Source organism: Carya illinoinensis, chromosome 1, assembly GCF_018687715.1.
Source record: "Carya illinoinensis cultivar Pawnee chromosome 1, C.illinoinensisPawnee_v1, whole genome shotgun sequence".
In the NCBI taxonomy this organism is placed as follows: Eukaryota; Viridiplantae; Streptophyta; class Magnoliopsida; order Fagales; family Juglandaceae; genus Carya; species Carya illinoinensis.
Window position 1 is genome coordinate 44,120,784 of NC_056752.1, and position 72,089 is coordinate 44,192,872.

The 72,089-nt window shown below is 37.3% G+C and overlaps 3 protein-coding genes and 1 non-coding gene across 6 annotated transcripts in view; all 4 read right to left on the minus strand.

Annotated features, from left to right (window-relative positions):
• Positions 1-3,851: 3,851 nt before the first annotated feature.
• On the minus strand, positions 3,852-9,030 carry LOC122276617 (tuberculostearic acid methyltransferase UfaA1-like). Its single transcript, XM_043086485.1, has 14 exons — positions 8,830-9,030; positions 8,052-8,154; positions 7,801-7,896; positions 7,655-7,710; positions 7,409-7,532; positions 7,223-7,285; positions 7,044-7,103; positions 6,787-6,948; positions 6,039-6,112; positions 5,853-5,946; positions 5,130-5,266; positions 4,972-5,052; positions 4,653-4,758; positions 3,852-4,178 (listed from the first exon to the last, which is right to left on the minus strand). Exons 1-14 carry the CDS (start codon positions 8,970-8,972, stop codon positions 4,056-4,058), a joined length of 1,422 nt encoding a protein of 473 aa, XP_042942419.1. The 5' UTR covers positions 8,973-9,030; the 3' UTR covers positions 3,852-4,055.
• Positions 9,031-30,133: 21,103 nt separating this feature from the next.
• LOC122300214 lies at positions 30,134-31,129 on the minus strand. Its single transcript, XM_043110720.1, has one exon. The coding sequence runs from the start codon at positions 31,127-31,129 to the stop codon at positions 30,134-30,136; it is 996 nt and encodes a 331-aa protein (XP_042966654.1).
• Positions 31,130-40,655: 9,526 nt separating this feature from the next.
• Positions 40,656-40,763, minus strand: LOC122293825. The gene has a single exon (XR_006237369.1). It is a non-coding gene; the product is annotated as a small nucleolar RNA R71 (small nucleolar RNA).
• Positions 40,764-68,121: 27,358 nt separating this feature from the next.
• Positions 68,122-72,089, minus strand: part of LOC122276597 (tuberculostearic acid methyltransferase UfaA1-like) — an 11,827-nt gene continuing 7,859 nt past the window's right edge. The window contains exons 3-13 of one of the 3 annotated variants that reach the window (XM_043086451.1): positions 71,758-71,813; positions 71,510-71,633; positions 71,307-71,369; positions 71,137-71,196; positions 70,879-71,040; positions 70,152-70,225; positions 69,966-70,059; positions 69,507-69,643; positions 69,347-69,427; positions 69,021-69,126; positions 68,122-68,540 (exon numbers count right to left, since the gene is read on the minus strand). In XM_043086451.1, the coding sequence (XP_042942385.1) occupies positions 68,415-68,540; positions 69,021-69,126; positions 69,347-69,427; positions 69,507-69,643; positions 69,966-70,059; positions 70,152-70,225; positions 70,879-71,040; positions 71,137-71,196; positions 71,307-71,369; positions 71,510-71,633; positions 71,758-71,813 (1,083 nt within the window). In that variant the 3' untranslated portion in view covers positions 68,122-68,414. The remainder of the gene's footprint in view (positions 68,541-69,020; positions 69,127-69,346; positions 69,428-69,506; positions 69,644-69,965; positions 70,060-70,151; positions 70,226-70,878; positions 71,041-71,136; positions 71,197-71,306; positions 71,370-71,509; positions 71,634-71,757; positions 71,814-72,089) is intronic. The other 2 variants (XM_043086444.1, XM_043086459.1) reach the window with 2 other exon arrangements.

Below are 72,089 nucleotides of genomic sequence, written 5' to 3' on the forward strand. Positions count from 1 at the left end.
TGCAAAATGTTGCAAACTAATTACCGGATGTATTTACTGACACTAAAGGTGTGGTAAAATTATATATTCCTGCTGTTAATGTTCCAGCAAGGATTGCAGTCCTTGAAGGACAAGTTGCCAAAACAGCAATAGGTGAGTCTAAAATACGCCTGAAACGTGGACGGCCTATTGGTGCTAAGGACAAAATTCCTCGGAAGAGAAAAATACAAAATGAATTTGGTACTCCTGAAGAGTCCATACCCATAACACAGGCTATAAGAATAATTGATACTCTTGAAGAGACTAAATCTCCTGAAAAAAAACCTCCTGAAGAGATATTTAATAAAATGTCTTCCCTTGAAGAGGGACATGTACCTTATCTCAGTGCAATTGGAGTCTTGATGTATCTTGCAAATTGCACTCGGCCTGATATTGCATTTTCAGTTAATTTACTTGCAAAATATAGTTCCGCACCAACTCGAAGACATTGGAATGACATTAAACATGTCTTTCGATACCTCCGAGGTACGGTTGATATGAGATTATTTTATCAACATGGTTCAAGTCTACAATTAGTTGGATATGCGGATGCAGGTTATCTTTCAGATCCACACAGAGGTAGATCTCAAACTGGATATGTATTTACTTATGGAAATTCTGCTATATCATGGAGATCTGTCAAGCAAACACTATCTGCTACCTCTTCAAATCACTCAGAGATCATTGCAATTCATGAGGCAAGTCGAGAATGCATTTGGCTAAGATCAGTGATCCAACATATTCAAGAAAAGTGTGGTCTTCCAGTGATTAATGATAGTCCAATAATTTTATACGAAGATAATGCTACTTGTATTACTCAAATTAGAGGAGAATATATCAAAGGTGATAGAACCACACATATTTCACCTAAATTCTTTTATACCCATGAACTTCAGGAGAAATGTGAAATTAACGTCAAGTAGATACGATCAAGTGATAATCTGGCAGATTTATCCACAAAAGTATTACCAACTGCAACATTTAAGAAGATTGTGCAGAACATTGGAATGCAGAGACTTGAAGAACTATTATCATGCACTTTTCAGGGGAAGTAATGTCTTGAAAACTTGTACTGATTGTACTCTTTTTCCTTCGCTAAGGTTTTATCCCACTGAGTTTTCCTTTGCAAGGTTTTAATGAGGCAATCTTAAAGCACTTGACGATATACATGAATATTGTACTCTTTTTCCTTTGCCATTGATTTTTTCCGACTGGATTTTTCCTTAGCAAGGTTTTAACGAGGCATATTTTTTATGTATGGTCATCCAAAGGGGGAGTGTTATGTATGAACTTGTTTGTATGGCCATACATAGTCATTAATGAAGACCATTGAAGCCATTAATTAAGACCATTGAAGCCATTAATTAAGGTCATTAAATCCATCAATTAATACCTATCTTTAGTCTACAATTAAGACCATTGAGCCATACCTACTCCTTTGTACTCCTATATATATGGGTATCATTCACTTGTATATCATCAAATTTTACATTAAAGAATAACTCTTTTTCTTACAATATTCTTTCTATTTTATTATATGATTTCTCTTTTAGTTTCATAACAAATATAAATTTATTTATATAGCTAGAATCCCAATTTAATTATAATTAACAGCTAAATTCAATGAATTTTTGGCCACACTAGAAAACAAAAACTGCGCAGCCTTACGTACGTATGATCCCACCAAAGGATATCATGCATGCAACCATAAATTAAATAACTATTTGTGCCACACCGACTTTTATTATTATTATTATTATTATTATTATTATTATTATTATTATTTTGCAAATAAAAAATAGTGCTTGACTTTCAGTTTCAGATTTTGGGGCACGCATCAACAGATTCGCATGTAAGCAAGAACTTATAATAATTTATTTTCCAATTATTTGAAAGGCTTAAAAATAATATTTCTCTATTAGATAACAATAAAATTATGGTAAATGCCAAATAATTTTATGACCCACTTGCTTATAATCAATATTCAACTACACAAGTCGATCAACTACTAATTGGTTTATAAAATAGCTTAATTATTGTGTGAATAGAAGGAAGTTGAAGCAGTTGGAAAATCTTGATATATAAGACTGGCCTAAAATATTCCGAAACACCTTATTTCTTGTTTGGTTAACTTTTTTTTTTTTTTGACAGTGAAACAGTGTTTCATTCATTCATATAATGGACAATTACAACTATTGACTTGAAAAATACAAGCCAAATTAAACCCTTTACTTGCTCCTCAACCCACAAATTTCTTTGCAGTTGACATCGTCTTGCCCAACCTCTCTAGACTAAAAGTCTGAGAGAGAGCCCTCCAGACTATCAGTCTGAGAGACAAATCCCTATCTTAGACCACCGCGTAAGACAGCCCACACAACTCCCCCTCCCTAGGAGTGGAGTACAAACTCTACGGACCCTAAGCCCTAGAGACTGTTTCCTAACACTACCTAAAAAAACTAAATTAGACAAAATACCTAAAAACACCCAAAAGACAAACACCTTGGGCCCAAGCCCAATCAAAAGAAGGTCCAGCCTATTTGCAAGTGGGAGGCCCATTAGGTTTTCATCTCTATCATCTTCGCCGCCCCCCTTCCCCTTCTCCTTCATGGTTTGTTACACCGTGGGTCTTGCAGAGGTAGCAACGCCAGGTCCACCACCCAGCAGCCCCCAATCGTACCCACCAAAACCGAGAGCCAGAAAAACCTTATCAGCGGATGGGGACAAACCGAGAAAACAGGAAAAGAAACCCATAAAACTGGAATAGGCCCAAAATGGAAAGCTAGCCGTCGTCTGCACTGCCACCCCCCTCTCCGACCTCCATCCATGTGAACGCCCACACTCCGTGTCAGCTCATCCACCTGCACCTCCGAAAGCCTCCCGAAAAAACTTCCTCTGTTTTCCTTGGGTGAAACAGGGCACCATGCACCAACATGCTTCGGCCCTTCCCCGACTCCTTGGCTGAGCAGATCCACCCTTGCACATCGGTGTGCATCCCCCCTTTCCTCCGTTTGAACCCGCGAGAGAACATTCCGTAAGTGCAAACCTTCCTTGCACATCTAAGAGCTAAACGCCACACATCCGGTCGGAAAACCCGGGCAGGTACGTAGATTTTCAACCACCCATAACCATGGACAACGGACGCCGAGATCCTCCTCCTCCATCGTGCACAGACTTCACACCCAGCTGCGTGTTTTGTTATGGAGGACGACTCGGGAAACCAGGCCGATGGTCTTTCAACCCACCAAAATTGTAGCCAACGATTTTATTAAATCAAAACCAGGACTCAGGAAAATAGAAAAGAAGAAACCAGAACGAGAATGAAAACAGAGAAGCGGGGGCGGGGGGGGGGGGGGGGGGGAGGGAGGAGCTCCTCCCTCGGATGGTTTCCTGAAGCTTTTTCCTAGAGAGAAGGCAGAGATTCTCTCACTACCCGAACGCGGATCGTTTGGTTAACTTTTTTTGGATGTGCAGATTAATTGTTTCTTATTTCTTTTTAAATATTTCTTATAAAGAAAAATGCTAACATGTCCGAGAGGAGTGACCAATAGAGCATTTGCGTGTTTTTTTTTTTTCCTAATATTTAAAAAGTACACAAAAATACACTATCGGTCCGATTGAGTAAAAGTAGAAGAAATACACACAAGCCATAACAGAGTCACGACACTTGCTATAATTTAATTGATCTTACCTTTATCCGATTGAGTAAAAGTAGAAGAAAGAGGAAAAGAGACGCTAATAATTTTACACTGCTCGACATGAGAAGTGCAAAAAACACAGTAGTAGAAGAAAAAGAAGAAGAAGAGACACGTACGCGTTTTGATCAAATATTTATTCAGTAGAAGAAAAGATGGATTGTTCATGACCATCCACCATTATTAATAGTAATTGTATTACAAATGCCAAGCACCGCCTGATCCAGGCTCCAAACTCCAAAAAAGGCAAAGACCACATGACCTTTATTCATTATATATTTTCTCCAAAGTAAAATAAAATAAATATATATATATATATATTAATATATATATCAGTGGATAGCATTAATACGAAGGTTCGGTGGTTTCTCCATCTGAAACGGGAATATCATCATGATCAACTTCCAAAGGCATCCTTTGATATGGATTGCCGAATGCAGCAACATTGCCAGGACGTGTGAATACAATCTACATTAAGTAATTGTAAATATAAGCCAAATTAATAATAGAAATTAGCATTGAGTGTAAATTAATATATGATCGCATTGAATATTCCTACCAATTATTAATGTTTCTTGACATTAATAAAGAATTTTCCTAATAGGCTAATATATATATAGCAGATAGTCTGTTTCACTAGCTGGACAGTTTTTGGCAATGCATCCTTTTCCTGTTTGTGTTTCATTTCCGTCATTTTTATCTACTTCTTATATATTTTATTGAGCACATTATCAAAACACACACAAAAAAAAAAAAAAAAAAAAAAAGAGTATATTTTAGTTTAAGAATCTTTCTCATCTTAAATTTAAGTCATATGCATTTATATATCAACAAATATGATTAGAAATTGCGAAATTTAAAACGAGGAGTAATATTTTTAGAAGCAAGCATCCTCATTTCGCGCCCTGACACATTTATTTTACATGAAACATTAGTTATTACCTGGTAGTCTCCGAGTGTACGCGACTTAAAACCAGCTGCACAATATTCAAAGTAATATTCCCATGTCCTTATAAATTTTTCATCAAAGCCAAGAGCTACGATTTTGCTGCAAAAGGAAACAATATTAGCTCCTCAGCATCAAAATAGAACTACTTGTTAATTACCTTAATTCTTATTACGTTCAGTTTTACAACCAACGTAAAATAAACATTATTTTCCCCATAATATTTTCAGTCAGAATAATAATATCAAGTTGTAATTTCTTTTATTCGAAGTATGACAATAGCAATATTAAATGATTATTTTCTAACGTACATACCTTTGGTTCTCCATAAAGTTTTTTCTCCAACATCCTAGTGTTTTGTAGTAATGATTCCCTATGTTCTCCAGGTGCTCCACACTGCAATTTCAGAATTAATTTCTATTAGTTTTTGGAGAGATATAAATATTAAAATAAGAGGCAATAAAATTATATACCAGAGCTCGGATGCAGAAGTCATGGCTGATGTTATCCTATTTAATGAGGGTAGACATCCGCCGGGAAAGATGTATTCCTTCATAAAACTTGAATTTAGCCGGTTCTCGTCATAACGCTGATCTGGTAAGGATGACAACTAAGAACAGATAAACGAGCTTTAATGGTTAGCATTATGTTAAAAACTAAATAAATGTTTTTAAGTCAGATTTCACAAAAATAGATTTAAAAACTGATATGATTTGAGATATTTTACTTTAGATTACAAAATTATTTTTACAAATATATATATATATATATATATATATATATATATATATATATAATTTACTAGAAGCACTTAATTTATTTACAAGAGTTACAAATATTGAACACTCACCAAACGGATCATGATCTTAAAAATATTATCTAGGCTTGTGTAATAGCATATCTCATACGTACTTATCCTATGTAATCTCTTGTAACAAACATTTTCTATATAAATAATATACGGCAGCCCCTATACACATTGTAAGAGTGATTTTACCATATTTTATCTATTTATGGTATCAAAACAGAGGTCTAAAGTTTGAAACTAGATAATGTTATTAAGATTATAATCCGTTTGGTGAGTGCTTAACAATAAATACCAAAGCATTTTGCAACCATGACACTAATATCAAACCGAACGTAAGAGACGCCACCAGTACTCCACCACGGCCTTGGGCTTTTTACCCAATCATTACCTGCAGAACAAGAATACCATCTTCGGCCAGTAATGATTCGCAGCAACCAAAGAACTCTTCCATAAATTCATGGCCAACATGTTCTATCATCTCGCTGACAATTAAATGGATCAAATATATATCATGGTCTTCTTGGAATTATCAGTCAAATCGGAGATCGGTTTTAATTTGTAAAAAAGAACTAACCATGATATGATCCTATCATATTTGTGGGTATCAGGCACTTGGCGGTAGTCACAAAGAAGAAGTCTAATGTGATCCTGGGATAAAGGTAACTTAAACTTTTAGGGAAGCAATCATTTCATAAGATAATGTCAGATACTGTTAGGTGAGAAAAAAATAAAGTAAAAAAGGGAATCAATCACACACTCAACACAAGATTTATATAGTTCGACAACTTACTTATTTCTATAAAATTGTAAAAGATTTTATTCAAATGATAAATAAAGATACAATACGATAGTCGTACAAAAGTTTAATACAATATATATATATATATATGTATGTATGTATATAACAAACCCTAATTAAGAAGTAGGTGGGATTAAGCGCCAAAACTGATAAATAAATTTGGATCCCCTCGAGTCTTGTCCATGATTGCTCTGGCTTGGGCTGATAGGCCCACGTCTCCGCTTTATGCCCCAAGTTTCATTGAAAGTCTATTAAAAAAATTGCAATGAATTCTTGTGGAGTTGGCTCATCAAGCCGGGCCACTACAAACACAAACATAAACACAACCAGACTCCTCACATAGAAAAGTCCAACAGATTCATCAGATGTTCTCATGCAGAGAAACATCATTCGGTAAAAAAAAAAATACTTATATTTAATTAAAAAGCTTAAACTACATCAAGCACAGCTAGCATGGGTCTATCACTACTGTATTCAATATTGTTGATCTACATGCTTTCATAGCAAAGTTCATATAAATTACTTGAAGGCCAGCATCTTTCACTTTCTTTCCTGCAAATTCCAGTTGCGCTTTAGAGAGAGTGATGCCAGTGTATTTGCATCCTGTTCGTTTGACAACTTCAATGGCAAAGCTTCCCCAACCACACCCAATTTCAAGAATTTCATGATTTCTATCAATTCTTGCCTTGTTATTTGAAAGTAGACACAAATTAGAATTGGTGAGAGCAAGAAAAACCTTTTCAATTAAAATAGAGATGATCTAACAAATCAAAGACTCACCTTTTCAATCAAAATAGAGATTTTTCTCAGCTGCGCAACTTTCAAGTCTTCATCTTCATTCTAATCAATTTTGTAACATGTATAAATTTAAGTTAAAACTAAAAGCTTAGATGGAAGATGACATGACGAGAAGTTGATGCAATTTTAGCAATAAATCATCGAAAGGTTTAGAACTTGACCTTAAATACGGCAGACGAGTATTGCATTGTTTCATCCAAGAACAGAGCAAATAGTTCATTACTCTATAAATGTACAAAAATACGAATTATAAGCTTCTGTTTGTTATATACAAAACCAGTAATTGAGTGTAATTTCAGTAGTATAAAAAAAAAAGGTGAAATGTTTTAGAGTTAATAATCTTATACCAAGTCGTAATGACGAGAGATGTTCTTGCGAGCATTTGTAAGAGTGTTTTTCCTTGAATAATGCTTGAAAAAATTTATTGCAGATGATATCCCAGCTGTGAATAGCACTGGTGCCCACCATCCCCTAAAGTCAACAAAAGATGAACGCTCAAATTAACTGGTACTACAATTGAGGAGATCATGACTAATCGCAATATCACCAACAAAGTTCTGCCAATTGCTATATATATATATATATTTATATACCTTGTCTTCTTCATTTTTGTTGTGTGGGAATTTACATTGCTGCTGGCAATAAGAATCTGCAAAACAAAATCAGCAAGACAGATGCTGAGGATGTAAAAATACCAGAAAAGATAACTTGGACTCAAGACTCAGATCAATGATCTTACCATAAAAAGATTTAGAAGGCCATCTTTCTTATCTGTGAAAGAGAAATCACCATCAATATATCCATCTGCTAGGCCTAAATCAGCTCTTGTCATGACCTGCTCATAACAACCAACTGCTCATCACTACACCAGTACGTGAGAAAAATTGCATTAAGATTAAAAAATGATATGAACTTTTGAATGCCAATAACCCGCGTGGCCCATGCTATTAATTTCCTCACTCTGTGGCCCATACTATTAGGAGTACATACCTTCCAGTAAAATTGGGGACTATGAACTCTAAGAATAGTTTTCAGGGGACATATTCTCATGTTTCCTTCAAAGGTGAATTTCGTACCCCCTTCCTCCAATAATCTGCAATATTACCATAAGTAACAATACATTAATTGTTACAGCGGGGATGGAAGTATCTACTAGTGATTATATTTTATTATGATATATCATCGAAATTCGTTTTTTCTATTTTAACTAATAACTTTTACAACATTTATCAGCTTATCTATTTATTTTTATATTCATCTCATTTAAATGTTATTTTTTAATATTTTATTAATTCCAATATTTTTCTAACTATCAATTAACTTACAATATTCTCTTATCTTTTATACTCTGCACAAATTAACCAAAACCCAGAATTCATGCCTTTAAGGCGAACAATTAAGGTCCGTTTGAATTAAAAAATTATTTCATCTTATTATTATAATTTTTTTTAAATTTTCACATAAATTATAATAAACAATTCAATTTTTTAAAATTTCAATTCAATTTTTCACATTTTAATATTTAAAAATAATATTATAATAATATTTTATTTAATTTTTAATTTTCATTTAAAATTATATCATATTATCTCATCTCAATATCTAAACAACCCCTAAGAAAAAGGTAAGAGCCAGCAACAGAATTCGGAGAAACGCTTCTTTTTATTTGTCCTTTCTGAGCAAGCTTGTTCGTCTAAATTCCTCCAGAATCATAGGAAAAAGGTGGATGTCTTTGTAGGAGGGAGGAAATTAAGATCAGTAGACTCACAGTAAACATCCGCAGGAGATGTATCTTTGAAGGAACCTCGTAACAATGAGGCGCGCCACAGCTTCTATCATAGAAGGCACCATGCGTTTTGGGTTGCTTAGCAGAGCACCACTTTGATCGGCCAAACTATGTGCAGCAGCCATGGCAGCCCTCCAAGATGTCTAGCTACTTTTTCTTTTTCCTGGGTAAATGAAAGTGATATCACTGATATGGGTTGGGATTAATTGCGAAGCAAACGACGGTTTATATAGATAATATCCGTTCATGTGCAACCAAATAAAAAATGGAAAAAAAATCCATTTGGAGTGAGTCCCATGTTTTTGTCGATCTGTACAAATATTTTAGATAATATAAAAAACACAATACATATAATATTAAAAATGACCCAATTAAGTGCCAGTTGGCCGGCAAATTGGTGCGCCATATATATATTAATTACTTGGGACTGGTAATGAGTCGAATTAGGAAGCCCTCATACAGAGGCCCCCCCCATTTTTTATTTTCTCCACGTGTACATTGAACGTGTTTAGGTAAAATAAAAATTTATAGATTTCAAATCTGATTTTAAAATAGCGCAACTATAAATAATAGTATATGGATCTTATTGAGACATGATCTTTGAATATAAATTAGTTAAAACGATGAGTTTACTTATTTTATAAAAATTTGAAAAAGTAACCAATACCATTAATGATTAATTTGATATGAGTTGACATCATTTTAACAACCAAACGTCGTGGCAGACATAGAGAGTACATTTTATTTGATTATAAAAAGAAAAGATTATATGTTTATGAGATTTATTTTTTACACACCAAACATGCATAAGTAGATGTGGAAGCTTTCCATATGATCATCTATACTAAAACATTATTAAAATTTTAGTTTTTTTAAATTATAATAAATTTCATTATGAGTGGCGCGTTAATATGCTAACTTATGTATAAAAACATTTATATAAAAATATTATAAAATAAAATAAAATATCTGCTCAGAGATATCTCCTAGGGTGATCGATCCCAGCGTTTTTATATTATAAATAAACGGAAAAAGAAAAATCTAAAGGATATATATCTATATAAATGCCCGAAGAATTACGAGTGGGGTGTATGCTTTAATTACTTTCCCAGTTTCGCCCTCCATATGCAAGACGTGGAAAAAAGAAAAGAAGAAATTAACATCTTATCTTATTTTATAATTGTTCAACGTGCTTAAATTTTTGTGTATTTACTTCATCTCCTATTATATATAGCAAGCAAACTCAAAGTTGACTTTCTAGAAGCCTCGTGATGATGGAGCTCATATTTTTATAAGGGCGGCTCCAATAATTTCTGTTGAAAATCATCCAAAGTGTGAAACGAGCCCACTTGCTCGGCACCGTCTTTCAATACCGTTTGTTATTTGTTGTATTAAGCGCAACTTAAGTCTTCTATAGCAATTTGTGGTCATAAATTGCTGCACCAAATTTTTTTTAGTCAATAATTGTAGGTGCCCTCTCCTATAAAAGGAGAGCTTAGTTATGTGAATCAATATGGAGAAAAAAACAGAGAGAAAGAGAGGACATGAGAGAATTTGTTGAGTGTTGTAATCTTGTACAAATTCAGTAAAAGAGGCTCCAGCGAATATAGGCAATTTGCTGAACTACTTAAATACGTCTTGTGTGATTTTGGATAGACTAAAGATGCAACAATTGATATCAGAACTTTGGTTTGCGCTGTCCAGAAATTAAGCTGATAGAAATTAATTTTTGATAACTCCAGAGTGTTCCTTGCGTCAAGACAAATCTGTTACAACAGACGGAATCGAAAATGGAGGTCGGAGGAGCTCGAATGTGCCGGTAGAAGATCGGAGCATGAATTCACGTGCCCCACGCGCATCTAGAGGTTGAAGACTACTGAAAATCACGCGCCATGTGCCTCACACGCCCCCACACTCCGCCACGCGCCTAGAGGTTGAAGACGCGTGACTCACACGCACCCCACGCGCCATAGAGGCCCTCAGCTCCTGTAGGTCACTCTCCCATGCGCTCCATGTGCCCAGCAGCAGAAGCGCGTGTACTCCACACGCGTATAGGTCACTCCCCTTGATGCTACTGTAGCGTGTGTGACTCACTAAAAAATGAGTAGCACTAATGCTATTCCAAGTGCAAGAGGATGTCGTGTAATAATTAGGAATAAATTCCTAAATTGTCTCCTCAGGAAAAGTTATTTAAAAATCAAACTCGTTGAAAAAAATGAAAAACTTTACAAATAGAAAATAAAATGATGGTATGTGCAATGGATGGAAAAGGGTACTAGTCATGGACTAGATTCATGTTTTTAGATTTTGATTGTCGGATTAGAATGTAAAGAACTAATAGATTAAACTTAGAAATTAATAAAACTAAATTAAGAATTAAACTAAATTAGAAACTAATTGACAAAACATGAATTGAAAATTGAAAATGCCCAAAACCAAGATTCTAGAATTCATCTTTGTATTTAAATCACAAATTCTCAAAATAACACATAACAATTGTAATCACTATTAAATGAAGGCTTAAGGAAGGGAGAAAAATAAATAACATGAAATAGGTAAACAGCAAATAAATTATCCAAACTTCTAAGCCAAAAAAAAATCTCAAAAGTATTCCATAAACTTTAAACTGAAGTTAAATAAAATAGAGAACAAAAAGTCTAGACAAAAACTCCCCTTCACCATTCAATTGAAATCTAAAGCAAAAAGAAACAACTTCTCATGTATCAGTCTTGAAAATTAATCTCCAAACCTTTAATGAAAACTCTAGAACAACTCATCTACTCCCCACGTATGATGTTTAAGAAAAATAAAAAACAAAAGCTCTCAACCGAACATTTCTTGCAATAAATTAAGGTAGCACACTTAATGAACACTTCTAAAACAATCCTTTTGTTTCATGAAACAAACTAGCACACTTGAAAGAAATTAAGGTATTACACTTAATGAAATAAAATTCTAGAACAATTCTTAATACACTTAAAAAATTCTAAAACAACAAAGCATTGAAGCCAAAAGGAAAAACAAACTGCCAAGCAAACAAAATGTTTAAGTCAAAAAAAAAAAAAAACTGCCGAACACAACTAAGAGCCAATTATTTAAAGAACATAACAAAGCAAAAAGTTGTTCTTCTCTTTCACTCCTTCAACTGAAAGCTTCTCATTGCCGTAAACATTGACCCAGCTTGCATGTGTCTTTCTCTTCATGCTTTCCATTTTCCTTTTTTGGTGGTGTTAATTGTTGACTACATCACATGCTGCTCTCTATCTTCCTTCATTTCGGGTACCTCTTCCTTAATTTAAGTTCTTTTTCCACACATGTTTCTTCAAAGCTTCTTTCTTTATATATGTCAAGCTTCAATGAATTTCCACTGATTTCTCCTCTCTCATCTTATTCAATCGGTTTCTCAATTCAAACCAAGCACGCTCAAACCAAGTCCAACACGACTACACACCTCCAGAAAATTCCCTCTAATCCCACGTCTCTCTCACCATCCATTGCTTTATACAAGTCAAGCACGACTCTCTTTCCCTTTTTGAATAATTCTCACGTCCCTACACGTCTCTCTCTCAACTCACACGTCTACCTCTCTTGTTCAATGACTCAAGCACCGACTTACCTCAACTCTAAAGCATCCACCGACTCTTCCTTCAATTCCAGCATAACTCAATTCCTGCAAGAGAATTAAAGCTGCCCAGTAAGATAAATTCCCTTACGTCCAGCCAACTCAAGCACGTCTCTTCTCACCCTCTCTATAATTCTCTACTCGGTGCTTCCTCAATTACCACCACGTACCCCTCTCTTTTCTCCCTCTCTACTCATGACCAACACACCTCAACTCCCTTCTATCCCCCACGTAACTTGCCCTCTCCCTCCAATCAAATTAATCCAGCCGACTCCCATCTTCAATTTCTCACCTACTCATGCACCGATACTTTCTTTCTTTTTCACACCTTTATTCTACCGTCCAGCCACACACACACACACACACACATATATATATATATATATAGATGGCTGAATTCGGTGCTTCTCTAATTCAAGCACGGCACGACATGCATTTTATTTGTTTTTCTTTTCAACATGCCTCTACTTGGTTTCAGCCTCATTTTTAGACTTTAACTTTGCATGTATTTGTCCACCGCAAATCATTTTCTTCATTCATCGTATGTGCTTATGAACAATCAAGATATCTTCATTTTGTGTCTTCTTTTTCAGCTGCCAAGTACTTCCTTTATTCTCTTCATTCCTCTCAATTAGTATGCATTTTTGGTCAAAAGTTCCAATCGGATCCCATTTGAATTTTATTTAAACTGAAAATAATAAGAAAGAAATAACACTAAAAAATAAATTAAAAGAAAAATGGATTATCAAAAACAGACTATATATGTGAGGAAATATTGTCCCATTAAATCATAATTAAAAAATTAAGCATAAACATGATATCAATCAATTAAAAATCACAACTCGTATTTATGCTTATTAACCATTTTTCCATCTAAAACTAATAATAGTGTCACGAAGAATTTAAAATACATTGGTTTTAAATAACTAAAATATGCAACATTTCAGCTCAATCACACCCCCAACTAGTTTTTTGCTAATCCTTGAGCAAAATAGTAAAAATTAATTGAGATGAACATTGCATAAAGCTCGAAATTCAAACAAAAGCAATCAAACATAATTATGAATTCTCACAAAAGTGACATGTTACCACTCAACCACCAAGGGCTATACCCATCAAGACTATCTCAACAACCTTTCTTGTAGAATTGAGGCAAATTTCTCAGAACTCAAATGTGTGTGTGGAGCTAAACTTGCTGTGCGTTCCTTATTACTAGCCATGATTTGCCATAGGATTTTTCAACCTTAAGATTAATCATTGCTGATTCTAACTACCTCAAAGTCCAAGGGACTAGCAGTTTTCACGCCAACTCTGTTTTTAAAGGTTGGACACTCAACCCCCAAAGTCTTAGGTAACTGTTTCTAGCCCTTTTTACTTAGAGAAGTTCACTAAGTCGCATTTATTCCTTTTTTTTTTCAATCATTTCTCTTTTCTTTTCTTTTCTTTTTCTTTTTGGCATGGCTCGATAGTCCTGCAGTTTACTTCTCCAGTGTTAAATCAATGAATGGTAAATAAGGAACACTACAAGTGTAAGCATGTGCAAAATGTCCTTCAAACTTTGCCTTTCGTTCTACAAAAAATTTATCAAGTTTCATCTCAATAAGCATAACATCACAGGGTTACAAGCCACATATCAACAAAATATGATGCATAAAAAATCATGCTCTGTGTTTAAGCTTGAAAATAAATCTTCACAAATGATCCCGCTCAACTACTCCACCAAGATGCTCAAATTTTTCAAATCTTATTTTTTTATTTTTATATATATATATTTTTTAAACTGTGCACACATGCTACCCCCCAACTAGTGAGAGACATAGTCCTCAATGAATCGAACGAAAGAAAAAAAAGTGCACAGAACTAAGCAAGCAAAACAAACAATCAACATGAAATATAAAACCAAAGCAAAAGAACAAATAAAATAAATGCAAGTAAAGAAAACTGTAAAGAAGGAAAAGCAACTTAAAACACTTCCCTGGAGTCTTGCACAAGTAAGATCTCTTCATGTGGATCAAAGATTTTTAGAAATGACTTCAGACGTTGTCCGTTGACAGTGAAGCTATTACCATTCTTCGGATTGACAATGTCTACCGCTCCATGAGGATGAATGGTCTTTACAATGTACGGCCCACTCTATTGGGATTTCAACTTTTGAGGAAAAATATGCAAGCGAGAGTTGTAAAGAAGAACTTCCTGGCCAAGTGTGAAATGCTTTGGATGAATTTTCTGATCATGTAGAATTTTCATGTGTTCCTTTGCCAGTTGCGTGTTGTCATAAGCATTCCGACGAGCTTCATCCAATTCATTGATTTGCAATTTTCTCAACCCTGAAGCTTCATCAAGTGACATGTTAACATGTTTTATGGCCCAAAGAGCTCGATGCTTAATATCAACAGGTAAATGACAAGTTTTACCATAAACTAATCGATAGGGAGACATCCCTAGATTTGTTTTAAAAGTTGTCCTATAAGCCCACAAAGTATCAAGAATTTAATCGACCAATCTTTCCTATTAGGCTTGATGGTTTTCTCTAAAATGATTTTTATCTCTCTGTTTGCCAATTCAGCTTGCCCATTTGTTTGAGGGTGATAAGGGGTAGAAACTCTGTGTGTAATACCATATTTCTTTACAAGTGTAGAAAATGGTTTGTTACAAAAATGAGAACCCCTGTCACTAATGATAACCTTGGGCATGCCAAATTGAGCAAACAAAGATTGTAAAAATTTTAGTACAACATGATGGTCATTGGTTTTGCAAGCGATGGCCTCAACCTACTTTGAAACATAGTCCACAACCAATAAAATATATGTGTTTCCAAAGGAAACCGGAAAAGGTCCCATGAAGTCTATTCCCCAACAATCAAAGATTTCTAAAGTAAGAATGGGGGAAAGGGGCATCATGTTTCTTTTGCTAATGGCTCCCAACTTTTGACAAGACTCATATGCTTTACAAAAATTGTAAGCGTCCTTAAACATGGAAGGCCAATAAAAATCGCTTTGCAAAATTTTTGCCACTGTTTTATTTGCTCAAAAATGACCACCACATGCACCCATATGACAAAATCTCAATACTGAAGAAAACTCATCATCTGGAATGCATCTCCGAATCAATTGGTCCAAACAATATTTGAAAAGATAAGGGTCATCAAAGTAGAAATGTTTTACCTCAGATAGAAACCGACGCTTATCTTGGGTTGACCATTCGGAAGGCATTCGCTCAGTCACCAGATAATTGACTATGTCAGCACACCAAGGGAGCTCTACCAACCACAAATAGTTGCTCATCCGGAAAACTATCATCAAGAGGAAGGCTGATATTTGAAGAAGGAGATGATGACAATTTAGAGAGGTGGTCAGCTACCACATTTTCAACTCATTTCTTATCCTTAATGTTGATGTTGAACTCTTGAAGTAATAGAATCCAGCGAATCAAGCGTGGTTTTGCATCTTTCTTAGCCAACAAATACTTTAGAGCAGAGTGGTCAGTGAAAATAGTAACAGGAGAACCAAGAATATAAGTCCGAAATTTATCAAGTGCAAAAACTACTGCAAGCAATTCTTTTTCAGTAGTAGTATAATTTTTCTGGGCATCATTCAAGGTTCTACTGGCATAATAAATCACAAAAGGTCTGTTATCCACCCGCTGCCCCAAAACAGCTCCTAAGGCATAATCACTAGCATCTGTCATAATCTCAAAGGGAAGGTCCCACTGCGGAGGTTGCACAATAGGGGCAGTGGTAAGCGACTTTTTCAAGGTATCAAAAGCTTTTTGGCACTCATCAGTCCAAACAAATTCAATATCATTTTGTAAAAGAGTGCACAAAGGTTTTGCAATAGAACTAAGCCCTTGAATAAACCGCCTATAAAAGCCAGCATGACCAAGAAAAGAACGAATATCCCTAACCGTCCTAGGAATAGGAAGTTTAGATATTAATTCAATCTTTGCCTTATCGACCTTTATACCCTCAGAAAACACAATATATCCCAAGACAATGCCCTGAGTGACCATAAATTGGCATTTCTCCCAATTAAGTAAAAGATTTTTTTCCTCACATCTCTGGAGAATACGTGCCAAATTATGCAAACAACTCTCAAAGGATTTTCCAAAAATAGAGAAATCATCCATGAATATTTCACAAATATCATCAATCATGTCAGAAAAAATACTCATCATGCATCTCTGAAAAGTAGCTGGAGCATTACACAAACCAAAAGGCATTCTAGTAAAAGCAAAAGTGCCAAAAGGACAGGTGAAAGTGGTTTTCTCCTGATCCTCAGGCGCTACAGCAATTTGTTAATAACCAGAGTAGCCATCCAAGAAACAATAATATGCATTACCAGCTACTCTTTCCAAAATTTGATCCAAGAATGGTAAAGGAAAATGATCCTTCCTACTGGCTGAATTAAGTTTTATATAATCAATGCACATTCTCCAGCCAGTAACCATTCTAGTTGGAATCAACTCATTTTTATCATTTTTTATGACAGTCAAACCAGATTTCTTTAGTACCACTTGAGTTGGACTTACCCACTTACTGTCTGAGATGGGGTAAATGATTCTCACTGCGAGTAGCTTAAGCACTTCTTCTTTCACGACTTCCTTCATTGTAGAATTGAGCCTACGTTGACCATCACGAACTGGTCTAGCATCGTCTTCAAGATGGATTCTATGGGTACATACAGCGGCATCAATGCCTTTGATGTCAGCTATTGTCCAACCAATTGCGCCTCGATGCTTCCTTAATACTTCAATCAACTGGACTTCATTCTTTTGATTTAGCTTTGAGGAAATCACCACCGGAAAAGTGCCTTATTCAGGTCCAAGAAACGCATACTTTAAATCTTAAGGAAGCGGTTTCAGTTTCAACTGAGGAACTTCTTCCTCTGAAGATCTAAGTATGTCTGGTGGTGGTAGAGCTTCTAACTGGGGTTTCCATCTTGCTCCCGCAAATTGTACTTCAAGTGGTAAAGAAGAATCTGCAAAACAATCAAAAAAATCAAAGTCATCTTCATTGATATTATCAATTTTCTCATCAAGTAAAAATTCAGGTGTCTGAAAAATATAATCATCATCAGAGAAGGGAGAAGTTGAGCAAATAAAATATGTTGGTGTCAAACTCTCCACAGCATTCAAATCACTTGTGTCATCAAAATGTGCTGGCATCTTGCAAGCGTTGAAAACGTTCAACTCAAGTGCCATGTTCCCAAAAGTAAGCTTCAAAACTCCACTTCTGCAATTGATCAAAGCATTTGATGTAGCTAGAAATGGTCTTCCTAGGATGACAGGAGCTTGGTAAATAGTGGAGACCGGCTGCTGCATGTCAAGAACCACAAAATCTACTGGGTAGTAGAATTTGTCCACCTGGACCAACACGTCCTCTACAATACCCCTCAGTACTTTAACTGATCTGTCAGCCAACTGTAGCATGATGGAGGTCTTTTTTAGCTCACCCAATCCCAACTGCTCATATACTGAGAACGGTAGCAAGTTCACACTACTCCCCAAGTCAAGTAAAGCTCTCCCAATGCATGATTCACCAATCATAATGGAAATGTTGGGAGAGCCGGGATCTCCAAACTTCTGAGGAGTCTCGCTCAATATCAATGTACTAACTTGCTCCGTTAGGAAAACTTTCTTCTTCACATTCAGCTTTCTCTTCACTGTGCACAAGTCCTTCAAAAATTTTGCATATGAAGGTACTTGTTGTATGGCATCCAAGAGTGGAATATTGATCTTCACTTGCTTGAAAATTTCTTGAATCTCCGTGTGATATTTGTTATTTTGGCTAGCTGCCAATCTCTGAGGATAGGGAACCACAGGTTGGTATCCCTTACTAGTCTCAACATCTGCACTCACAGGCTTCTTCAGTTCTGGTCTCACTACCTCTGGTTCTTTTTCAACTTCATCCGTCTCTACTACTGCATCTTTAGGTGTAGGAGCAACTACCTCTGTGTCTATGGTCATCTCAGGTTAGGGAACTTCCTTCCCACTTCTCAAAGTAAGAACAGCTTTCGCTGTCTCAATAACGTCTCCTGAGACATTATGCACTTGATGTTATTGTCGTCTGTATACTTGAGGATTAGGTTGAGGCTGTGCTGGAAATTTCCCTTTCTTTAGGGTGCTCAAGGTTGTGCTCATCTTATTAATAGTACCACGCAACTCATTTATAGCCTGAGTATTTTGATTATTTGTGGTGGCCTGAATCTGCATGAATTGCTGAAGTGTATTAGCCATCTGAGCCATACTGTCATCTAGAGTCTTCTTTGCAGATGATGAAGGCTGAGAACTCTGTACAGCTACATGAGGCTGAAATCCAGGAGGAGCTACATAAGGATAGCTCTGAGGATTCTGATATGACGGATACTGATGCTGAGGAGCACCTTGATGAAATGGCTGCTGCTGAGGTGGTGGGGACTGACCAGGCTGATCATTTCTCTATGAGAAATTTGGGTGATTCCTCCACCCCGGATTATATGTGTTGGAGAAAGGCTAATTCTGTGCTCTATTGACCCAGTTAGCTGATTGCATCGGCTCAGACCCACTTTCTTGAAATACTGGCATTATCGGGCAGTCTTGGGTCTTATGGGTTGAATCAGCACATATAGAACATGCCTCCACTACTTTCACAGCCTTCACTTTTTCCATTTCCATGACCTCCAGTCTTCTAGTCAATGCAGTTATTCGGGCTTGAATATTAGTGTCTCCCTTAAGCTCATATCTACCCCCTCCAGAAATAGCCCTCAGTGGCTGTGCTGCTAATGGAACTCGATCAGTACGAGTATTCCACTGTTGTGCGCTCTCAGCAAGGTAGTCAAAAAATGATAGTGCTTCATCAGGTTCCTTGCTAAAGAACTCCTCATTGCACATTGTCTGAACAAACTGTTTGCATTCTGGAGTGAGACCAGTGTAAAAATAGCTCACCAACCTCCAAGATTCAAAACCATGATGTGGACAGATGTTCATCAAATCCTTAAATTTTTCCCAACTGGCCTGAAAGGTCTCATCAGGTCTCTGATTGAACTAACTGATTTGCTCTTGCAAAAACTGAGTTCTCTGAAAAGGAAAATTTTTTTGTAAAAATTCACACTGCATATTAGACCAACCAGAAATAGAATTAGGTCTCAAAGAGTTAAACCAAATCTTCGCTTTATCCTTTAAAGAGAAAGGAAACAAATGAAGTCTAATGAATTCATCAGTAACAGCCCTAGTGATAAAAGTAGCACAAGCCAACTCAAAATCTGTCAAGTGTTGGTAAGGACTCTCAGAATCCATCCCGTGGAATTGAGGTATCACTGACATCATGCAGTGCTTAATAGAGAAATTAGGTGCATTTTCTGGAAAAACTATGCATGAAGGTGTAGTGGTGCGAGTGAGTTGCAAATAATCCTTAAGAGTGCGTGATGCAGGTGCAGCCATGTTTTCTGGTTCAATTTCAATTTCGTCACCTGGCTCACTCAAAGAAAAGACAGACGAGCTATCTATCTCCAAGCTGTGTATACTACTATCAACACTCGATGTGACTCTAAGCAACCTATTTGAAGTGTCTCTCACCCATGACATGAAACATCAGTTTAAAGAGCATAGCAAAAATAACGAGTTTAAATTTAAGCTAAAATACTTTCCCCGGCAACGACGCCAAAAACTTGACTCACTAAAAAATGAGTAGCACTAATGCTATCCCAAGTGCAGGAGGATGTCGTGTAATAATTAGGAATAAATTCCTAAATCGTCTCCTCAGGGAAAGTTACTTAAAAATCAAACTCGTTGAAAAAAAAAATGAAAAAATTTACAAAGAGAAAATAAAATGATGGTATGTGCAATGGATGGAAAAGGGTACTAGTCATGGACTAGATTCATGTTTTTAGATTTTGATTGTCGGATTGGAATGTAAAGGACTAATAGATTAAACTCAGAAATTAATAAAACTAAATTAAGAATTAAACTAAATTAGAAACTAATTGACAAAACATGAACTGAAAATTGAAAATGCCCAAAACCAAGATTCTAGAATTCATCTTTGTATTTAAATAACAAATTCTCAAAATAACACATAACAATTGTAATCACTATTAAATGAAGGCTTAAGGAAGGGAGAAAAATAAATAACATGAAATAAGTAAACAGCAAATAAATTACCCAAACTTCTAAGCCAAACAAAATCTCAAAAGTATTTCATAAACTTTAAACTGAAGTTAAATAAAATAGAGAACGAAAAGTCTAGACGAAAACTCCCCTTCACCATTCAATCGAAATCTAAAGCAAAAAGAAACAACTTCTCATGTATCACTCTTGAAAATTAATCTTCAAACCTTTAATGAAAACTCTAGAACAACTCATCTACTCCCCACGTATGATGTTCAAGAAAAATAAAAAACAAAAGCTCTCAACCGAACCCTTCTTGCAATAAATTAAGGTAGCACACTTAATGAAAACTTCTAAAACAATTTTTTTGTTTCATGAAACAAACTAGCACACTTGAAAGAAATTAAGGTATTACACTTAATGAAATAAAATTCTAGAACAATTCTTAATACACTTAAAAATTCTAAAACAACAAAGCATTGAAGCCAAAAGGACAAACAAACTGCCGAGCAAACAAAATGTTTAAGTCAAAAAAAAAAAAAAAAACTGCCGAACACAACTAAGAGCCAATTATTTAAAGAACATAACAAAGCAGAAAGTTGTTCTTCTCCTTCGGACTGCACCCATTATTTAAAGAGCCAATCCACCGACTTCAATGATGTCCAATTTGGTGGAAGCCTTCAATCACGCCTCTTCATCTCTCAAATTCTGGAAATTCCCCACCTATTTTTACACAATCATGCACCCTCGACTGACTCTTTCACTCCTTTAACTGAAAGCTTCTCATTGCCGTAAACATTGACCCAGCTTGCATGTGTCTTTCTCTTCATGCTTTCCATTTTCCTTTTTTGGTGGTGTTAATTGTTGACTACATCACATGTAGCTGTCTATCTTCCTTCATTTCGGCTACCTCTTCCTTAACTTAAGTTCTTTTTCCACACATGTTTCTTCAAAGCTTCCTTCTTTATATATGTCAAGCTTCAATGAATTTCCACCGATTTCTCCTCTCTCATCTTATTCAATCGGTTTCTCAATTCAAACCAAGCACGCTCAAACCAAGTCCAATACGGCTACACAACTCCAGAAAATTCCCTCTAATCCCACGTCTCTCTCACCATCCATTGCTTTATACTAGTCAAGCACGACTCTCTTTCCCTTTTTGAATAATTCTCACGTCCCTACACGTCTCTCTCTCAACTCACACGTCTACCTCTCTTGTTCAATGACTCAAGCACCGACTTACCTCAACTCTAAAGCATCCACCGACTCTTCCTTCAATTCCAGCATAACTCAATTCCTGCAAGAGAATTAAAGCTACCCAGTAAGATAAATTCCCTCACGTCCAGCCAACTCAAGCACGTCTCTTCTCACCCTCTCTATAATTCTCTACTCGGTGCTTCCTCAATTACCACCATGTACCCCTCTCTTTTCTCCCTCTCTACTCATGACCAACACACCTCAACTCCCTTCTATCCCCCACGTAACCTGCCCTCTCCCTCCAATTAAATTAATTCAGCCGACTCCCATCTTCAATTTCTCACCTACTCATGCATCGATACTTTCTTTCTTTTTCACACCTTTATTCTACCGTCCAGCCACACACACACACGCACACACACACACACACACACACACATATATATATATAGATGGCTGAATTCGGTGCTTCTCCAATTCAAGCATGGCATGGCATGCATTTTATTTGTTTTTCTTTTCAACATGCCTCTACTTGGTTTCAGCCTCCTTTTTAGACTTTAACTTTGCATGTATTTGTCCACCGCAAATCATTTTCTTCATTCATCGCATGTGCTTATGAACAATCAAGATATCTTCATTTTGTGTCTTCTTTTTCAGCTGCCAAGTACTTCCTTTATTCTCTTCATTCCTCTCAATTAGTATGCATTTTTGGTCGAAAGTTCCAATCAGATCCCATTTGAATTTTATTTAAACTGAAAATAATAAGAAAGAAATAACACTCAAAAATAAATTAAAAGAAAAATAGATTATCAAAAATAGACTATATATGTGAGGAAATATTGTCCCATTACATCATAATTAAAAAATTAAGCATAAACATGATATCAATAAATTAAAAATCACAACTCGTATTTATGCTTATTAATCATTTTTCCATCTAAAACCAATAATAGTGTCACAAAAAATTTAAAATACATTGGTTTTAAATAGCTAAAATATGCAATATTTCAGCTCAATCAGCGTGCATCTCAAGCGCCAGACGATTAGGACCATCTGTTTTTTCAGATTCTTGTTGGGCTTGATCTAAGCCATTTGGAGTTTGATTTCAACGATTAAATAGTACTTTCCAACTATTTTGATAATTTCAGACTCATCCATATGGTTAGAATTTTGAAAGTTTTTGTTTTTATTTTCTAATTCAAATGGAAAGATCTGGAAGAGATAGGAATTCTGAAAATGCCTGTAGCTTTGGGCGTCGGTCCACAGTGTCAAATGCCAAGTTTGAAGTTGAGAAGTTCGATGGAATCAGCAACTTCGACATGTGGCAATGTAAAGTCATGGACGTTTTGATCCAACAAGAGTTTGATATTGCGTTGGAAGAAAGACCAGATGATATGACTGAAAAGGATTGGAGGAAAAGCTTAATACCCAAGCTTGTAGTACAATCCGGTCATGCTTTACCAAAGAACAGAAGTATTTTGTCATGAGAGAGACAAATGTTAGGGAACTTTGGTAGAAATTGGAGGATAAGTTCTTGAAAAAGAGCATTGAGAGCCATTTGCACTTGAAGAAAAAGCTCTTTAGATTCCAATTTCGTGAAGACATTTCTATGTCTGAACATCTGAATAGTTATAACCAAATTCTTGCTGATTTGTTAAACTTGGATGTTGAAATCCAAGATGAAAATAAATCTTTACTTTTGTTAAATTCATTACCTGATATATATGATTTAATTACTACTCTATTGTATGGGAAAGAAAAGATTAGTTTTGACGATATATCTAGTTCTTTAATTAGCAACGAGTACCGCAAAAAGGATAAGCAGGTACAATTAGATACATCAAGTGAAACGTTAACAGCAAGAGGGAGACCACAGTCAAGGTATTCTAGAAAAAAGAAAGGTTTTCAATCTAAAACCCGGGCTACATCACGTGGTTCATCAGTCAGCAGAAAACTCACCAGAGACGAGTGTTCCTTTTGTCAAAACAAAGGACATTGGAAGAAGGATTGTCCCAAGCTAAAGGGACAATAGCAGAATCAACCACCACAGCCAATGTCGTGGACATACATGACAATTCAGATTTTTTCCTTAACAAGTTCATTATTCATTTGTCATTCCGATGAATGGATTATGGATTCTAGATGTACCTATCACATGTGTCCCAATCAGGATTGATTTACTAACTTCACAAAAATTGAGGGTGGAGCAGTACTTATGGGCAATGATAATGCCTGTAAGACTTAGGGAATATGTAGCATTCGGTTAAAACTGCATGATGGCAGCGTCAAGACTCTGACAGAATTTCGATACGTTCTGGACTTGAGGAAGAATCTCATCTCACTGGGATCTCTGGATTCAAAGGGATTCAGGGTCACCATTAAAGACGAAACTCTCAAAGTATTAATGGGAGTTCAGGTGGCAATGAAGGGTTTGAGGCGAGGAAACTTGTACTTCTTGCAAGGAAGTACTGTTGATGGAAGAGCTTCCACATGCTTTGAGAAGCTAGATGAGACTGATGCCAACACCACCAGTCTTTGGCATATGCGTATGGGACACGCAGGAGAAAATTTTTTCCAAACACTGGTGAAGCAAGGCTTACTCAAAGGTGCCAAGACTGGTAAACTGTCTTTCTGTGAGCATTGTGTATTGGGGAAGCAGAGGCGGATCAAGTTTGGAACCACTATACACAATACACAAGAGATACTTGACTATGTACACTTTGATGTTTGGGAACCTACCTAAAATGCATCTTTGGGAAGTAAGCATTGGTTTGTAACTTTTGTAGATGATTATTCTCATCGTGAGTGGGTGTATACGTTGAAGAATAAAAATAAAGTGCTAAAAATCTTCCTTAATTGAAAGAAAATGATTGAGACTCAGACCGGCAGAAAGATCAAGCTGCTCAGATTTGATAATGGAGGTGAGTACACTTCAGACCCCTTTATGGAAGTATGCCGGAGAGAGGGAATTGTCAGACACTGCACGGTACGAGGTACACCTTAGCAAAACAGTATGGCAGAACGGATGAACCGTACTTTACTAGAGAAAGTGCGATGTATGTTACTTGATGCTGGATTCAGTAAATAATTTTGGGCTGAAACTATGACATATGCCTGCCACCTCATCAACTGACTACCCGCAGCTGCCAATGACGGGAAGACACCCATTGAAATGTGGAGAGGTACACATGCTACTGATTATGACTCTTTACACGTTTTCAAATGTCCTACTTACTATCATGCTAAAGAAAGTAAGCTTGATCCTAGAGTAAGAAAGTAAAATTCTTAAGCTTTAGTACTGGTGTAAAAGGGTATAGATTCTGGTGTATAGAGTCTAAAAAGGTAATCATCAGTAGAGATGTTACATTCAACGAATCTAAGATGCTTAAGTCACATAAGCATAAAGATTCCAATAAAGGCAGTAATGATGGCGAAACATCAGAGGATTCACAGAATGTGAAGTTTATTACTTCAAAGAATTCGGGAAAGAATGGACAAGATAAGGTTGATAGTCCAATCACAGTACTTCTATGTCAACTCAAATCAATAGCAACCAACAAACCGAGATGAGAGAAACGTGTACCAACACGTTTTGCAGACTATGTGACATATGCATTACCAACTGAAGAGGGTGAGATCCCAATCACTTACAGAGAAACCATACAGTCTAGTGAACAAGTTGAATAGACAAGGCGATGAATGAAGAGATGCAATCTCTTCACCAGAACCAAACTTGGGAGCTTGTGCCGCTTCCACAAGTAAAGAAGACAATTGGTTGTAAGTGGATATTCAATCAGAAAGATGATCAAGCTGTTGAAAATGGAGTATGATACAAAGCTAAGTTGGTAGCCAAGGGCTACGCTCAAACAGAGGAAATTGACTAGAGTAAAGTATTCTCTCCTGTTGTGAAACATTCATCCATTCGGATATTACTAGCTTTGGTTACATGATATGATCTTGAGTTAGCACAACTTGATGTAAAGCCAGCTTTCTTATATGATGATCTGGAAGAGGAGATTTATCTATCTCAACCAGAAGGTTTTAAAGAAGTTGGAAAAGAAAATTGGGTATGTTGTCTAAATAAGTCACTCTAAGGGTGGTCACATGGTTGAAACCGAAGCCAGGATGGGTCAAGCTTAACGTGGATGGGAGTTGTAGGGGTAATCCGGGGTCTTGTGGTGGTGGTGGAGTGATTAGAGATCATCGAGGTATAGTCAAAGCGGCCTCTCGGATTTTTTTGGGTTTGGTACAAATAATGCTGCGGAATTGAGAGCTTTGTTAAGAGGTCTTACAATGTGTAAAGAGCATGGTTTTTATCGGGTGGAAATTGAATGTGATTCTGCCTTGTTAGTGCATTGGGTAGTTTCAAAGGCTTGTAATGTGTGGTACGTATGGGATTTTTGGGAGCAATTAATGGAAGGATTGGAAGATATGTTAGTTAATATCTCTCATATTTATCGGGAAGGCAATAAAGTTGCGGATTTTTTGGCAAGGGACGGAGAAGCGGGTATTATTAAAGACTATGACGAGCATGAGAGGTTACCACAGGTTGCACAAGGAATGGCTCGTATGGATAGATATGGTTTCCCTTCTTTTCGGTTGTAAGGTTCTATAGTAAGTGGCTGGTTGTGGTTTATGGTTTTGTTTCTTTGTTGGGTTATATGTCTTTTGGTTTTGGTTGTTCTTTTGTTTATTTGTTCTATTAAGGTATTCCTCCGCCATAAGTGAGGGTTTTCTTTAATAAAATTGGGAATGGGTCACTATCGGACATGTGACCTCGGCTCTTTCTAAAAAAAAGAAAAAAAAAAAGTCACTCTATGGCTTGAAGCAGTCACCTTAGCAATGGTATAAGAGCCTTGGCAATGGCCTAGCCATTGCCATATGCAAGTCTAAAATAGCTAGCATTTCTACAATAATCATTTGCAATGGCCTAGTCAAACTTTAAAAGTTTGACATAAATGCTACAGTAATTGTTGGGTCCTCGCCAGACTTGAAGAGCTACTATACTGAGTCCAAAGAGTAGTTTATTATTTTTCTTCTACCGGCTTTCTCTTCTTTTCCTCGGTTTATCGTTTTCCCCAAAATCACAATATTTCCTCTGCAGCTTCTCCCGAACGAAGTGCTCCCCCCCCCCCCCCCCCCCCGATTCGGCCTTTTTCGTCCCGCAGCCTCCAATTAGGTCCACCGGTTGCCTTCTCCAGCAGACGCCGTCATCTCCGAGCTGTTGTCGGTAAGTCTCTCTTCCTCTCTCTTCCTCTCTCTTCCTTGCTCTTCTCTCCCTTTTCTTCGATTTACTGAGTATTTTTTTGTGCCCTATTTTGCCCAGCCAGGTCGAATCACTTGACTGAACATCGGCTTGTTCGTGATTGGAAGGCATCGGTTTGCTCCACCATTCACGCCGGCGGTTCTTCCTGCACAAATCTGACGCTACCGTTGCCCCTATTTGGGTAATAGAAATAGTTTTTTTTTTTTTGAAGATGAAATCGAATACGGTAGCTTTTAGCTTGTATTTTTTCTTGCGCTTGGGCAAGAAATTGGTGGCATAGTGTAATTTGGAAGTGCTTGGACCCTTTTAGAATTGTTTGACGTTGCTTGATCTGTTTGGGGTTTTTGCTTGACATTGTTGTAAATGGACTGTTGTTTGGCTCTTTTCTTTTTCTTCAATGTGTTGGGAAATTCTTGGTCTGTAGTTGTTGGCATGAACTCGTGCTGGTAGACCTAACAGTCCTGAAATGGCAGTGAAAAAGTGGAGACATACACGAGTAAATTGATCTGTTTTTTACAACTCTCTTGAATTAATTTGCAGTTTCGACTTTGTCAGTGTTTAAAGTTACAAAGTAGGAGTTCACTTAGGTTTTTTGGAAGTTGGTTCATGCCTCTATTAATCTGTAAATAGAGCATAAGTAGAAACTGGTTTCACTAGGGCCTGTTTGGTTTGGGAAGGAGGATTTGGTAAAAGGAATGAAACTCATGAATATGTATTGATCATTAGAAAAATGTAAACGAAAACATCCTGCCCCTCAATTTTTGAAATCTCATGAATATGTATTGGTGATCATCTTTCCTTCACCTATTTCCCTTCATATGCGATTTACACCTACTTGGATATGTCTCTCCAGACAATGCCCTCTGCCCTTGCATTTTTACATCATGTATTCTTCTATAAAAAATGGTATGAAAGGATCAAACAATGCCCTCTGCCGGTTTAGAAAAATGCAGTTTGAGTCTTGGTTCTTGCTGTTGATACATCTTTGACATTCTAGTGTTTTTCATATGAGGTTTTTGAGATTTTTGTGCAAGTCTGGATTTGGATAAGTTTTCAAACTGAAAAAAATAAAGAAGAGAGTTTGGCTCATAGTATGGGATGTAGCACAGCAACTGGGCAATAGATGTGCTGATACCATTGGAGGTTTTTTTTCAAATAAACTCCTAGCAGATGGACTAATGAGGGGGATTAAGATAGACAAACAGAAAGCTTATGAAAAAATGGAATGGCCCTTGATTCTATAATGTGATTAAGCACTTATATATTTCATGCCTTTTATTTTCCCTATTTCTTTATACTTGTATTTTTTTCTATATGTTTCTGAATCCTTCATTGATGTTTGTAATTGTATCATGTTTTTTTTTATATTTTTCTATATTTTTCTTTCTTTCCTTGTTTCAGTTAGTATTCTTTCTTCAAATGTCTCTGTTTCTGGCCATGTTTCTGATAATGTCTTGCTTGTATCAATTATGAAATTCTCCTTTGATCTCAAAACAACGTTCTCATTTGGTTCTACAAAATGATGTCACTTTAAATGATATATGGATTGAGAAACAGCAATATGATGTTGACTATTGGGCAAATTGTCTGACTCCTTGAAATATTAATATTTTTCAAGGATGGACACACATTTGATGATGACCCATTTCTTCACTACTCTATTGCAAAGTGGAGGAAGAGGTTGTGATAGCACCCCAACACAACATGATAATGTTGTTGTCCAAGCAACTCCAAATGATGGTGAAAAGAGGCATCTTTCAAAAAAAGTTCAACGAGGTGTATCTTTCACTGTTGAAGAGGATAACCTCCTCGTCTCAGCTTGGCTCAATATTAGCATCAATGCGATTAGGGGTACTGATCAAAAGTCCACTCAAATGTGGGAAAGAATTACCACATTTTATCATGAATATAAAAAACCGAACATTGCCAATTGTTCTGAAGGGTCTTTGATGAATCGGTGGTCTACGATTCAAAAATGGACTAATAAATTTTGTGCATATATAGCAAAGGTAGAGTCATTGCACCCAAGTGGTGCAACGGAGCAAGACAAGGTATGTACCCTAAAACCTTTTTTCATTTAATTATTTTGCTCCCTTACTTATGAACTAATAGAAATTAATAAATTTTTGTAGATTGAGAAAGCGAAGGTGTTGTACAAAGAGATTGTTGGGAGTACTTTCACAATGGAGCACTGTTGGTGTCTTCTAAGACACCAACCAAAATGGTAGCAACACATCTCAACCGTTGGTAAGAAGAGAAAGTCACCTAAAAAAGTGACTAATGTTGTTGATGTTGACCAAGCTGAGGAGGACATAGAGGTTCTTGCTGAGAGACCTCTAGGCAAAAAGGCTGAGAAAGAAAGGGAGAGGAAGCGGAAGTCTATGGAGGGCAATGATGGTGAGATTAAGACTGCTTTGGCCAAAATGACCGAGGATCGAGCGATGACCATGGAAGAGCGTAGAAATGCGACCCTGAAGGCAGACCTAGAGATATCAGCAGTATTTTAACTTAAAAAAAAATTATGAAGCAAAGATGATGTTACTAGATCTAAGTAGCCTGAATGCCATGCAACAAGAATATTTTGGCTACATTCAACGGAAAAGTTTTGAGGAATATCGGGTGGACATCTACATCTCCTTCGACACCTTATGGAGGTGTCTAATTTATAAATATTGGTTATGAAGATTATTTTGTTGATTGTAGTGGCATTTTTTGTGGACTGTTGTTTGTATATTTATGGACTATATTGGAAATATGCAAATAGAGTATTATGGATGTTAGTATTATTCCAAGCAACATAGTATCTCTTTCTAACTATTTGATTAATTTTTGAGATGTCTTTGTACTTTTTTTCCATCAATAATTTTCTAACATAGTAGGTTCATAGAGGTTATTGTGGAAATGTCACTTAGAATAACCTTGGATATGAACTAGAAAAAAATATCTTACATAAGCTTGGATATTCCATGAACTACAAAGAAAATCAATGTCATAACTTTGCTTCAAGTTGAATATTGAATTGACAATTACATGAACTCCAAATCTAAATTATAAATTAGAATTAGAAATCCAAATTAGGTACGTCCATGAATATTCCATAAATGATCGATAAGGTCAGCCTAGAGTTGACCATGAGTGCCTCTATCTCTAATTCGATGATGTTGTGCAATGAACTCTATGAATTCAGGTATATTATCACGTGAAATTGGCTCATCTGGAGTCTCTTCCGTTTGTTCATAAATGAATTGATCAGCCCCGAGATATAGATGCCGCTCATCTTCAACGATCATATTATGTAAGATAATGCATGCGTACATAATGTATTTTAGTACTTCAAGACAAAAAAACCTCGCAGGTCCACACACAATTGCAAATCTACCTTGGAGTACTCTGAATGCACGCTCCACATCTTTCCGAGTAGACTCCTGGCAAGCGGCAAAGTGTTTTTTCTTATTTCCCTGAGGACATGGAATTGTTTTCACGAATGTTACCCACGAAGGATATATACCATCTGCAAGATAATATCCCATTGTATATTCATGACCATTGATTGTGTAATTGCACGTAGGAGCACGACCTTCGGCCAACGTAGCAAAAATAGAAGAACGATCAAGTACATTGATATCGTTATGCGATCTAGGCAAACCAAAAAAAGTATGCCATATCCAAAGATCATAAGATGCAATAGCCTCCAAAATAATAGTTGGTTCATTCACATGACCAGAATACATACCTTTCCATGCAGTAGGAAAATTCTTCCATTTCCAGTGCATACAATCAATGCTACCCAACATACCTGGGAATCCACATCTTTGTCCGGCATCTAGTAACCTCACTATATCACTACTGTTTGGAGATCTCAAATACTCATTGCCAAAAATTGAGACAATTGCCTTAACAAATTTCTTCATGCTTTGTCGTGCCGTACTTTCTCCAATTTTGATGTACTCATCCATTAGATCTGCGGTGACCCCATATGCTAGCATCCTAATTGCTACAGTCATCTTTTGAAGGGAAGACAATCCAAGCCTCCCACTAGCATCTCTCTTTTGGACAAAATAATCATCGTGGGAGACTACTGCAGCATTGATGCGTAAAAAAAGATCACGACTCATTCGAAACCTTCTCCTAAAAAGATGGGGGCGGATATGTTGGTGTTTCAGCAAAATAATCATTCCAAAGGCATTGATGAGCTTCGAATGAATCACATCTGATGAACCTACGACGTTGAGGAGTACGACAAGATGTAGAAGATGTTCCCTTGGATATCATTGCAATTGCTTGCATCATATCCAACTCATGATTAGAATAATCATCATCAAAATTTGAAAAGGGATCCATAGCAAATTAATGGAAGAAAAATAGAGGGTTGGAGGAATGAAGTTTGGCTTTTGATGAGTAGAGGATGAGTCTATTTATAGAATTTGATCCTCAACTATTAGTTACAACTAAAAAAGTTGGTAAAAGAATAATGGTTGGCAAAAATTAGTTCATTCAAGAATTGTAGATGGTGATTGGTTGTTATAGAAAGTTGTTGGCAAAAGTTCATTCAATAATTGTAGATGATGATTGGTTGTTATAGAAAGTTGTTGACATGTTTGTTGGCTTCAACCACAATTTTAAATATAAAAGTTGAGTAGAATAAATGTTGGTATGTTTATATATGTGATTGTTGGGTGAATGATTGGTAAAATATATTTATTGAATAATTAAGTCAATTATAAAAATAGTATATTTATAATAATTTGAAGTTAAATAGTTAAATAATAATTTATTTAATAAAGTTATTAACTAATATATTAAGTGTATTTATAAAATACAAAAAAAAAATATTATTAAAATATATAATATTTTATTATTATTTAGACTTCAGGATAGCTAGTCTAATATAGACTAATCTATCTAAAAATCTATTTTAGATAGATTTGTTGACATTCTAGCTAGCCATTGCCAATGCTCTAAGCGGTTTGACCGCTTTATGATGGATTTGAATTACACTCATTGCCAATACGATCACTGTGTGTATTTCAGAAAACTTGCAAATGGATCTTTCATTTATTTGCTTTTATATGTAGATGATATGTTAATTTCATGTAAAAGTAAGGGGGAGATAAATCGCTTAAAAACTCAGTTAAATAATGAGTTTGAAATGAAAGATCTGGGAGAAGCACGAGAAATATTGGGGATGAAGATCAGCAGAGATAGGGTGAAAAGTACAATTCACCTTACTCAGAAGCAGTACCTAAAGAAAATACTGCAATACTTCAACATTGACTCGAAGATGAAGTCGGTGAGTACTCCTATGGCCCCATATTTCAATCTTAGTGCATTGCAGTCTCCTAAAGATGATGAAGAGCGGGACTACATGAGGAATGTCCCATATGCAAGTATTCTTGGAAGCTTAATGTATGCTATGGTGTGTACACGACCTGATATCTCCCAGGCCGTTAGCTTAGTTAGTCGCTATATACATAATCCTGGAAAGGCTCATTGGCATGTAGCTAAGTGGATTCTAAGGTATATTTTAAGGACCGTAGATATTGGTTTGAAATTCGAGAAGAGTGAAGATAGTCTAGTAATTGGATATGTTGACTCAGATTATGTAGGCGATATTAACAAATACCGATCAACAACTGGATATGTGTTTATTATGGCTGAAGGACCAGTTAGTTGGCTATAAACTTTGCAGTCGACAATTGCACTATCATCCACTGAGGCTGAATACATGACTATAACAGAAGCCGTGAAAGAAGCCATTTGGTTATAGGGATTGGTAACAGATTTGGGCTTTAAGCAGTAAGAGGTTACCGTTTACTATGACAGTCAAAGTGCAATTCATTTGGCCAAGAATCAAGTATATCACTCTCTAAAAAAATACATAGATGTCCGATTTCACTTTATACGTGAAATATTAGAAGAAGAGGACATCAAATTTTAGAAGATTGGCATTGAAGATAATCCAGCAGATATGTTGACGAAAGTCGTCACAGGGATCAAGTTCCAACATTGTTTGGACTTGATCAATATTGTACACTGCTGAGCACCCTCGAGTGCATTGGAGCGCATTCGATAGCGGAAGTCTCTCATGTCAAAGAATGATGTGCATTCATTTAAAGAATGAATCAGTTTGTAAGCAGCCTGATATGGCACACTTGGGTGGAGGGGATGATTGTTAAAACCACCCTAAGTGTCAAACCATTCCACTTGCTCAGCATCGTCTTTCAATATCGTTTGTTGTTTGTTGTATTAGACACAACCCAAGTCTTCTGCAATAATTTGTGGTCATAAATTGCTGCACGAATTTCTTTTAGTTAGCAATTGTAGGTGCCCTCTCCTATAAAAGGAGAGCTCAGTTATGTAAATCAGTGTGGGGAAAAAACAGAGAGAAAAAGAGGACGTGAGAGAATTTGTTGAGTGTTATAATCTTGTACAAACTTAGTAAAAGAGGCTCTAGTGGACGTAGGCAATTTGCTGAACCACTTAAATATCGTCTTGTGTGATTTTGGACAGGCTAGAGGCGCAACAATTTCTACATAAAAATGACATTTGTGGTCTAGTGTACAAGTTTTTAGCACTTTATAAAATTAAAGAAAAATGATAAATTCAAGATCTATATTAAATAAAAATTATTTTTTAATAGTTGACTCTACCTTTTTTTTTTTATAGAAAATGTGTATAGCTGACATACTCTAAAATTGTATATATCATTACTCTTTCTATCGAGTGCCAAGTTGGGGAGTGTTTGCGGATTGTCATTTTTTAGAAGAGAGAATCATATATGTGTGTGTGTGTGTGTGTGTGTGTGTTTGAGTACTACTACATCTACAAAGTACAAAGTAATTATACAAAACAATCCTATAAACTGACGTGATTTCATCTGATCTGCTATATCTACTTTACAATAAAAATAACTTTACAATCTGATGAACTACATGATCAAGCCACATTAGTTTGTGAGATTGCTTTTGTGTAATCATTTTGTGGTTGGAGTATTTTTCTATATAATACACACACGTATATATACACACGAACCACATGATCAAGCCACATCTAATCTATTATATCCCTTTTGTGTGTGTATATATACACACACACTTATTGTGAAAGCATAAATATTGTATACGGTGCATAAAGAATATTAATACAAACATATGAATCTCATATTTTTAAAAATCCTTTCAAATTTGTAATCATTTTGAGCTATAGTTTTAGTCACGTACTTTTCAAGATCGAATTTTTTTTTTCTCATTTGTTTAATCTTACTTCTACTCTTAAATCACAAATGATCATCATGAAACCTGTTGATCACAAAAGCTTACATAAACGATTTGTCATTTATATTGTATGAGCTTTCAATATAGAAAGTTATTAGATCTCCTAATTCAAGAAAAAACTTCCACAAATTTTCCCTAGTAATATTTCTCCCCTTAGTTTTTTTTTTTTTAAATGATAATATAATTCTCTAATATCTTCCATCTCTTTGGTTGTAGTGAAATTCTCAAATTGCCTTAAAAATATTTATTTTTTTTAACCTATCTCATGAAACCATCGAGAAAAATATAGCTCGTCGATCGAGTACATGACTGGGTTTGGCAGCTTCTATGTGCTTTCTCTCTGTGTATGCTAGCTAGCTAGCTCCTCTTGCATGGGTTCGCATCGCTCGGTTCTCTTGATCTCTGATGATCTGTTTATTGCACCTTCTGATTTGATATCTAGCACCAGTCGAATTGTTTTGTTATTCTCAATTTGTGATCAATTTCTAGATCTTCTTGATCTATTTTCAGAAGAAAATTGTTTAGTTTTTCTCAATTTCATTTTTTTAGATCACATACCATGCATGCACGACATGAATTCACCTTAATTTATATACCAGTGAGGACAAGTATACATAGGACGCATGTAGGAAAATATGAGACGTAGAAGTCCTATATATAATATTTATTAAACATTTATGTGTGTGGATTTTTGTACAATATTAAATATCTAATACTGTCACCCATCTTGAAAATCATCTTTATAAAAATTTCGCAGGTATGAATTACAACATCATGCATACCATACGTTTCTCAACTCTGGAAAAAAGGAAATAGAACTGTGGGGTTTGTTATTTTTTGTCATTTCTAAAGAAATTCGATCGCCATCTCTCTCCTAAAAAAACCCTCCGTTCTCTCTAAAAAAAAAAAAAAAAAACTAACATACCAGAGTGACTGACGGGGTGGGAGCTTCGGCTCCTCCCCCTCCCCCTCCCCCCCTTCTCCCTTCCACTTCTTTTTCTCTTTACTTTCTATTTTCCTATTTTTGTTTCCATTTGTGTTGTGTTTTTCAGGCAAATAAAGGGGGCTTTCCGAAGGGGTCGTTTCCAGCAGCCAACACTCATCCCACAAAGACGTTGGCTAGCTGCCAATCTTCAAGATTACCAAATGCGGCGCCAAAAGGGAGGGAGTGTAGCTTGCAAGTGCGGGATGGAATCTCAGACAAAACCAGAGCATGGCTGTCATGCACCATTGGAGAGCCACCTGCCGACTCAAAACTTGGCTTTTTTGGGACCTAAGACTCCGGGTGATCATCGAACGACCGTCTGATCCCCTCTAAGAGTGGTTGCTCTGCACGCACCACTGATTTGTGTTTCTTGTCATTCTATTTTTTAGTGTCATTTTCTGGCCTTTTGTTCTGTATTCCTTGTTTAAACTAAGCGAGTGATGAGTTTTTCTGACCAGACACAACCCGGGGCTTCTGCTGTGGAGTAAGGTAGACGATGTTACGGCTAGTGGATGTACGGTTGACCTCTGCAGTGGAGGTTCTGTGGTCCGCATGCAAGCTGGGTACTCATGCTGTGCTTGGGCTCCTGATGCCGACGTCTGGGTGGGTGTGCCGCCGGGCTCTAGCCATTGATGGGTTTCTCTACTGTTCTGTTTTGTTTTGTAGTGTAGTTTTTATGTTGTTCTAGTAGTAATAGTTTAGGAATAGGCTTTTGGACTTAGTGTCCAAAGCAATATTGTCCCTTACTCCACCCTCTTAGAAGGTCGGAGGGGCCTGGTTATTCTGTTTTATACAAAGTTCTCTCTCTCTTCGGAGAGATTTAGAAGTTAAGACAATGTCCGCCACTTCGTGTGTGGGGGTACTCCAGAGCAGATGCATAGGTTGGCTTATAGTCTGGATTCTCCTGTATTGATAAGTCATATTTGTAACTTTGTTATGATGAATGAATTCACATTTTCAAAAAAAAAAAAATCTCTAGAAAAAAGGCAGCTCACCTAAAATAGTACTAGGACAAGTTCACTACGTGAGACATGATATTCATCATGTAGCTAGCACGCCCGCCCGCCCGGCAGAATTTTTTTTTTTTTTTTTGGTTTTTTTTTTGTTAAGACCGCAAACTTTATATTATTTTCTCTTGGCTTTCATCGTATGTTGGAAAATGATCACATAAAAAAGCAACGTCATGGATTGATAAACGGCAAAAAAGAATATATATATATATATCCCGGATTAAGTACTTAGAATATCTCAGTATATCTTTAAATAGTAGTGAAATGATTTGAATTAAGATATTTATTAGATTTTAAGAAATGAGATAAAAAGTTGAATAAAATATTATAAAGTTAAAAAATTATTTGAATATAAATTTTTAATATTACTTTTATTTTGAAACTTAAAAAATTTGTATTGTTTTTAATATTTTGGGAAAACTGTATGTGTTGATTAGATTAAAAAATTGAAGATTTAAAATTGAAAAATTTCTTATGTTTGAGTGATTTTTGGAAATGAAATATTTGAGAATAGTTGTATTGTCAAATGGACTCTAATTGGCATCATGGATGAGTTGATGCAAACCACTTCAAAATGAGATTAGGCCAAATATAAACTCTCAGCAAGGGAAAATACTTTACTCGCAAAAAGATTATACAAAAGTACACCCACAAATTGATGTAATTTGATGTGATATGTTAGATTGTAAAATTACTTTTATTCTAAAATAGATCTAATATATCATATAAAGTTAGAAAAAATATTGGGACAAATCTAGCTAGGAGGGCATCCCATGCATGGTACTTCCCTTCCCAACAAAAGACTGGAGAAAAACAAAATTACAATGGGTTTTTATGAATTTGGGAAACATAAATTAATTATAGTTCGAAAATTTGAAAACTATTAATTTTCTCTTCTTTAATAAGTTTTTTAGAATGGCCCTAGCTAGCTTCCATATAAGAAATTTCTCATTTGAAAATGGCTCTTCAATAAAAAATTTCTTTTAATCACACACATAAACATGATGAAATGACAGTCTTTTTGGGAAGAACTCTCCAAAACGACGTTGTTATATCTTAGATTGTATTTTTAAAATAAAGAGGCGTCGTTTTAGATTAGATTTTGTTTAAAAAGCATCCCCCGTGGTCTCTCTCTCTTCAAGCATCATTTTATATTAGATTTAAAAAAAATAAAGAGACGTCGTTCTAGATTAGATTTTGTTTTAAAAGCATCCCTCATGGTCTCCTCCCCCCTTCTCTCTCTCCCCTCTCCTCTTCTTTCTTTCCTCTATATCTATCTTTTTGGTTTATGTAGATCTAGACTGTCTTTGTCACCATCATTGGTCTCTCTCTCTCCCTTTGGGACGATGATGAGTTGATGATTGAGTCCTTTCCATGGGTGACGGCCCTAGAGGCTATATCTTATCAGTCAAATGGGGGCACCTGCCCATAGAGGGCGAGGCTGAGGCCTATGGGCCCAACTTCCCCCGCTGATGAAGCGCTAAAACTGCATGATTAAGTTACTTAAGTGAATAAATTATTTAACCAAAAATGATTTAAGTACTTAATTATGTAGTAGATTATGATACTTGAGTCAATTGATAAATTCTAATATTTTTTGTGCTTAAAAAGAGTTATAATTCAATTGTTTCATGTCAAAATAAATATTTCAATTTTACTCTTCTCATATCATGTTTATACGCTGCAGGGCAATTATTTTTAGAAAAAAAAATATATGAGCTGCTGACACCCTGTTGAGTATAGAGAAATATTATCATAAAAGGTGCATTCTTGACAAGTTACAAACAAAGGCCGAAAGGAGCAGTCACGCATGGAAGAAAAGGGCAAATTCGGATTTTTGCTACGGGATGATGGGATCTTCATGCAGCAAAGACACTCACACACGCTGGAAACTCACACATGCTAAAAGCAGCAGAGCATCATTCGGACAGCACTCACACCATTCACACATGCAAGAACACATGCACACATGCAGACCAACAAGCAATACACATGCAAGACCAGGCCTAAATGCAGCAAAGACACTCACACACGCTGGAAACTCACACATGCTAAAAGTAGCAGAGCATCATTCGGACAGCACTCACACCATTCACGCATGCAGGAACACATGCACACATGCAGACCAACATGCAATACACATGCAAGACCAGGCCTAAAAGCAGCAGAACACTCACTCAACACAGCTGGCAGATGGCCTCACTCGGACAGCAGAAGATTATTCGGTTTCAACTTTTGGCATGTGAAGCTGAGAGATGGAAGCACTTGGACGTGCAGCAGCAGCAGGTCAGCAGAAGAATAAACCTGCTGGCTCTCAACTTTGACAGAAGATCACGTTGGTATCTATGAGGCAGCACGTTGAAGACAGCAGCAGATAGGTTTTACACTCTGATTTTCACGTAGAGACATTCGGCTACAGCAGAACGCTGGGCAGTTTATTTATTTTTCTTGCTGCTTCATTTCATTTTCGTTCAGGGAGGAAGCAGCAGAGTCTTTAGCTTTCTTTTGGTTTTCGTTCAGGGTAGTCTTTAGTTTTAATTCTTTTTTTTTGACCTTTTTTTGGTTTTTATTCGGTAGAGGTTTACAGTTCCAGACTCTTGAGGAGCTGGTTATTTTTTTTCTTCTGTTTTACGTTTTAGTTTAGAGGAGACGGACGAAACTCTTGGACGAATTGTTTCATTTTATTTTCTTCTGGGCGTCGGCTTTGTTTTTGCCTCTTTGGTTTTCTTTTTCTTTTTTTTCTTTTAGCTTTCCTTTCTAGCGTGAGCATTCATTTCCGTTGGTTTTCTTCCAGTTTTTTTTTCTCTTTTGGTTTTGGGACAGAGTTGTGGGTTCATAGTATAGTGTTTTCGGTTCCAGACGTAAGGAGGCGGCTAGTAATTAATTTTGTTCTTCTCGCTTTACGTTTTTAGCTTTTTTCTTTTTTCGTTTTCCCAGTTTTTACTTCTTAGTTCTTAGTTGTTTCCGCTTATAGGTCTTGCGAATTCATTGGGCGTTTTTACTTTTCAACTTGGTGTTTATTTTTATTTTGGGTATTTTTTTCTCTTAAATTTTAGCATGGTTCAACTTAGATTAATTTTTGTTGTTAGAGTTATTATGTGTAGCTAATTTTAGAAACTTGGGTTGTGGAATGAAATTTAATTTATTTTAGGTTCTAGTTTAATGCAATATTTTGTTGTTGAATGTTGATTTCACTACGTTACTAGTTGGATTTAAATTGAAAATAGATTGTGGCTCTTGCTCTTGTTTTGTTGTTGACGTAAGGCACAACAAAAGCTTGAAAATTATCAAGGCTTCTCTCGATTGATTGATAATGTGTGTTTGGCTAGTAAAATAGAGAATCCCTTAGAAAAATATTGCAAAACTTGAGCATAACTTTTTATCTTCCAATTATCAATGCCTTGATTGGGTTGTTAATCGAGAAAATTATCTAGAATCCAAAATAAAGAGAGTCTCAAACCCAACCCAAGTGTTTGTTAATTTACCTTTTTGATTAGAAACTCTAATTTCAACTTTGATTAATTTTTTTGCATTGCAATTGAATTTTATTTTCATCTCTCATACTTGATTAATTTGTTACTCACAAATCTCTTATTCGCTTTGATAACCCATTGTCCCTGTGGAATACGATCCTGGAGTTATCCTTGATATAACTTGACACTTCTACACTTAGAAGCACATTCGACCACGAGTCAAGTTTTTGGCGCCGTTGCCAGGGACAACTGGTGCTTATTAGAGCATTCCTCCACTGCTGAGAGGACATTGTGGTGCTGTGAACCTTTTCACAGCCTGGGTGACATCTAATCTTTTTCCCCTTCTCTCTGTTTATTTTTCATGTTCTTTGATTATCTGCTCTTGTTTGTATAACTGGTTGGACTAGAGACCATACATCTCGACTGTTTAGGACAGAATCATTGACATCTTTTAGCTCTGCATCATCTTCTGTTGAATCATCATTAGACACTGATAGCATCATGACTGAAAATGAGCATCATGATAGGGAAGTGGAGAATCCAAACAGGACACTTAGAGAATATCTTCAGCCCATTAGGACTAGCACACCTTCTTGCATCATTTTACCTATTAATGCAAATGATTTTAATTTCAAACCCAGGATGATTCCATTGTTACCACACTTTCATGGTATGGAATCTGAAAACCCCTATTTGCATATCAAAGAGTTTGAAGAAGTGTGTTCCACATTTATGGATAGAACATGCACTGATGAAGTCATAAGATTGAAACTGTTTCCATTTTCCTTAAAAGACAAGGCTAAGACATGGTTGAATTCCTTAAGACCAAGATCCATTGGGACTTGGTAAGAAATGCAAACTGATTTTTTAAAGAAATTTTTTCCCATGCATAGAACCAATGCCTTGAAAAGACAGATCATGAATTTTGGCCAAAAGGATGTGGAAACATTTTATCATTATTGGGAACGATTCAAAGACCTTTTAAATGCATGTCCCCATCATGGATATGAGAATTGGAGGGTCATTAGTTTTTTTTATGAGGGGTTGCAACCAAAAATGAGACAATTTGTGGAGACCATGTGTAATGGAGCGTTTTTTAACAAAGAACCTGAGGAAGCCTTTGAATATTTTGATTATCTAGCTGAAAATGCACAATCATGGGATACATATGATGTTCATGATAGGTCGGAAAGTTCAAGGACAATTTCAAGGGGTGGGAAATATAATCTGAGAGAAGTAGATGATTTGAATGCTAGGTTGGCTATGATTTCTAAGAAATTAGAAACCATAGAAATGAAGAAAGTGAATGAAGTACAAACTGTACCTCAGATTACCTTAAGCTGTAATATTTGTGAGGGCCAAGGGCATTCACCTAATGATTGCCCGACCATTCCTGCCTTCAAAGAACTTCTCTTGGATCAATCTAATGCTGTTAATATGGTTGCTAAATCTTTTTCAGGTCCTTATTCCAACACTTACAATTCGAGATGGAGAAATCACCCTAATTTCAGTTGGAGGGGTGAACAAGCTGCTTTACCTGCACCCAACATAGCTGGTCCTTCACAAATTGTACCCTACACTACCCCAGGAGGTCCAGGACCATCTCAATATGCCAACCACATGGTCCCAGCCCAGAAAAAGAACCTTGAAGACAATTTCCAGCAATTATCCACTAACTTCCAGCAGCTGTCCACCAATTTTCAGCAATTCATGCAAAGCCAAGCTGCTATCAATAGTCAAAATTCACAAGCCATTGCTAAGATTCGAGGGTCAGTCACAAGGTTGACTACAACCATGAGTGCCCAAGAGAAAGGGAAGTTTCCTGCACAATCTCAGCCTAATCCCCAAGGTCAAAACCACCAATTTCAAAATATGGCAGGAGATTCAAATGTCAAGCAAGTCAAGGCTATTACAACCTTGAGAAGTGGTAAGGTGATTGGCATTCCAGCTCAAGAGGTAGAAAAGAATGGTAACACTTCTAAACCTCATTCTGAAAATGAGGAACATGATCCTTTGAAATCTGAAAGTGTCCCAAGCACTACACTTGCACCTTTTTCTCAAAGGTTAGCCCCTTTGCACAAAGATAAGCATCACGCGAAAATTCTTGAAATTTTTAAGCAAGTTAGGATTAATATACCATTGTTAGATGCTATTCAACAGATTCCTACCTATGCTAAATTTTTAAAGGATTTATGTACCGTAAAAAGAAAATTGAATGTGCAAAAGAAAGTTTTTCTTACTGAGCAGGTTAGTGCTATTATCCAAACCAACACTCCTCCCAAATACAAGGACCCAGGATCCCCTACCATAGCTTGCATGATAGGGAGCTCAAAAATAGGCCAAGCATTATTAGACTTAGGTTCAAGTGTGAACTTATTGCCTTATAATGTTTATGTTCAGCTTGGATTGGGTGAGTTGAAATCTACTTCTATCACATTGCAGTTGGCTGATAGGTCTATTAAGATTCCAAGGGGTGTTGTGGAAGATGTTTTGGTTCAAGTAGACAAATTCTACTATCCAGTAGACTTTGTCGTACTCGACATGCAATTGACTAATCATTCTACTTTCCAAGCACCTGTTATCTTAGGAAGACCCTTCTTGGCTACTTCTAATACACTCATAAATTGTAGAAGTGGAGTTTTAGAGTTGAGTTTTGGAAATATGACCTTGGAGTTAAATATTTTTAATCTTTGCAGGCAACCGCAAGAAGTTGAAGAAGTTCATGAAGTGAATTTGCTAGAAAATTTCATTGATAAAAATTCTACACATTACTTTCAACTTATGGACTCTTTAGAGGAATTTGAAGAAGATTTGAAAATATTTGATAATGTTACTAACTCATCTCTTGTTTCCTCAATAGGTCAGCAAGTTACACCACCATGGAGGCCAAAATTTGAGCAACTTCCACCATTGACATCAACCCTCAAGCCTTCGGAGGAGCAATCCCCAACTTTGGACTTCAAACCTCTTCCATTGGAGTTGAAGTATGCTTTCTTAGGACCACAAAGCACCTTCCCTGTGGTAATTTCTTCTCACTTAACTAGTGAACAAGAAGATAAATTGCTAGAGGTCCTTAAGAAGCATAAAAAGTCTATTGGGTGGACAATGGCTGATATAAAAGGAATAAGTCTCTTGGAGTGTACCCATAGAATTTATTTAGAAGATGATGCAAAGCCTTCAAGGGAAATGCAAAGAAGGTTGAATCCCACAATGAAGGAAGTGGTTAAAGGTAAGGTGTTGAAATTGCTTGATGTGGGTATCATTTACCCCATCTCGGATAGCAAGTGGGTAAGTCCCATTCATGTAGTTCCAAAAAAATCCGGGCTTACCATTGTTAAACATGAACAAAATGAATCGATTCCTACGAGGATTCCTACTGGTTGGCGTATGTGTATAGATTATAGGAAGTTGAATGCCGTCACTAGGAAAGATCATTTTCCTTTGCCTTTTCTTGATCAAGTGTTAGAAAAAGTTGCTGGACATGCCTTTTATTGTTTCTTAGATGGATTCTCCGGTTACTATCAATTAGAAATAGCACCAGAGGATCAAGAAAAGACCACATTTACTTGTCCTTTTGGTACTTTTACTTTTAGGAGAATGCCTTTTGGTTTATGCAATGCACCAGCAACTTTTCAAAGATGCATGCTTAGCATCTTTAGTGACATGATTGAGAACACTCTAGAAGTGTTTATGGATGATTTTTCTGTATTTGGTGATTCATTTGAGAGTTGTTTAACCAATTTACAAGCTGTTTTGGCCAGGTGTGAAGAGAAGCAATTGTTACTTAATTGGGAGAAGTGCCATTTCATGGTACAACATGCCATTGTTCTGGGACATATTGTTTCATCTAGAGGACTTGAAGTAGATAGAGCAAAAATTGAGTTGATTTCTAAACTTCCTACACCTAAGTCAATAAAAGACATTAGATCTTTTCTTGGGCATGCGGGTTTTTATAGGAGATTTATCAAAGACTTTAGCTCTACTTCTAAGCCTTTATGTAAGCTATTGATGAATGATGTAAACTTTGATTGGACACCCGAGTGTCAAGAAGCTTTTTGTCGGCTTAAAACTTTGCTAACCACTGCTCCTATTCTTCAACCTCCTGATTGGTCACTTTCTTTTGAAATCATGTGTGATGCAAGTGATTTTGCTGTAGGAGCTGTTCTTGGACAGCGTAGGAACAAACTTCCTTATGTCATTTACTATGCAAGTAAAACTTTGAATTTTGCTCAAAAAAATTATTCTACTACTGAAAAAGAATTACTTACTGTGGTATTTGCTTTAGAGAAGTTTTGTGCATATATTCTTGGTTCTCCTATAGTCATCTTTACTGACCGTGCAGCTCTCAAGTATTTATTGACAAAGAAAGATGCAAAACCAAGGTTGATTAGATGGATACTTTTACTCCAGGAGTTCAATATTATCATCAAGGACAAGAAAGGAGTAGAGAATGTGGTAGCCGACCATTTGTCTAGGCTCACAGTTGCTGAAACTGAACAACCGACACTTGTTCTTGATTCTTTTCCTGATGAACATCTTATGGTAGTTGAAAATTTGCCTTGGTTTGCTGATATAGTAAATTTCTTGGTGATAGGACAAACACCACCTCATTGGAGCGCTCAAGATACACGGAAATTCATGCATGAGGTGAGATCGTTCTTCTATGGTGATCCTTACCTTTTCAAGTATTGTTCAGATCAAATCATTAGGAAGTGTGTGCCCAATGACGAAATTTCTGATGTCTTAAATTTTTGCCATACGGAAGCTTGTGGTGGGCATTTTTTAGCCCACAAAACAGTGGCCAAAATTCTTCAAAGCGGATTTTATTGGCCAACCATGTTCAAGGATGCCTTTAGTTTTTGTAAAACTTGTGAACCTTGTCAGAAATTAGGAGGAATCACTAGGAGAAATATGATGCCTATGCAACCGATACTAGTTATTGAAATTTTTGATTGTTGGGGATAGATTTTATGGGACCATTTCCTTCTTCTTATGGCTATTTATACATTTTGCTTGCTGTTGACTATGTTTCTAAGTGGGTTGAGGCAGTCCCTTACAAATCTAATGATCATCAAGTTGTTTTAAAATTTTTGAAAGAAAACATTTTTGCAAGGTTTGGCATGCCTAAAGCCATAATCAGTGATAATGGCACCCACTTTTGTAACAAGCATTTCTCAGCCTTAATGAAGAAGTATGGTATCCATCATAAAATCTCTACTCCCTATCATCCTCAAACCAATGGACAAGCTGAACTAGCAAATAGGGAGATTAAAAACATTCTTAAAAAAACAGTTAACCCAAATAGGAAGGATTGGTCTTTGAGATTGTCTGATGCCTTGTGGGCTTATAGAACAGCCTTTAAAACCATTTTGGGCATGTCTCCATATAGACTAGTGTATGGTAAGGCTTGCCATTTGCCTGTAGAGTTGGAACATAGAGCATATTGGGCCATTAAGCAATGCAATTTTAACATTGATAAAGCTGGTTGTGTGAGAAAATTGCAGTTATCTAAGTTGGATGAGTTGAGGAAGGATGCCTACAACAACTCTAAGTTGTCCAAAGAAAGAATGAAGAACTTCCATGACAAACACATCCAACGTAAGACTTTTGAGCCTAATCAAAAAGTGTTATTGTACAACTCTCGGTTACACTTGTTCCCTGGTAAGTTAAGGTCTCGATGGAGTGGGCCTTATGTGGTACAAACTGTTTTTCCTCATGGTGCTATAGAGATAATGAATCCTCTCAATGGTAACATTTTTAAGGTTAATGGTCAAAGGCTCAAGCCTTTTATTTCTAACTTTGCACCTGAGGAATCTACTCTACATTTGCTTGATCCTAATTGATGGTTCTTGATCTATCCATCTCTTTTCATTGTTTTCTTTTGTTCTTCAGTTTTTATTTTTATTTTGGCTGCATTCCTTTCAAAGCTATCCAGGTACTTCCTTTTCCTCTTTCCTTAAGTTTTTCTTTGAATTTTCGGTTTTTCTGTTAGTTGTTTTGCCCCTTAACTCCTCTCTTTGTATAAATTCTTTCGTTTCTCTTGCATCATTGAGGACAATGCTACAATCTAGTTGGGGGGTGGAAGAGAATTTATTTCTCTGTTTGCATGCCTTAGACATATTTTGGTCCACTTAAAAAAAAAAAAAAAAAAAGGGAGATTTGTTGAGGTCATGGAACATGTGGAATGTAGTGCAAATAAGAGTATATGTCAAAATAGGGATTTATCCATTTTATTTAGTTGTTAAACCAAGGGGAAGATGTTAAAAGTTTTGCTAAAACACACACAACACATACCCGGAAGGCCTAGAAAGACTACATTGAGTCCTTGTTGGTTGATTTACACTTCAATTGTTTGAGACTCTAATGAACCATATCCTAATGGCTTAGGAAGAAATTTGAAATGAATTAAATGAGAAAAGGGACAAGCCAGGGATCAAAAAATAAAAAAATAATAAAAAAAAAGAAGAGAAAAATCCTTTAGGTAGACTAGTGGTAAGGGCTGACTTGTGAAAGTGTGGGTAGGCGCGCATTCAGAGGTCCGATTCCCCCACTAGGAAATCTAAAAACATAAAAAAAAATAAAAAATTACATTTGTGTAGTGGAAAAGGCTGCCTATTACCGGGGCCCCTACAAAAAAAAAGTAGGCGCCTTTCAAAGTGTAATAGCGTGAAAGCCGCCACTACAATGGTTTTGAATTAGAGTAAGACCATGTGGTTTTCTCAGATTGGTTGTTGTGATTGAAACTGTTAATGTCTCTTGGTAGTCAATCTTGGAATTCTAACCCCATTTCCATGCACTTGAAAGAAAGCAAGCTTTGTTACATGTAATTCCCTTGGTTGATTAACTAAATTGTGTATAAATCTCATAGTTGATACAAAATTCAGATTAATCTATCTCCAGTGTTCTTAAACTCAACAAGTCTGTTTCATGACATGTGATTCTCGAACTTCTTTTGAAATTGTAGTTGGAAATCTCCCCTTCGCATGAATTCATTCACTTTATTTGCTAGAGTCTAGCAAAAAGCTAGTTGGGGGGTGTGATGAAGCGCTAAAACTGCATGATTAAGTTACTTAAGTGAATAAATTATTTAACCAAAAATGATTTAAGTACTTAATTATGTAGTAAATTATGATACTTGAGTCAATTGATAAATTCTAATATTTTTTGTGCTTAAAAAGAGTTATAATTCAATTGTTTCATGTCAAAATAAATATTTCAATTTTACTCTTCTCATATCATGTTTATACGCTGCAGGGCAATTATTTTTAGAAAAAAACATATATGAGCTGCTGACACCCTGTTGAGTATAGAGAAATATTATCATAAAAGGTGCATTCTTGACAAGTTACAAACAAAGGCCGAAAGGAGCAGTCACGCATGGAAGAAAAGGGCAAATTCGGATTTTTGCTACGGGATGATGGGATCTTCATGCAGCAAAGACACTCACACACGCTGGAAACTCACACATGCTAAAAGCAGCAGAGCATCATTCGGACAGCACTCACACCATTCACGCATGCAGGAACACATGCACACATGCAGACCAACATGCAATACAAATGCAAGACCAGGCCTAAATGCAGCAAAGACACTCACACACGCTGGAAACTCACACATGCTAAAAGCAGCAAAGCATCATTCGGACAGCACTCACACCATTCACGCATGCAGGAACACATGCACACATGCAGAACAACATGCAATACACATGCAAGACCAGGCCTAAAAGCAGCAGAACACTCACTCAACACAGCTGGCAGATGGCCTCACTCGGACAGCAGAAGATTATTCGGTTTCAACTTTTGGCATGTGAAGCTGAGAGATGGAAGCACTCGGACGTACAGTAGCAGTAGGTCAGCAGAAGAATAAACCTGCTGGCTCTCAACTTTGACAGAAGATCACGCTGGCATCTATGAGGCAGCACGTTGAAGACAGCAGCAGATAGGTTTTACACTCTGTTTTTCACGTAGAGACATTCGGCTACAGCAGAACGCTGGGCAGTTTATTTATTTTTCTTGCTGCTTCATTTCATTTTCGTTCGGGGAGGAAGCAGCAGAGTCTTTAGCTTTCTTTTGGTTTTCGTTCAGCGCAGTCTTTAGTTTTAATTCTTTTTTTTCACGTTTTTTTGGTTTTTATTCGGTAGAGGTTTATGGTTCCAGACTCTTGAGGAGCTGGTTATTTTTTTCTTCTGTTTTACGTTTTAGTTTAGAGGAGACTGACGAAACTCTTGGACGAATTGTTTCATTTTATTTTCTTCTGGGCGTCGGCTTTGTTTTTGCCTCTTTGGTTTTCTTTTTCTTTTTTTCTTTTAGCTTTCGTTTCTAGCGTGAACATTCATTTCCGTTGGTTTTCTTCCAGTTTTTTTTCTCTTTTGGTTTTGGGACAGAGTTGTGGGTTCATAGTATAGTGTTTTTGGTTCCAGACGTAAGGAGGCGGCTAGTAATTAATTTTGTTCTTCTCGCTTTACGTTTTTAGCTTTTTTCTTTTTTCGTTTTCCCAGTTTTTACTTCTTAGTTCTTAGTTGTTTTCGCTTATAGGTCTTGCGAATTCATTGGGCATTTTTATTTTTCAGCTTGGTGTTTATTTTTATTTTGGGTATTTTTTTCTCTTAAATTTTAGCATGGTACAACTTAGATTAATATTTGTTGTTAGAGTTATCATGTGTAGCTAATTTTAGAAACTTGGGTTGTGGAATGAGATTTAATTTATTTTAGGTTCTAGTTTAATGCAATATTTTATTGTTGAATGTTGATTTCACTACGTTACTAGTTGGATTTAAATTGAAAATAGATTGTGGCTCTTGCTCTTGTTTTGTTGTTGACGTAAGGCACAACAAAAGCTTGAAAATTATCAAGGCTTCTCTCGATTGATTGATAATGTGTGTTTGGCTAGTAAAATAGAGAATCCCTTAGAAAAATATTGCAAAACTTGAGCATAACTTTTTATCTTCCGATTATCAATGCCTTGATTGAGTTGTTAATCGAGAAAATTATCTAGAATCCAAAATAAAGAGAGTCTCAAACCCAACCCAAGTGTTTGTTAATTTACCTTTTTGATTAGAAACTCTAATTTCAACTTTGATTAATTTTTTTGCATTGCAATTGAATTTTATTTTCATCTCTCATACTTGATTCATTTGTTACTCACAAATCTCTTATTCGCTTTGATAACCCATTGTCCCTGTGGAATAAAATCCTGGACTTATCCTTGATATAACTTGACACTTCTACACTTGGAAGCACATTCGACCACGAGTCACCCGCCCATGTGAGCTTTGGCTGGCCCCATCCAAGGGATGCAAGCAGCACCTATATAGGCTCACCAAACAATCTGCATGTGATGGATCACAGACAATTAACCTTAGCAACAACTTCCTTGTAGGACCAACTTCTACTTATGGGTCTCATTTAATAAGTACTTTGAGACAAATAAAACTCATTATTAAGGTCGTCTGTAGGTGAAATGCATGTCTCAACCTAGCTATGTCATACTAAAATAAAAATAAACATCAATTATCAGTTGTACATCGTTTACTCAAAACAATAAATCAAAATGTCCAATTAGTCCACCATTCTTGATCAAATGGCCTAAAATCAAGAATGATCTGGAATCCATTTGCAAGGTTTTATGCAAAAGAAAATCGAATTGTACCTGAGCTAGCTTTCAGCCTTTCATCGACTAGTGCAAACAGTACTGAATTCTCTAATGATAGTAGTCTGGGCCTGGATGGATTTGGATCTATCTTTTACAAGGCTTGTTGGGATATTGTGGCAGAGGATGTGTTGCTGGCTGTGCAAGAGTTCTTTCGTGGAGTTCCCATTCTGAGAGAGTTTACTTCCTCATTTCTTGTTCTTATCCCTAAGGTTGACAATCCCAATAGCTTTGATAAGTTCTGACCTATTAGCCTTTTCTCAGTCTTCTACAAAATGTGCATTAAGATTTTGGTGAGCCGAAGGAGCATCTTAGAGAATGTGAGTCTAGCACAGGAAATGATTCAGTATCTCAACAAGCCAGTCCTAGGAGGTAGTGTAGTTATGAAAATAGATATGGTTAAAGCATATGATAGCATCGACTAGAATTTTTTGATTCATGTGTTGTCGACTTTTGGGTTTTTTGATATCTTTTGTAACTTGGTCTGGAATTGTATCTCTTCTCCCTAGTTTTCAGTAGTCATGAATGAGGTATCCAAGGGTCTTTTTTAAGGGGCCCGTGGGTTGCGACAAGGGAATCCTATCTCACCATACTCATTTATTATAGTGGAGGAAAGCTTGTTGAGACTCTTGAAGAGAAGACATCAGGAAGGGCAGATTGTCTCTTTTTCACTTCTGAGGGGTGCTCCGTCCATATCTCATCTTCTTTACGTAGATAACATAGTAATTTTTTCAAATGGTAGTAAAGCATCAGTTAAGGTGATCTCAGAGTCACTTGCTCTTTATGAATCGTGGTCTGGCCAAAAAGCTAGAAAGGAGAAATCTTCTTTTTTTTTTTCTCGAAGCTCATCTCTCTTGTTAGGAGAAGTCAACTACTGCGTATAACAAGGTTTTCAGAGGGCTCTTTTCCTTTCAGATATTTAGAAGTCCCCATAGTTTCTGGTAGATTAATTGCCAACCATTTTGATGAGCTTGTTTGGAAAATTGGTGCTAGAATTGGAAGTTGGAAATCTCATCTTCTATCTAGTGGGGCCAGATTATTGTTGGTTAAACATGCAATAAGTGGTATGCCTGTACATTTGCTCTCTATTTTATAGGTTCCGAGATCTATGTTAACGTCTCTTACTTGCTCCCTGAGTAACTTTTTCTGGGGTTATAAGGATGACAAACCAAAGAAACACTGGAAAGCTTGGGACCAGTTGTGCACTCCAGCAAGTGAGGGGGGTCTTGGTATCTGAAAATTCCAAGATGTCCAAAGATCTCTCCATATGAAATTAGCTTGGAAATTACTGAAGGGGGATACTCTTTGGTCTCATTTTTTAAAACTAAATATGTGAAGGAGGGCCATATTTCTCTTGTGAATCCGAATGAGTCTCAGTTTTGGAAGTTTATTGTTAGGCGCATCCCGGATGTTATTCAACACTCCGAGTGGAAGCCTAAGGAAGGAAACCTCTCTTTTGGGTTTGACAAATGGTTGGGGGAGGAAATCTACGCCAAACCTGAAATTACAAGATATTTGGATTGAGGATGGTTGGGACTTGGACTAGTTACATAGTTTGGTGGGATCTCAAAAAGCCCATGAGATTGTAAGCACTATTAGTGGACTGAGAGAAGGGGAGGATGTCCTGATTTGGGTGGCTAAAGAAGATGGAACATTCTCTACGAAGAGTGATTGGGAGTGCATTCGGGTTGGAGCTCCTAAAATTAGATGGTCTGATTGGGTTTGGCACCCGTGCCTTCCCAAGAAGATGGTAATAACTATGTGGAAAAGCTTGAGTCATGCTCTTAGCCTGGATGATAGAGTTTGAAAGCTGGGCATACCTCTTGAAGTGCAATTGCTTTGGTCGTGGAGCCTATGGAGACTTGAATCATGTGCTATCCAACGGGGAAGTGGCTCGGGCCATTTGGAGGAAGCATGCTATTTAGGTGGGTATGCTAAGAACGAACTTATGCACTTGGAGAGAAACTGTCCAGGCCTGGTTTAACAGAGCCTTAAAATCGACTACAAGAGGGCTGCTCATTGGCATTATCCCAGTTATTGTTACATGGGTCCTCTGGCTCGATCATTGCTGTTGGGTGCTGGTCGGAGACAGAGACGATTCTAAACACAAGGAGAGATGAAATTTAACGTGGTTCGACAATTGCCTACATCCACAGTTGCTGTAACTTCACTATGAAACAATTTTTACAAAAAATTTCTCTCTCTGTAAACTCTCTCTGCTCATCCACTCTCACTCACTTCTTTGTTTTCTTCCCCACACACACTACTCTGCACAATTAAGCTCTCCTACTTATAGGAGAGCAACCCACTTTCGGTGCAGCAATTTGCTGCATCAATTACGTGGGTTGTGTGTGTGTGCCTAATAAACCAAAAAACTAAACGGTGGGTGGGTGCCTTTCGATGCATTAAATAAGCAATGGAAATGCATGACCCACTAATTATTGTCTCCACTCATAACAATCTCCCACTTGTAGACAAATGAGTCTATATATCTTCATAGCAACCATCACAACAACTTCAAGTCATGCCTTTAAGTACGGAGACCAACTGAAGTTACACACAGTTTCAGTTTGTCAGTAGTAACTACTTTTGTGAGCATGTCTGCTGGGTTCTCCGCTCCTGAAATCTTCTCAAGTATTAGCTGTCCACTATCGAGAAGAGATCGGATAAAATGGTATCGCAACTGTATATGTTTCGTTCTGGAATGAAAGGCTGGATTCTTTGCAAGAAAAATAGCACTCTGACTATCATTGTACAGAATACCTTTTTCATTTTTCTTTCCCAATTCTTCCAAGAATGACTGCAACCAAACCATTTCCTTCCCCGCTTCAGTTATAGCAACGTATTCTGCTTCTGTAGTTGAGAGAGCAACAATCTTCTGTAATTTAGAAGCCCACGATACAGCTGTACCACCCAGTGTATACACAAATCTAGTAGTACTTTTTCTACTGTCAACGTCACCTGCTAAATCAGCATCTAGATATCCCTGTAGTTTTAAACCTGCTTTTGTAAAGCATAGTGACGTATCTGAAGAGCCTTGTAGATATCTTAAAATCCACTTAACTGCATCCCAATGCTGCTTTCCTAGATTACTCATGTACCTGCTCACAGCTCCCACTGCTTGTGCAATATCTGGCCTTGTACAGACCATGGCGTACATAAGACTACCAATAGCAGACGCATAGGGTATTCTGTTCATGCATTCTTGCTCTTCCTCTGTCTTTGGCGACTGATCCTTAGTTAGTCGAAAGTGACTAGCTAAGGGTGTGCTCACTGGTTTCGCCTTGTCCATGTTAAACCCTCTGAGCACATTCTTTACATACTCCTCCTGCGAGAGCTTGAGAGTATCATTAGACCTGTCTCTAATAATTCTTATACCAAGGATTTGTTTTGCAGCACCCAAATCCTTCATCTCAAACCGCTTTGACAACTGCTTCTTCAGTTTATTGATCTCCTTGATGCTTGACCCTACAACGAGCATATCATCCACATACAATAGTAGGATAATATAAGAGTTGTCAAAGTTCTTCATATAGCAACAATGGTCAGCCTGCAGTCTTGTAAATCCATTACTGCACATGAAGTTGTCAAACTTTCGGTACCATTGTCGTGGAGCTTGTTTTAGGCTATATAAGCTCTTTTTCAGTTTGCAAACTAGATTCTCTTTTCCCTTTACTGAGAATCCTTGTGGCTGGTGCATATAGATGTCTTCCTCCAAATCACCATGAAGGAATGCAGTTTTCACATCTAACTGCTCAAGATGTAGATTCTCTGCAGCCATAATTGCCAACACTAGCCTGATCATGGTCAATTTTACAACTGGGGAGAAAATGTCTGTGTAGTCGATACCTTCCTTTTGTTGAAACCCCTTCACGACCATTCTGGCTTTGTAGCGCTTGCTACCATTGTTCTCTTCCTTAATTCTGTACACCCATTTGTTGTGCAAAGCCTTCTTGTCTTTTGGAAGCTTAGTTAGCTCCCATGTCTGATTTGATATCAGTGACTCCATCTCATCTTGCATGACTTTCTCCCACTTGATCGAATCTTCAATTCGTAGAGCTTCATCATAACTTTCTGGTTCACCACTATCTGTTAGCAGGATGTAGTGTAAAGATGGTGAGAACCGCTGTGATGGCCTGATTGTCGTTGAAGTTCTTCGAATAATAATGAGTGGTGTACGTTGTTCGATTTGTGTATCATCATTCTCTTGATCATCGTTGTGATCAGTGTTGACTCGAGTAACATCAAAGTCAACAACCTCAGGTTTCTTTGGCTGCTCCTCAGGTTTAGCTTGTGACTTAGCTTTGTACAGAATCTGCTCATTGAATATCACATTTCTACTTCTGATGATTTTGCGATTTTTTTCATCCCAAAATCGATAGCCAAATTCTTCATCACCATAACCGGAAAAAAAAAACATTTTCTAGATTTGGCTGTTAACTTGTTACGATCAGTAGAATCTATGTGAACATATGATACACAGCCAAAAACTTTCAAATGGGAAAGATTTACATTCTTTCCGCTCCAGACTTCCTCTAGTAGATCGAACTTTAAGGGAACTGAAGGTCCCCTATTAATCAAATAGGCTGCAGTCTTAACTGCATCAGCCCAAAAACATTTAGGCAATCCTGAATTTAGCCTCATGCTTCTGGCACGTTCGTTGAGAGTTTTGTTCATGCGTTCAGCTACGCCATTCTGTTGCGGTGTCTTGGGAATAGTTTTCTGAAATCTAATCCCATTTGCAGCACATAATTCTTTGAACCCTCCGTCGATGTACTCTCCGCCATTGTCTGACCTCAGACATTTCAACTTCAAGCCTGTTTCATTTTCAACCATGGCTCTCCACTTCTTGAAAGTGCCAATTGTGTCAGATATATTTTTCAAAAAATAAACCCATACTTTCCTGCTTGAGTAATCAATAAAGGAAACATAGTACTGCGATCCTCCAAGAAAAGCGATTGATGGCCCCCACAAAGCTGTATGCACCAACTCCAACTTTGTAGACTTTGGAGTTCTGCCATTTTTTAAGAAACTAACCTTTTTCTACTTCCCAAAAATGTAACCTTCACACATGTCGAAATCAGTTGATTTCAACTTTGGTAACTTCCCCTTGGATAATAGTAATTCCATTCCTTTCTCACTCATGTGACCAAGCCTTTGATGCCATAGGTTGGCATTTGCATCAGCAATTGCAACAGTATCTCTAATGCTTGAAGTCATGTATAGAGTACCTGTTTTTATGCCTCGAGCTACTACCATAGCTCCTTTTGTTATCTTCCACGTGCCACCGATAAATTGTACCGAATGCCCATCAGCATCAAGTTGTCCTACAGAAATCAGGTTCCTCATGAGCTTGGGAACATGTCGCACATTCTGTAGCAACCATGCACTTTCATTGGGCAGATTGATTGGTACATCTCTCATGCCTTTGATTTCCAACGCTTCACCATCTGCTAAGTACACTTTTCCGAAATCACTAGTGACATAATTCTGCATGATTTCTCGATGTGCTGTAGTGTGGAACGAGGCTCCAAAATCTAACACCCAAGATTCAATTTGGTTGTCGACTGAAAGGAGTAAGGCATCTTGGAGGTCTTCTGTTGTGGCATTAGCAGAGTCATGCTCATTCTTCTTCTTTGCTTCCTTGCAATTATTTCTGAAGTGGCCAATCTTGCCACAATTCTAGCACTGTACTTGTTTTCTAGACCTAGATTTACTTCTGCCTCTTCGGGACTTTGACCTGCCCCGATTTGAACTTCTAATAGCTCCTCTACCTCTCATCTCGAGGTTTACGGTAGAACTGGAAGTTGATGCTTCTCCTGTATCTCTTCTGCGAACTTTCTCGCTAAGAATATGGTCCCGGATATCTTGATACTTCATCTTTGTTTTGCCATAAGAATTGCTAACAACTGTTCTCATGGCCTCCCAGCTTTTTGGCAATTGAGCTAGAGCAATCAGTGCACGTACTTAATCATCAAATTCAATCCCCACTGAATCTAATTGATTGATGATGGTGTTGAACTCATTCAGATGCTGAATAACTGGAGTTCCTTCTGCCATTCTCAAGTAGAATATCTTGTACATTAAATGCACTTTGTTATTGGCTGATGGTTGCTCGTACATGTCTGATAGAGCCTTCATCAAATCTGCTATGGTCTTTTCCTTTCCCACATTGTGTGCAATTGATCTTGACAGTGTTAGTCGAATGACTCCCAACACTTGTCTATCAAGGAAACTCCAATCTTCATTGCTCATGTCATCTAGCTTTCTTCCTAGGAGTGAAAGATGTAGTTTCTTCCCATAGAGATAATTCTCTATCTGCATTCTCCAGTAGCCAAAGTCTGTACCATCAAATTTCTCGATACTAGCACCTTTAGCTTCTTCTCCAGCCATAACTTTACAAATGATTTTAAATTTGAACAAATAAAGATCACCGTTGCGTCCGAAACACTCGAATTCGCTGGAAACGAGTCCAGAATCGTCAAAATTGGATCAAAATTGAGTTTAAACAAGCCAAAACAGTTTTGGCCAACCAGAGTGTGATGAGTGGCAGGATGGCGTCGGCTCGGCTCAACAACACGGCTCAGCTCGGCTCCGCTTAGTCACGGCTACACGGCTCGGCTCAGCTCAGGCGAGTGAAATACATGCGCGAAACATCTCTAGGGTGCATGGGGAGTGTGGATGCGTGAAGTTCAGTCGTCTTCAACCTCGGTTGCACGTGGGGGCACGTGAGTTGTAGTAGATGCACGCGCCTATCTTCTAGGGGTGCGTGTGGGCTCTTCCGACCTCCGTTTTTGATTCCGTTTGCAGCAACGGATTCGTCTCGACGCAAGGAACACTCTGGAGTTGTCAAAAATTGATTTTGACTAACTTTAATTTTTGGACAGCTCGAACCAGAGCTCTGATACAATTTGTTGGGTGCTGGTCAGAGACAGGGACGATTCTAAACACAAGGAGAGACAAAATTTAACGTGGTTCGGCAATTGCCTACGTCCACAGCTGCTGTAACTTCACTATAAAACAATTTTTACAAAAAAATTCTCTCTCTGTAAACTCTCTCTGCTCATCCACTCTCACTCACATCTCTGCTTTCTTCCCCACACACACTACTCTGCACAATTAAGCTCTCCTATTTATAGGAGAGCAACCCACTTTCGGTGTAGCAATTTGCTGCATCAATTATGTGGGTTGTGTGTGTGCCTAATAAACCAAAAAACTAAACGGTGGGTGGGTGCCTTTCAGTGCATTAAATAACCAATGGAAATGCATGACCCACTAACCCACTAATTATTGTCTCCACTCGTAACAATTGCAAAGCAAGATGGGAAGGAAAATTTGAATCTATGGAGGAGACCTAGCGGACTATCCAATTCTGGACGGTGAAGCTTAGTGAGAAACTGAGGGCTACTAAGGCCCTATCTGCACAAGATGAGAAGATATTAGGAGACCTAAATATCAAGCCGAAAACCTGAAGGAGAAAGGAGATGCAGATTATCCATTGGCATCGCCTTAAACATGGTTGGTTTAACTTAACATGAATGAGAGTAGTAGAGGAAAACTGAGGAAGGTAGGTGTAGGGGGAGTTTTACGGGATGCTGCAGGTAATAGGATTTTTGCCTTCACTTCTCCTCTTAATCATGGCCCAAATACCTTTGCTGAGTTCATGGCACTCCTCGTAGGACTGAGGAAAATCTGTGAAAGAGGTCTGGACAACAAAGAGATTGAGATGGACTCTTTAATTGCGGTCAAGTGGATGAGAAGTGCAAAGTGTCCTATCTGGTATCTAGAAGATTTTTGGGAGGAATTATTGGGATTGCTTAGAGGCAAGGTGTTTTTAGTTTATCATATTTTCAGGCAAGGCAATGCTCTGGCCCATTTTTGGCCCAAATGCCTTTAGAAGACTGTGCAGGAGCTTGATCTGTGATGGCATCCCTTCCTCCTCTCCTAAGGGGTTTAATTAGAACATATAAGCTTGGTTTCCCTTACTTTAGGAACATTTTGTAATTGGCTGGTATAGTGGTTTATTTTCTGGTTTGGTATAGTTGTTTACTTGGGAGTGTTGTAATCTCTGTCTAAGCTTGGTGATCCTGTCTTTTGCTCTCTTTGATACCACAGTTTCTCCACCATAAGTGAGATGCAATAGATTTCAAGAGGTGTTGTCCTCCTTTTAATTAAAAAAAGAAAGAAAGAAAGAAAGAAAATAAATAACACTAAATTCAAAATGATTATTTTTAATTCTTACCTCCGGTTCTTCGTGAAATTTTTCTCCAACATCTGAGCGTTTGGTAGTAATGAATCCCGATCTTCTCCAGGAGCTACACGCTGCACTTAGAGAAATTATATAAACTCCCGAGAGATTATTATATAAATACTCAAAAGTAAATTACCAAAGCATAAAGACGTTATACTTGAATCTGGATGCAGAAGCCATGGTTGTTGTTATCCTGCTTATAAGTGATGGCAGGCATCCATCGGGGAAAATATATTCCTTGATGAAATATGAACTTCGCCTATACTCATTATATCGTTCATTTGGTAAGGATGAGAAATCAAGAAGATATGATCATAAACCGGGTTTAATGGTTAGAGCTATAAATATATACCAAAGCATTTTGCAACCCTCATGACATTAATATCAAACCGAAAGTAAGAGACAGGACTGTCATTACCTACAGAACAAGAATACCCGCGTCTTTGGCCAATAATGATTCACAGCAACCAAAGAACTCTTCCATAAATTCATGGCCAACATGTTCTATCATCTCGCTGACAATTAAATGGATAAATTAATATCATGGTTTTATTGAAATTTTTAGTCAGATTGGAGATCAGTTTTAATTAGTAAAAAAGAACTGACCACGATATGATCCTATCATATTTTTGGGTATCAGGCAATTGGCGATAGTCACAAAGAAGAAGTCTAATGTGATCCTGAGAGAAAAGTAACTTAAACTTGGTAAAAAAGTCTAATGTCGGATTCTATTAGCTAGGTACCGGGGGGGGGGGGGGGGGGGGGAATTACGATAAAAAACCCCAAAATTGCAGAGAATTTTATTTAGATGAATACAAAAAATACAATATGCCAAACGTATAAGGATTTAATATAATATATAATAAACCCCAATTAACGGATCTAGTCGGATTAATAATTAAAAGAATAATGATAGCCTTACCACTATTTTACCACTCTTTTTAATTTTTTTTTTTTAAATTTTCTTTTACTTAATGATTAAGTAAGTGACTATCACTAAATAACGCGCTGGACGGTTTTGCCCTTTTTCCATCTTTACGCTCTGCTAGGGTTCAAAACAGAGTAGCACCGCATGGCTGCCGCTGAGGGCCCTGGGCCAACTGCGAACGTTGGGCAGCAGAGAAACTTCGCGGACATGGTGGCTCAATCCCCTCAGCCCTTACCGGAGGTCGAAATCCCTTTTCGTCCGGCCAAGGTGATAGATGGAGAAGTTTGTGTGATTTTCTCTAAAGAAGAAATTGAAAGGTCTGCCGTCCTTTTCAAATACTCCATGGTTTTGAAGTTTCTCAAGCAAAGGCCATCTCTAGATGTCATCCGTGCCTTTATTCGGAGTTGATGGGGCTTAGAGTTTCAACCTATGATTTCGGCAATGAGAAGAGCTAGAAACGTGTTTATTCGGTTCTCCAATGAACCAGATTTTGTCAAGGCATTATCGAGGGAAGCAACCGACGTAGATGGAGTTCCTTACCGGGGCTTCCACTGGCATCCGGACTTTGATGAGGAGGCCGAACCATCCCTAGTTCCGGTGTGGGTTTTCCTTCCAGGTTTGCCTCCTAACTTTTACCATGAATCCATTTTGAAAAATATTACTTCCCCTCTTGGGCGTTTCCTACGCTGTGACAATGCCACAAGATGCGCCATCAAGACGGACGGAGCGAGAGTTTGCTTGGAGATGGACGCTGCCGTAGAACCAGTCCGAGGAATCTGGATTGGTATGCCCAACCATAGTTCCAGCTTGTACATGAAGATAGAGTGTGAAACACTCCCTGCCTATTGCTCTAAATGCAGAGTTCAAGGCCATAACCTCCAGAAGTGTAAACGAAAAGAGGGGGCCAAGAACACTAGAGTTAAAAACGGGAAAGAAAGGGAGGAAAATAAAAAAACTTGCCAGCTTCAGAACTTAACAAATAGAGAAGAGGAAGGTAAAGAAACAGAGCCCTTACCGCAGCTGAAAATGGTTGAAACTGGGGGTGATGGTCCGAGTGGTTTAAAGGTGGATAATACCATGAGTTTACAAATGGAAGCAGGAACTTGTCTGATGGAAATGGAAAAGGAAAAACCAAATAAACAGGCTGAAGATGTAGAGGCTGAAACAGAGGCTAATGAATTAGTGGTGTGGTCGGAAATTGGGGAAGTAGCTAACGGGGAAAATGGTGAGAATAATGAACCAGTTATTACTGAGTTGCCAAACGGAAATGGGGGAGGTAGCTAACGGGGAAAATGGTGAGAATAATAATCTAGTAATTATTGAGTTGCTGAACTACCGAAATACTGAACCAATGATTGCCGAACCAACCCTAGAGACAGAGACTGAATTTTCGAGAATGGGGACGGACTCGGCTACAGGGAATAAACCAATAACAGAAGGGCCTTTGACTGAAAGAGAAGAGGTGCAAGATCATGCAAACAGGGAGGTAAATACAGTGGAACTGTGGTCGTATGAAAGGGAGCAGGAAGCCTTGATGGGAAACATTGAAAATCAAGTAACGGAAGCTCAAGGCAATTTTCGTGAAACTCCGGAACTATCACCGATAGGGGAACAGACTGCAAATTTGCTCCTACGCTTAGATGGGGATGCCATTGTGAGTAGTGATGAAATAAGTGTGGAAATGGTGCCGGAGACTAGGCCAGAAGAAGTGTTTGTTCAAGAGTTGCAAGATACCGGACAAGGGGACCAATATAATTCCAGAAATACACAAGACGGTAGGGGCGAAGAAAGTTACTCAGAACCAGAAAATGAACTTGCGGAACACTTGAGTAAAAATAAACAATATCCATCGGACAGTGATGAAAAAAAGGAGAAATCTCAAGGAAAGGGTAGGAAAAAACTTAGAAGCTCAACTCGGGTTCCTCGCAAGCCCGTATGCCTGGATTTATGAATTGTAGTCCATTATATTGGAATATCCGGGTCCTCAAATCATCACGGATAAGATTGGGTAAGTTGGTTAGAACGTTGAAATTAAATTTGATTATGCTTGCTGAACCTTTTGCAGATGAGAACAGGTTGGAAATGTTGAAAAATAGACTGAAGTTTGAACACAGTTTCTCCAATCAGTGTGCTGGTGGGAAACTTTGGGTGCTTTGGGGAGGTGGCTTACATATCACAGTCACTAATTTCAGTTCCCAACACATCACCATTTCATTGGTTATAAATTCTCAACGTTATTTCATATCAGTAGTGAAAAAGCAGTGGTTCTACCCAACACTACACCTAGAGGGGGGTGAATATGTGTAATCCAATTTAGATGGCCTTTTGAAAATTAGACAAACAAGCAGTTAATAAATGAATTAAATAACACAAATAATCAACATATGATTTTGATCACAGAGTGGAAACTCATTTGAAGAACATCTTCAAAATCTAAAACCACTCTGGGTGTAAGACACCACCTCAAATCCACTATAGAAATTTTAGTTTGTTACAACCAATTTAGAGACACTCACAAAACTTTTGTAGTAGCTAAACTTGGCTTGCAACACCACGAGTGACCCACTCGATCTATACACGCATGTAGTGTCGAAACTCCAACCTTCCTATAGCTTCCCACGAGAACCTCTCGATCTCTGCATCAACGGCAGCTCCGGACTCTTCCGGCCAACAAAAATTTCCACTTCAATGGACTCAAGTAAGAGTTGATTTTGAATGTTTTGTGGTGGAGAAATGTTTATCCAAGAGAGAATCAACCAAATGGGGGAGAGTTTGCTCTAAGAAGTTCTTGGAGGCCCTTAAGGTTTTTGCTCTGATTCTCCACACCTAGAACAGAAGTTAAGTTGTTCTATTTATAGTTCCCATCAAATGAGGCGCTTTAAAACCCTACATTGTAAGTGATCTGGAACATTGGCTAAAGTTGAGCGCCACAATTTGCCTAAGTTCGCTCGAGCGCCATGTCAAGCGAGTATCGAGCAGTTGACTCTGCCTGCGTTCACTCAAGCTCAGTGTCGAGCGAGAGTCGAGCGACACACTCTGCCTGGGTTCGCTCGAGCTCAGTGTCGAGCGAGGGTCGAGTGGTTGAATCTGCCTAAGTTCGCTCGAGCTGTATGTCGAGCGAGGGTCGAGCGAGGGTCGAGCGGTGCAATCTGTCCAAGTTCGCTCGAGCGCCCTGTCGAGCGAGTATCGAGCAGTTCAATCTGCCTGAGTTCGCTCGAGCACTCTGTCGAGCGAGGGTCGAGCGAAGTCACCTTCTTTTGACCAATAATGAGCACACTTCAAGCCTTTCCGCAATAACACTTGTTACAACACTATTTTACACAAGTTTTTATAAGAATATGCCAATACGCTCATTTTTCCCTCAACAAGTAGTTTATGCCAGATGCAGTTATTTGGAAAGGCGAGAACTCTGGAGGTCGTTACAACTGGATGCCGTGCAAGACACTCCTTGGCTATGCCTTGGAGATTTTAACATTATTCGCAAGGAGGAGGAGAGAAGAGGCAGGAGACCTCGTTTGAGGATTGCTATGGATGATTTTAATAAGTTTATTGATAATTGTGGACTCATGGAAATGAAGTCAGTAGGAAGTAAATTTTCTTGGTGCAATGACCAGAGGGGTCTCTCTAGAAGCTGGTCGAAGATTGACAAATGTATGCTGAACTCACTGGCTGCCAACTCATTACAAGATGCTTTTTGCAGGTACTTAACTTGCACGACATCTGACCACGCCGCAATGTCTTTTGTTCTAAACTCCCCTCATACTCGGTATGGTCCCACCCCCTTTAAGTTCCAACAAATGTGAGCTTCTCATGAGAACTTCAAAGATGTGGTAAAAAATGCGTGGAACGACCCAATTGTGCCCAGGGGTATTTTTAGTTTGACTACCAAATTGAAGAAAATGAAAGGGATCTTAAAGGAATGGAACCGGCGGGTCTTCGGGCACACTGAAACCAACAGACAGAATCTAGAGAAGCAGATTGAGGTTTTAGAAAACCAACTTCAGATTGGTTTCTTGGAATCTATTGAATCAGATTTGTTAGTTGCTAAAGAAAATCTTGGTACATGGCTCCAGAGAGAAGAGATCAGACTAAACCAACAGGCAAAGCTTAACTGGACAGAAAAAGGGGAGGCATCGGCATAATTCTTCAGGACCTATGTCGCACGATCCAAGCCTATGGTTCAAGAAATGAAACTTCGAGATGGTTCACATTTGACCACCTGGAATCCATTCATTCAGGTGCAGTGGACTTCTTTAGCTCATTTCTTCAAGCGAGACCTCATAGAGATCTCCCAGATTTGTCGGCCTATGTTCAGACCACTATTCTAGAGGAGGAGAATGACAGCCTCCTAAAGCTCCCTTCGATCCAAGAGATAAAAGAGGCTATATTTTCCATCCCTGTAGATAGTAGTCCTAGCCCTGATGGATTTGGCTCAGGATTCTATAGAGTGTGTTGGGATTTGGTTGAAGCTGATGTGGTGGCAGCAGTCAAAGACATGTATAGTGGGGTCCCAATGCCAAGATTCTACTCAGTTTCGTACATCGCTCTCATTCCGAAAATGCAACAACCCACAAGTTTTGATAAGTTTCGACCCATAAGTTTGTGCTCGGTCATTTACAAGGTATTTGCAAAAATTCTGGTGCGACGGATGTCCCCTATCCTAAGCAGAATTATATCTCCTGAACAAGGGGCCTTCTTGCTAGGGAGAAGCATCTTTGAAAATATCACTTTGGCCCAAGAAATGATTCACATGATAAACAGAAAGGTCCATGGGGGAAATGTACTCATCAAAGTGGACATAGCCAAAGCGTACGATAGTCTTGACTGGGATTTTTTACTACATGTCATGACATCTTTTGGCTTCTCTACCCGGTTCTGCGAATTAATCAGACAATGTATTTCGACTCCATGGTTCTCAGTGGTTATGAATGGATTGGCTAAAGGTTTCTTCCCCAGTGGTCGTGGACTGCGCCAAGGTGACCCTTTGTCCCCTTACTTGTTCATTCTAGTTCAAGAAAGCCTATCTCGCTTGCTAAAACGTAATTTTGAGATGGAGAAAATTGCACCTTACTCCCACCCTCGGGGCACACCCCTGGTCTCCCACTTATTTTATCCTGATGATATTGTGGTCTTTGCAAACGGGGGTAGAGCCTCCCTGCAAGCCATTTCTGATGTATTTGCCTTGTATGAAAGCTGGTCGGGTCAAGTGGTTAGTAAGGAGAAGTCATCCATTTTTTTTCCCAAATATGTCAACTCGGCCCGAAAAAGAAATCTTCTTCAGCTGACCTACTTCTCGGAAGGCCTATTTCCGGTTAAATATCTGGGTGTTCCTCTCTTTAGTGGAAGGATAAAGGTGTCTTATTTGGAGGATTTACTGAACTGTATTCGTGATCGTCTAGAGGGATGGCAAAATAGACTCCTATTAGCTGGTGCTCGTCTCCTTTTACCACGTCATGTGGTATCAAGCATCCCGGTTCACCTACTCTCAGTGTTAAATGCTCCCAAGAAAGTGGTCTCCTCACTAAACAGGATTATGAGCAATTTTTTTTGGGGTACCTCAAATGGCAAACAAAAGCGTAAATGGGTGGCTTGGCAAAAGGTGTGTATGCCGACCAAGGAAGGGGGGCTGGGCCTAAGAAAATTTGAAGAAGTTCAGTCTTCCCTATTCATGAAGCTTGCTTAGAACCTGTTGTCCCGTGACTCTCTATGGGCAAATTTTTTCAGGAAGAAATACTGTAAGGGAGAGCATGTGACATTAGTTGACAACATTAAAGGATCACCTCTTTGGAAATGTATAATGACTATGGTTCCGAATATTCTTAATAATGCTTGGTGGCGGATTAAGGAAGGACAAGTTTCCTTTTGGCGAGATCCCTGGTTAAAGTCTAGCCCTTTGGTGGAGTCTTGCGAGATGAGTGCACAACCATCTTTAAAGGTAAGGGAGTGCAGAATTCAGAATGGTTGGGATGTGGATTTGCTAATAAACCTGGTGGGGGAAACAAAAGCAGAAGAAATTCTAAATAGCCTAGGGGCACACAAAGAAGGCATTGATGTGCTAATTTGGAAACCGGCCTTGAATGGGGTTTTCTCATCTAAGTCGGCTTGGGAGTGTATTCGTGTTCACGCACCAAAATCTGAATGGGCCAACTGGATATGGCATCCCGCCCTCCCCAAGAAGTATTCGGTTACAATCTGGAAGGCTTTGAATCATAGCCTTAGTGTTGATGATCGCATTCAAAACCTGGGAATTCCCCTAGCTTCCAGATGCAAGTGTTGTGAGCATGGGTGTATAGAAGATCAAGACCATGTCTTTGCTACAGGGAAGACTGCTTCGAACATATGGAGACACACTTCTATTCTTATGGGCATGCCGTATGACCATAGGAGACCGTGGAAGGCAAATATGGAACTATGGTTTCGCAAAGCATCCCACTCAACCCAAAAAGGTACGCTTCTTGGCATTGTTCCTAGTATTATAACTTGGTCTCTTTGGGTTTGGAGATGTAAAGCCCGTATGGAAGGGAAGACGCAAAATGGAGATCGATTGTTGGGGACTATAAAAGCTGCCTTAGCTTGGGTTGGTTTAAAATTATGCACTAGCAAAAAGTTTAATGATGGGGATGACAATGTCTTACAAAACCTTGGTATCCCGATGAAAGTGGGACTTAGTCCGTCACCTTGTTTGGTGAAATGGAACAAGCCAAGTGTGGGGTGGGCTAAACTTAATGTGGATGGGAGCTCTGTGGGCAACCTAGGTTAGATGGGCGTTGGTGGCCTAATTCGTGATGATAAGGGTCGTATGATGTTGGCCTATGCAAAAGAGATGGAGGTTGGGACCAATAATGAAGCCGAACTACGAGCTTTATATCATGGGCTAAAATATTGAAAGGACTTAGCACTTGAGAACGTAGAGATCGAAGTGGACTCCTTGTTAGTTGTAAATTGGTTGAGAGGAGGGAGATGTAGCATATGGTATCTTGAAGACTACTGGGACGAGATACAGGACATTCTAAATACAGTGGATTTTAAGGTGATGCATGTCTTTAGAGAAGGTAATGCAGGGGCAGATTTTCTAGCTCGCTTGGCTTCGGAAAAGAAATCTGGAACTTGGGTGAATTTCAATGATGTTCCTCACAAACTAAAAGGGATATTAAAAGTGGACAAAATGGGTCTGTATGCCCTCAGAAAGTAAAACCCGGTTCTTATTTTGGCCTTTTTCCACACGCTGGGATGTGGCTCTTTGTTGTTGGTATTGGCTTTAGCTTAATATATCCTTTTTACAATTGGGTTTTGGGTGTTTCTTGTAGCCCCCCAAGTGTCTGTTTTGTTCCACGGTTTTCTTCTGCCATACGTGAGGGTCTTTTGTATAAACTTGGGGCGGGGTCACTCTTGGACATGTGGCCCATCCTCTCTCTTTTTTTTTTTTTTTTTTTTTTTTTTTTTTTTTTTTTTAAAGTGACTATCACTAAAATTATATATTTTTAAAATTTTTTCTTAATGGCTAAGGATGTTAAATAAATATTTAAAAGAAAATGATAAAAAAATAAATACACTACAAGTGGTAAAATAATGGTAAAAGAGTGGTAAGTGTATCATTACCCTAATCAAAATAGGTCAAAAATTTAGACCCCCACAAGGTTTGTCCATGATCGCTCTGGCTTAAACCAATAGCCCAAGCCTCTTTTCCGAATGATCAAACTGGACCATGCTGAAAACATAACCAATTAAGATCCACAAGTAGAAAAGCCCAACAAATTCACTAGATGTTCTCATGCTGAGAAACATCATTCTATAAAATAAAATAAAAATATATTTTTTAATTAAAAGTCTTAAACTAAAAATCACGCATAGCATGATTTTATGACTAGTGCATGTATTCAATATTGATGACCTACATGCTTTATATATAGCAAAGTTCATCACACACACACACACAAACTCACACATATATATATATATATATATATATTACTTGAAAGCCAGCATCTTTCACTTTCTTTTCTACAAATTCCAGCTGCGCTTCAAAGCAAGAAAATGCCCGTAAGAATTTGAGATGATCCAACAGAGCAAAAGGCTCATCTTTTCAATCAAAATAGAGATTTTTCTCAGCTGTGCAACTTTCTAGTCTTCATCTTCATTCTAAGCCATATTGTAATACGTATGAATAAGTTAAAGCTAAAGCTTAGATGAAAGATGACAATAAGTTGATGCATTTTTTAGTAGTAAATCATCAGAAGGTTCAAAACCTGACCTCAAATACAACAGATGAGTACATCATTGTTTCATCCAAGAACAGAGCAAATAGTTTGTTACTCTAGAAACATACCAAAATACGAATTATAAGCTTCTAATTGTTATATACAAAACCAGTAATCAGGTGTAATTTGAGTTTGAGTACTAATATCACTCTAAACAAAGTCTCAAAAAATTTAAGATGTTTATGGTAAGGTATCAGGGTTACAATTTCAGGCGTATTTTGCAATTGATCCAATAAGGTGTCCTAATTGGTAAATTGTGAACTCCACGCTAGAATCATTGCATGAATTTGAATGGAAGTTTCCGAATTGAGTCATTCGTTATGAACCTTGTCAGATAATTTTTGACTAACACTAATATCAATCAAACCCAGATCTAAAATTAAGTCCTACACTATGCGCGCAGGCATTATATTATATAGTAAACATGCACATGACAGATTAATTTCAAACTTCTCACGATTCAATCTATGTGCACATGATGACAAACATGTTCACAAAAATAAGTGTTGAAACCATACTTTTATTGACTATGAGTACAATTAGCTTGCCATTAATGGTCCTTTTAGATTTACCCAAATACATCAAATAAAAAAGATGGAATTTTTTGGAGGTCATAATCTTATACCAAGTCGTAATGACGAGAGATGTTCCTGCGAGCGTCTGTTAGAATGTTTTGCCTTGAAAAATGCTTGAAAAAGTTTATTGCAGATGCTATACCGCCTGTGAATAGCAATGGCGTCCACCATCCCCTAAAGTTCTACTAGTTGCGATATATATACCTTGTCTTCTTGATATATAAGTCCTAAAATACTCTGAAACACCATATTTCTTGTTTGGTTAACTTTTTTTAGATGTGTGGATTAATTGTTTCTTATATTTTTTTAATATTTCTTATAAAGAAAAATGCTAGTATGTACGAGAGGACTGACTGATAGAGCATTTGCATGTTTTTTTTTTCTAATATTTGAAAAAAAAAACACACACACACATAAACACACTATCGGTCCATGATCCTCTTGGGCACAGTAGTACCACCCTTTTATAAATGATGTGCTAATAGTTAATTCATTAGTGGAGCTTTCATTACAAGCCATAACAGAGTCATGACACTTGCTATTGAATTGATCATACCTTAATCCGATTGAGTAAAAGCAGAAGAAAGACGAAAATAGACGCTAATAATTAATTTTACACTACTAGACATGAGTGGTGAAAAAACAAAGTAGTAGTAGTAGAAGGAGAAGAAGAAGAAGAGACGTACGCGTTTAGATCAAATATTTATTCAGTAGATCGAAGAAAAGATGGATTGTTCATGACCATGCACCATTATTAATAATAATTGTATTACAAATGCCAAGCACCGCCTGATCCAGGCTCCAAACTCCAAAAAAAGCAAAGGCCACACATGACCTTTATTCATTATATATTTTCTTCAAAGTAAAATAAAATAAAGTAGGATAATATATATATATATATATATATAAATATCAGTGGATAGTATCATCTGAGTGCATTATTGCCATCTTTGATCTAGTTGGGGAAAGGGATCATCAACTCCTGGCATTAAATTTTAATACGAAGGTTCGGTGGTTTCTCCATCAGAAACGGGAATATCATGATCATGATCAACTTCCGAAGGCACCCTTTGATATGGATTGCCGAATGCAGCAACATTGCCAGGACGTGCGAATACAATCTACATTAATTAATTGTAAATATAAGCCAAATTAATAATAGAAATTAGCATCGAGTGTAAATTAATAATGATCGCATTGAATATTCCTACCAATTATTAACGTTTCTGGAGAAACGTACCTAGCCTGCACATGTCTAATAAAGAATTTCCCTAATAGGCTAATAGCAGATAGTCTGTTTCACTACCTGGACAGTTTTTGGTAATGCATCCTTTTCCTGTTAATTTGTGTTTCATTTCGGTCATTTTTATCTACTTCTTATATATTTTATTGAGCACATTATCAAAACACAAAAAATGAAGAGTATATTTTAGATAAAGAATATTTCTCATCTTAAATTTAAGTCATATACATTTATATATCAACAAATATGATTAGAAATTGCGAAATTTAAAATGACGAATAATATTTTTAGAAGCAAGCACCCTCATTTCGCGCCCCCGACACATTTATTTTACATAAAACGTAACATTAATTATTACCTGATAGTCTCTGAGTGTACGCGACTTAAAAGCAGCTGCACAATATTCAAAGTAATATTCCCATGTCCTTATAAATTTTTCATCAAAGCCAAGAGCTACGATTTTGCTGCAAATTAAAGGAATTAACATTAGCTTGTCAGCATCAAAATACAACAATGTCTTGTTAATTAGCTTAATTCTTATCATTTTCAGTTTTATAATCAACGTAAAAGAAACATTATTTTCCCCATAATATTTTCAGTCAGAATAACAATATCAAGTCGTAATTTCTTTTCTTCGAAGTATGACATTAACAATATTACATGATTATTTTCTAGCGTAAGTACCTTTGGTTCTCCATAAAGTTTTTTCTCCAACATCCTAGTGTTTTGCAGTAATGATTCCCTATGTTCTCCAGGTGCTCCACACTGCAATTTCAGAATTAATTTCTATTCGTTTTTTAAGAGAAAGAGAAATATTAAAATAACAGGCAATAAAATTATATACCAGAGTTCAGATGCAGAAGTCATGGCTGATGTTACCCTATTTAATGAGGGTAGGCATACGCCGGGAAATATATATTCCCTCATAAAACCTGATTGTAGCCTGATCTCGTCATAACGTTGATCTGGCAAGGATATGAACTAAGAACAGATAAACGGGTTTAATGATTAGCATTGTGTTAAAAAATACAGAGATGTTTTTAAGTCAGATTTCACAAAAGTGAAATTAAAAACTGACATGATTTGAGATATGTTACGTTAAATTATATTGTAAATATATATAATTTACTGGAAGAACTTAATTTATTTAAAAGAGTTACAAATAACAAAACATTTTGCAACCATTATTTAAAAGAGTTACAAATAACAAAACATTTTGCAACCATGACACTAATATCAAACCGAAAGTAGGAGACGCCACCAGTACTGCACCACGGCCTTGGGCTTTTTACCCATTCATTACCTGCAGAACAAGAATACCGTCTTCGGCCAGTAACGATTCACAGCAACCAAAGAACTCTTCCATAAATTCATGGCCAACATGTTCTATCATCTCGCTGACAATTAAATGGATCAAATATATATCATGGTTTTATTGGAATTATCAGTCAAATCGGAGAGCAGTTTTAATTTGGAAAAAAGAACTGACCATGATATGATCCTGTCATATTTGTGGGTATCAGGCACTTGGCGGTAGTCACAAAGAAGAAGTCTAATGTGATCCTGGTAGAAAAGTAACTTAAACTTTTAGGAAAGCAATCATTTCATAAGATAATGTCAGATTCTGCTAGGAAAGAAAAAAATAAAGCAAAAAAGGGAATCAATCACACACACAATATAAGATTTATGTGGTTGGATAATTTACTTATTTTTATAAAGTTGTAAAAAATTTTATTCAGATGATAATTAAAGATACAAGGTTACAGTCGTACAAAAGTTTAGTACAATATATATATATATATATATAACAAACCCTAATTAACAAGTAGGTGGGATTAAGCACCAAAACGGACAAAAAATTTGGATCCCCTCGTGTCTTGTCCTGATTGCTCTGACTTGGGCTAATAGGCCCACGCCTCCACTTTATGCCCCAAGCCTAGTTGAAAGTCTATTAAAAAATTATAATGAATTCTTGTTGAGTAAGATTATCAAATCGGACGTCACAGACACAAACACAACCAATCTTTTCACATAGAAATGTCAAACAAATTCATCAGATGTTCTCATGCTGAGAAACATCATTCCATAAAAAAAAAAAATACTTATATTTAATTAAAAAGCTTGAACTGCATCACGCACAGTTAGCATGAGTCTATGACTACTGTATTCAATATTGATGATCTATATGCGTTTATGGCAAAGTTCATAGAAATTACTTGAAGGCCAGCATCTTTCACTTTCTTTTTTGCAAATTCTAGCTGCGCTTCAGAAAGAGTAATGCCAGTGTATTTGCATCCCGTTCGTTTGACAACTTCAATAGCAAAGCTTCCCCAACCACAACCAATTTCAAGAATTTCATGCTTCGTATCAATTCTTGCCTTGTTATTTGAAAGTAGATACAAATTAGAATTGCTGAGAGCGAGAAAAACCTTTTCAATTAAAATAGAGATGATCCAACAGATCAAAAGACTCACCTTTTCAATCAAAATAGAGATTTTTCTTAGCTGTGCAACTTTCAAGTCTTCATCTTCGTTCTAAGCAATTTTGTAACATGTATAAATTTAAGTTAAGTTGGATGAAAGATGACATGACGAGAAGTTGATGCAGTTTTAGCAATAAATCATCAGAAGGTTCAGAACTTGACCTTAAATACGGCAGACGAGTATTGCATTGTTTCATCCAAGAACAGAGCAAATAGTTCATTACTCTATAAATGTACAAAAATATGAATTATAAGCTTCTGTTTGTTATATACAAAACCAGTAATTAGGTGTAATTTCAGTACTATCACTCTTAACATACATCAAATAAAAAAGGTGGAATGTTTTAGAGTTAATAATCTTATACCAAGTCGTAATGACGAGAGATGTTCCTGCGAGCATTTGTAAGAGTGTTTTTCCTTAAATAATGCTTGTAAAAATTTATTGCAGATGATATCCCAGCTGTGAATAGCACTGGCGCCCACCATCCCCTAAAGTCAACAAAAGATGAATGCTCAAATTAACTAGTACTGCAATTGAGGAGATCATGACTAATCGCAATATTACCAACAAAGTTTTGCCAGTTGCTATATATATATATATATTTATATATACCTTGTCTTCTTCAATTTTGTTATGTTGGAATTTACATTGCTACTGGCAATAAGAATCTGCAAAACAAAATCAGCAAGGAAGATGCTGAGGATGTCAAAATACCAGAAAAGATAACTTTTTTTTTTTTTAAAATAAAGGAGGAGGGACCCTCCGTAATATATTCAAAACCTCACGTGTGGCGGAGGAACACCATGATACAAAAAAAAAAAAAACTCCATATATACCAAAAGGAAACCAAGAACAAAAGAACAACCAGATTAACCATCTCGTATATAAGGCAGACCCGCTTTATCCATCTTCAAAAGGCCGCGAAGTCTCCAAGGTAAATCAGA

Excerpts from the sequence above, each read along its gene's own strand:
- LOC122276617 (XM_043086485.1), bottom strand. The coding sequence starts at position 8,972 with ATGGCTGCTGCACATAGTTTGGCCGATCAAAGTGGTGCTCTGCTAAGC. Across the intron at positions 7,711-7,800 it reads GCCTTCTAAATCTTTTTATG|ATTCTTATTGCCAGCAGCAA; the intron begins GTAAGATCATTG and ends TTTGTTTTGCAG. Across the intron at positions 7,533-7,654 it reads ACAAAAATGAAGAAGACAAG|GGGATGGTGGGCACCAGTGC; the intron begins GTATATAAATAT and ends TGTTGACTTTAG.
- LOC122300214 (XM_043110720.1), bottom strand. The coding sequence starts at position 31,129 with ATGAGTCGTGATCTTTTTTTACGCATCAATGCTGCAGTAGTCTCCCAC.